The sequence below is a fragment of the Phyllobates terribilis genome, unplaced genomic scaffold, assembly GCF_046119375.1.
Source record: "Phyllobates terribilis strain yellow unplaced genomic scaffold, ASM4611937v1 Scaffold_5__5_contigs__length_657084704, whole genome shotgun sequence".
In the NCBI taxonomy this organism is placed as follows: Eukaryota; Metazoa; Chordata; class Amphibia; order Anura; family Dendrobatidae; genus Phyllobates; species Phyllobates terribilis.
The window spans coordinates 118,648,976-118,709,923 of NW_027362765.1; the positions used below are offsets into that span (position 1 = coordinate 118,648,976).

Sequence of the window (60,948 nt, forward strand, 5' to 3'; positions counted from 1 at the left end):
ATGTACAAGAATATAACTACTATAATACTGCTCCTATGTACAAGAATATAACTACTATAATACTGCCCCTATGTACAAGAATATAACTACTATAATACTGTCTTCTATGTACAAGAATATAACTACTATAATACTGCCCCCTATGTACAAGAATATAACTACTATAATACTGCCTTCTATGTACAAGAATATAACTACTATAATACTGCTCCTATGTACAAGAATATAACTACTATAATACTGCCTTCTATGTACAAGAATATAACTACTATAATACTGCCCCATATGTACAAGAATATAACTACTATAATATTACCCCCTATGTACAAGAATATAACTACTATAATACTGCCCCCTATGTACAAGAATATAACTACTATAATACTGCCCCCTATGTACAAGAATATAACTACTATAATACTGCCCCCTATGTACAAAAATGTAACTACTATAATACTGCTCCCTAGGTACAAAAATATAACTACTATAATACTGCCCCTATGTACAAGAATATAGCTACTATAATACTGCTCCTATGTATAAGAATATAACTACTATAATACTGCCCCTATGTACAAGAATATAACTACCATACTACTGCCCCTATGTACAAGAATATAGCTACTATAATACTGCTACTAAGTACAAGAATATAACTACTATAATACTACCCCCTATGTACAAGAATATATCTACTATAATACTGCCCCCTATGTACAAGAATATAACTACTATAATACTGCCTTCTATGTACAAGAATATAACTACTATAATACTGCTCCTATGTACAAGAATATAACTACTATAATACTGCCTTCTATGTACAAGAATATAACTACTATAATACTGCCCCATATGTACAAGAATATAACTACTATAATATTACCCCCTATGTACAAGAATATAACTACTATAATACTGCCCCCTATGTACAAGAATATAGGTACTATAATACTGCTCCTATGTATAAGAATATAACTACTATAATACTGCCCCTATGTACAAGAAAATAACTACTATAATACTGCCCCCTATGTACAAGAATATATCTACTATAATACTGCCTTCTATGTACAAGAATATAACTACTATAATACTGCTCCTATGTACAAGAATATAACTACTATAATACTGCCTTCTATGTACAAGAATATAACTACTATAATACTGCCTTCTATGTACAAGAATATAACTACTATAATACTGCTCCTATGTACAAGAATATAACTACTATAATACTGCCCCTATGTACAAGAATATAACTACCATAATACTGTCTTCTATGTACAAAAATATAACTACTATAATACTGCCACCTATGTACAAGAATATAACTACTATAATACTGCCTTCTATGTACAAGAATATAACTACTATAATACTGCCTTCTATGTACAAGAATATAACTACTATAATACTGCCTTCTATGTACAAGAATATAACTACTATAATACTGCTCCTATGTACAAGAATATAACTACTATAATACTGCCCCTATGTACAAGAATATAACTACTATAATACTGTCTTCTATGTACAAGAATATAACTACTATAATACTGCCCCCTATGTACAAGAATATAACTACTATAATACTGCCTTCTATGTACAAGAATATAACTACTATAATACTGCTCCTATGTACAAGAATATAACTACTATAATACTGCCTTCTATGTACAAGAATATAACTACTATAATACTGCCCCATATGTACAAGAATATAACTACTATAATATTACCCCCTATGTACAAGAATATAACTACTATAATACTGCCCCCTATGTACAAGAATATAACTACTATAATACTGCCCCCTATGTACAAGAATATAACTACTATAATACTGCCCCCTATGTACAAAAATGTAACTACTATAATACTGCTCCCTAGGTACAAAAATATAACTACTATAATACTGCCCCTATGTACAAGAATATAGCTACTATAATACTGCTCCTATGTATAAGAATATAACTACTATAATACTGCCCCTATGTACAAGAATATAACTACCATACTACTGCCCCTATGTACAAGAATATAGCTACTATAATACTGCTACTAAGTACAAGAATATAACTACTATAATACTACCCCCTATGTACAAGAATATATCTACTATAATACTGCCCCCTATGTACAAGAATATAACTACTATAATACTGCCTTCTATGTACAAGAATATAACTACTATAATACTGCTCCTATGTACAAGAATATAACTACTATAATACTGCCTTCTATGTACAAGAATATAACTACTATAATACTGCCCCATATGTACAAGAATATAACTACTATAATATTACCCCCTATGTACAAGAATATAACTACTATAATACTGCCCCCTATGTACAAGAATATAGGTACTATAATACTGCTCCTATGTATAAGAATATAACTACTATAATACTGCCCCTATGTACAAGAATATAACTACTATAATACTGCCCCCTATGTACAAGAATATATCTACTATAATACTGCCTTCTATGTACAAGAATATAACTACTATAATACTGCTCCTATGTACAAGAATATAACTACTATAATACTGCCTTCTATGTACAAGAATATAACTACTATAATACTGCCTTCTATGTACAAGAATATAACTACTATAATACTGCTCCTATGTACAAGAATATAACTACTATAATACTGCCCCTATGTACAAGAATATAACTACCATAATACTGTCTTCTATGTACAAAAATATAACTACTATAATACTGCCACCTATGTACAAGAATATAACTACTATAATACTGCCTTCTATGTACAAGAATATAACTACTATAATACTGCCCCAATGTATAAGAATATAACTACTATAATACTGCCCCAATGTACAAGAATATAACTACTATAATACTGCCTCTATGTACAAGAATATAACTACTATAATACTGCCCCTATGTACAAGAATATAACTACTATAATACTGCTACTATGAACAAGAATATAACTACTATAATACTGTCCTTACGTACAAGAATATAACTACTATTATACTGCTCCTATGTACAAGAATATAACTACTATAATACTGCCCCCTATGTACAAGAATATAGCTACTATAATACTGCCCCCTATGTACAAGAATATAACTACTGTAATACTGCCCCATATGTACAAAAATGTAACTACTATAATACTGCCTTCTATGTACAAGAATATAACTACTATAATACTGCCCCTATGTACAAGAATATAGCTACTATAATACTGCTCCTATGTATAAGAATATAACTACTATAATACTGTCTTCTATGTACAAGAATATAACTACTATAATACTGCCCCCTATGTACAAGAATATAGCTACTATAATACTGCTACTAAGTACAAGAATATAACTACTATAATACCCCTATGTACAAGAATATATCTACTATAATACTGCCCCCTATGTACAAGAATATAACTACTATAATACTGCCTTCTATGTACAAGAATATGACTACTATAATACTGCTCCTATGTACAAGAATATAACTACTATAATACTGCCTTCTATGTACAAGAATATAACTACTATAATACTGCCCCATATGTACAAGAATATAACTACTATAATATTACCCCCTATGTACAAGAATATAACTACTATAATACTGCCCCTATGTACAAGAATATAACTACTATAATACTGCCCCCTATGTACAAGAATATAACTACTATAATACTGCCTTCTATGTACAAGAATATAACTACTATAATACTGCTCCTATGTACAAGAATATAACTACTATAATACTGCCTTCTATGTACAAGAATATAACTACTATAATACTGCCTTCTATGTACAAGAATATAACTACTATAATACTGCTCCTATGTACAAGAATATAACTACTATAATACTGCCCCTATGTACAAGAATATAACTACTATAATACTGTCTTCTATGTACAAGAATATAACTACTATAATACTGCCCCCTATGTACAAGAATATAACTACTATAATACTGCCTTCTATGTACAAGAATATAACTACTATAATACTGCTCCTATGTACAAGAATATAACTACTATAATACTGCCCCTATGTACAAGAATATAACTACTATAATACTGCCCCTATGTACAAGAATATAGCTACTATAATACTGCTACTAAATACAAGAATATAACTACTATAATACTGCCCCCTATGTACAAGAATATAACTACTATAATACTGCCCCCTATGTACAAAAATATAACTGCTATAATACTGTTCCCTATGTACAAAAATATAACTACTATAATACTGCCCCTATGTACAAGAATATAGCTACTATAATACTGCTCCTATGTATAAGAATATAACTACTATAATACTGCCCCTATGTACAAGAATATAACTACTATAATACTGCCCCCTATGTACAAGATTATAACTACTATAATACTGCCTTCTATGTACAAGAATATAACTACTATAATACTGCTCCTATATACAAGAATATAACTACTATAATACTGCCCCTATGTACAAGAATATAGCTACTATAATACTGCTACTAAGTACAAGAATATAACTACTATAATACTGCCCCCTATGTACCAGAATATAACTACTATAATACTGCCTCTTATGTACAAGAATATAACTACTATAATACTGCTCCCTATGTACAAAAATATAACTACTATAATACTGCCCCTATGTACAAGAATATAGCTACTATAATACTGCTCCTATGTATAAGAATATAACTACTATAATACTACCCCTATGTACAAGAATATAACTACTATAATACTGCCCCTATGTACAAGAATATAGCTACTATAATACTGCTACTAAATACAAGAATATAACTACTATAATACTGCCCCCTATGTACAAGAATATAACTACTATAATACTGCCCCCTATGTACAAAAATATAACTGCTATAATACTGCTCCCTATGTACAAAAATATAACTACTATAATACTGCCCCTATGTACAAGAATATAGCTACTATAATACTGCTCCTATGTATAAGAATATAACTACTATAATACTGCCCCTATGTACAAGAATATAACTACTATAATACTGCCCCCTATGTACAAGAATATAACTACTATAATACTGCCTTCTATGTACAAGAATATAACTACTATAATACTGCTCCTATGTACAAGAATATAACTACTATAATACTGCCTTCTATGTACAAGAATATAACTACTATAATACTGCCTTCTATGTACAAGAATATAACTACTATAATACTGCTCCTATGTACAAGAATATAACTACTATAATACTGCCCCTATGTACAAGAATATAACTACTATAATACTGTCTTCTATGTACAAGAATATAACTACTATAATACTGCCCCCTATGTACAAGAATATAACTACTATAATACTGCCTTCTATGTACAAGAATATAACTACTATAATACTGCTCCTATGTACAAGAATATAACTACTATAATACTGCCTTCTATGTACAAGAATATAACTACTATAATACTGCCCCATATGTACAAGAATATAACTACTATAATATTATCCCCTATGTACAAGAATATAACTACTATAATACTGCCCCCTATGTACAAGAATATAACTACTATAATACTGCCCCCTATGTACAAGAATATAACTACTATAATACTGCCCCCTATGTACAAAAATGTAACTACTATAATACTGCTCCCTAGGTACAAAAATATAACTACTATAATACTGCCCCTATGTACAAGAATATAGCTACTATAATACTGCTCCTATGTATAAGAATATAACTACTATAATACTGCCCCTATGTACAAGAATATAACTACCATACTACTGCCCCTATGTACAAGAATATAGCTACTATAATACTGCTACTAAGTACAAGAATATAACTACTATAATACTACTCCCTATGTACAAGAATATATCTACTATAATACTGCCCCCTATGTACAAGAATATAACTACTATAATACTGCCTTCTATGTACAAGAATATAACTACTATAATACTGCTCCTATGTACAAGAATATAACTACTATAATACTGCCTTCTATGTACAAGAATATAACTACTATAATACTGCCCCATATGTACAAGAATATAACTACTATAATATTACCCCCTATGTACAAGAATATAACTACTATAATACTGCCCCCTATGTACAAGAATATAGGTACTATAATACTGCTCCTATGTATAAGAATATAACTACTATAATACTGCCCCTATGTACAAGAATATAACTACTATAATACAGCCCCCTATGTACAAGAATATAACTACTATAATACTGCCTTCTATGTACAAGAATATAACTACTATAATACTGCTCCTATGTACAAGAATATAACTACTATAATACTGCCTTCTATGTACAAGAATATAACTACTATAATACTGCCTTCTATGTACAAGAATATAACTACTATAATACTGCTCCTATGTACAAGAATATAACTACTATAATACTGCCCCTATGTACAAGAATATAACTATTATAATACTGTCTTCTATGTACAAGAATATAACTACTATAATACTGCCACCTATGTACAAGAATATAACTACTATAATACTGCCTTCTATGTACAAGAATATAACTACTATAATACTGCCCCAATGTATAAGAATATAACTACTATAATACTGCCCCAATGTACAAGAATATAACTACTATAATACTGCCTCTATGTACAAGAATATAACTACTATAATACTGCCCCTATGTACAAGAATATAACTACTATAATACTGCTACTATGAACAAGAATATAACTACTATAATACTGTCCTTACGTACAAGAATATAACTACTATTATACTGCTCCTATGTACAAGAATATAACTACTATAATACTGCCCCCTATGTACAAGAATATACCTACTATAATACTGCCCCCTATGTACAATAATATAACTACTATAATACTGCCTCTATGCACCAGAATATAACTACTATAATACTGCTCCTATGTACAAGAATATAACTATTATAATACAGCCCCAATGTACAAGAATATAACTACTATAATACTGCCCCCTATGTTCAAGAATATACCTACTATAATACTGCCCCCATGTACAAGAATATAATTACTATAATACTGCCCTCTATGTACAAGAATATAATTACTATAATACTCCCCCTATGTAAAGACTATAACTACTATAATACTGCCCCAATGTACAAGAATATAACTACTATAATACTGCTCCATATGTACCAGAATATAACTACTATAATACTGCTCCTATGTACAAGAATATAACTATTATAATACTGCCCCAATGTACAAGAATATAACTACTATAATACTGCCTCGTATGTACAAGAATATAACTACTATAATACTGCAACCCTATGTACAAGAATATAACTACTATAAAACTGCTCCTATGTACAAGAATATACCTACTATAATACTGCCCCCATGTACAAGAATATAATTACTATAATACTGCCCTCTATGTAAAAGAATATAATTACTATAATACTCCCCCTATGTAAAGACTATAACTACTATAATACTGCTCCAATGTACAGGAATATAACTACTATAATACTGCCCCTATGAACAAGAATATAACTACTATAATACTGCCCCAATGTACAAGAATATAACTACTATAATACTGTCCTTATGTACAAGAATATAACTACTATAATACTGCCCCCTATGTACAAGAATATAACTACTATAATACTGCCCCTATGTACAAGAATATAACTGCTATAATACTGCCCCTTATGTACAAGAATATAACTACTATAATACTGCCTTCTATGTACAAGAATATAACTACTATAATTCTGCTCCTATGTACAAGAATATAACTACTATAATACTGCCCCCTATGTACAAGAATATAACTACTATAATACTGCCCCTATGTACAAGAATATAACTATTATAATACTGCCCCTATGTACAAGAATATAACTGCTATAATACTGCCCCCTATGTACAAGAATATAACTACTATAATACTGCCTTCTATGTACAAGAATATAACTACTATTATACTGCCCCCTATGTACAAGAATATAACTACTATAATACTGCCTTCTATGTACAAGAATATAACTACTATAATACTGCCTTCTATGTACAAGAATTTAACTACTATAATACTGCCCCTATGTACAAGAATATAACTACTATAATACTGCCCCTATGTACAAGAATATAACTGCTATAATACTGCCCCCTATGTACAAGAATATAACTACTATAATACTGCCTTCTATGTACAAGAATATAACTACTATGATACTGCCCCCTATGTACAAGAATATAACTACTATAATACTGCCCCCTATGTACAAGAATATAACTACTATAATATTGCCTTCTATCTACAAGACTATAACTACTATAATACTGACCCTATGTACAGGAATATAACTACTATAATACTGCCCCTATGTACAAGAATATAACTACTATAATACTGCCCCTATGTACAAGAATATAGCTACTATAATACTGCTCCCATGTATAAGAATATAACTACTATAATACTGCCCCTATGTACAAGAATATAACTACTATAATACTGCCCCTATGTACAAGAATATAGCTACTATAATACTGCTACCGAGTACAAGAATATAACTACTATAATACTGCCCCCTATGTACCAGAATATAACTACTATAATACTGCCTCTTATGTACAAGAATATAACTACTATAATACTGCTCCCTATGTACAAAAATATAACTACTATAATACTGCCCCTATGTACAAGAATATAGCTACTATAATACTGCTCCTATGTATAAGAATATAACTACTATAATACTGCCCCTATGTACAAGAATATAACTACTATAATACTGCCCCTATGTACAAGAATATAACTGCTATCATACTGCTCCCTATGTACAAGAATATAACTACTATAATACTGCCCCTATGTACAAGAATATAACTGCTATAATACTGCTCCCTATGAACAAGAATATAACTACTATAATACTGCCCCCCTATGTACAAGAATATAACTACTATAATACTGCCCCTATGTACAAGAATATAACTACTATAATACTGCCCCCTATGTACAATAATATAACTACTATAATACTGCCCCCTATGTACAAGAATATAACTACTATAATACTGCCCCCTATGTACAAGAATATAACTACTATAATACTGCCCCTATGTACAAGAATATAGCTACTATAATACTGCTCCTATGTATAAGCATATAACTACTATAATACTGCCCCTATGTACAAGAATATAACTACTATAATACTGCCCCTATGTACAAGAATATAACTACCATAATACTGCCCCTATGTACAAGAATATAGCTACTATAATACTGCTACTAAGTACAAAAATATAACTACTATAATACTGCCCCCTATGTACCAGAATATAACTACTATAATACTGCCTCTTATGTACAAGAATATAACTGCTATAATACTGCTCCCTATGTACAAAAATATAACTACTATAATACTGCCCCTATGTACAAGAATATAGCTACTATAATACTGCTCCTATGTATAAGAATATAACTACTATAATACTGCCCCTATGTACAAGAATATAACTACTATAATACTGCTCCTATGTACAAGAATATAGCTACTATAATACTGCTACTAAATACAAGAATATAACTACTATAATACTGCCCCCTATGTACAAGAATATAACTACTATAATACTGCCCCCTATGTACAAAAATATAACTGCTATAATACTGTTCCCTATGTACAAAAATATAACTACTATAATACTGCCCCTATGTACAAGAATATAGCTACTATAATACTGCTCCTATGTATAAGAATATAACTACTATAATACTGCCCCTATGTACAAGAATATAACTACTATAATACTGCCCCCTATGTACAAGATTATAACTACTATAATACTGCCTTCTATGTACAAGAATATAACTACTATAATACTGCTCCTATATACAAGAATATAACTACTATAATACTGCCCCTATGTACAAGAATATAGCTACTATAATACTGCTACTAAGTACAAGAATATAACTACTATAATACTGCCCCCTATGTACCAGAATATAACTACTATAATACTGCCTCTTATGTACAAGAATATAACTACTATAATACTGCTCCCTATGTACAAAAATATAACTACTATAATACTGCCCCTATGTACAAGAATATAGCTACTATAATACTGCTCCTATGTATAAGAATATAACTACTATAATACTGCCCCTATGTACAAGAATATAACTACTATAATACTGCTCCTATGTATAAGAATATAGCTACTATAATACTGCTACTAAATACAAGAATATAACTACTATAATACTGCCCCCTATGTACAAGAATATAACTACTATAATACTGCCCCCTATGTACAAAAATATAACTGCTATAATACTGCTCCCTATGTACAAAAATATAACTACTATAAAACTGCCCCTATGTACAAGAATATAGCTACTATAATACTGCTCCTATGTATAAGAATATAACTACTATAATACTGCCCCTATGTACAAGAATATAACTACTATAATACTGCCCCCTATGTACAAGAATATAACTACTATAATACTGCCTTCTATGTACAAGAATATAACTACTATAATACTGCTCCTATGTACAAGAATATAACTACTATAATACTGCCTTCTATGTACAAGAATATAACTACTATAATACTGCTCCTATGTACAAGAATATAACTACTATAATACTGCCCCTATGTACAAGAATATAACTACTATAATACTGTCTTCTATGTACAAGAATATAACTACTATAATACTGCCCCCTATGTACAAGAATATAACTACTATAATACTGCCTTCTATGTACAAGAATATAACTACTATAATACTGCTCCTATGTACAAGAATATAACTACTATAATACTGCCTTCTATGCACAAGAATATAACTACTATAATACTGTCCCATATGTACAAGAATATAACTACTATAATATTACCCCCTATGTACAAGAATATAACTACTATAATACTGCCCCCTATGTACAAGAATATAACTACTATAATACTGCCCCCTATGTACAAAAAATTAACTACTATAATACTGCCCCTATGTACAAGAATATAGCTACTATAATACTGCTCCTATGTATAAGAATATAACTACTATAATACTGACCCTATGTACAAGAATATAACTACCATACTACTGCCCCTATGTACAAGAATATAGCTACTATAATACTGCTACTAAGTACAAGAATATAACTACTATAATACTAACCCCTATGTACAAGAATATAACTACTATAATACTGCCCCCTATGTACAAGAATATCACTACTATAATACTGCCTTCTATGTACAAGAATATAACTACTATAATACTGCTCCTATGTACAAGAAAATAACTACTATAATACTGCCTTCTATGTACAAGAATATAACTACTATAATACTGCCCCATATGTACAAGAATATAACTACTATAATATTACCCCCTATGTACAAGAATATAACTACTATAATACTGCCCCCTATGTACAAGAATATAGGTACTATAATACTGCTCCTATGTATAAGAATATAACTACTATAATACTGCCCCTATGTACAAGAATATAACTACTATAATACTGCCCCCTATGTACAAGAATATAACTACTATAATACTGCCTTCTATGTACAAGAATATAACTACTATAATACTGCTCCTATGTACAAGAATATAACTACTATAATACTGCCTTCTATGTACAAGAATATAACTACTATAATACTGCCTTCTATGTACAAGAATATAACTACTATAATACTGCTCCTATGTACAAGAATATAACTACTATAATACTGCCCCTATGTACAAGAATATAACTACTATAATACTGTCTTCTATGTACAAGAATATAACTACTATAATACTGCCCCCTATGTACAAGAATATAACTACTATAATACTGCCTTCTATGTACAAGAATATAACTACTATAATATTGCTCCTATGTACAAGAATATAACTACTATAATACTGCCTTCTATGTACAAGAATATAACTACTATAATACTGACCCATATGTACAAGAATATAACTGCTATAATATTACCCCCTATGTACAAGAATATAACTACTATAATACTGCCCCCTATGTACAAGAATATAACTACTATAATACTGCCCCCTATGTACAAGAATATAACTACTATAATACTGCCCCCTATGTACAAAAATGTAACTACTATAATACTGCTCCCTAGGTACAAAATATAACTACTATAATACTGCCCCTATGTACAAGAATATAGCTACTATAATACTGCTCCTATGTATAAGAATATAACTACTATAATACTGCCCCTATGTACAAGAATATAGCTACTATAATACTGCTCCTATGTATAAGAATATAACTACTATAATACTGCCCCTATGTACAAGAATATAACTACTATAATACTGCCCCTATGTACAAGAATATAGCTACTATAATACTGCTACTAAATACAAGAATATAACTACTATAATACTGCCCCCTATGTACAAGAATATAACTACTATAATACTGCCCCCTATGTACAAAAATATAACTGCTATAATACTGTTCCCTATGTACAAAAATATAACTACTATAATACTGCCCCTATGTACAAGAATATAGCTACTATAATACTGCTCCTATGTATAAGAATATAACTACTATAATACTGCCCCTATGTACAAGAATATAACTACTATAATACTGCCCCCTATGTACAAGATTATAACTACTATAATACTGCCTTCTATGTACAAGAATATAACTACTATAATACTGCTCCTATATACAAGAATATAACTACTATAATACTGCCCCTATGTACAAGAATATAGCTACTATAATACTGCTACTAAGTACAAGAATATAACTACTATAATACTGCCCCCTATGTACCAGAATATAACTACTATAATACTGCCTCTTATGTACAAGAATATAACTACTATAATACTGCTCCCTATGTACAAAAATATAACTACTATAATACTGCCCCTATGTACAAGAATATAGCTACTATAATACTGCTCCTATGTATAAGAATATAACTACTATAATACTGCCCCTATGTACAAGAATATAACTACTATAATACTGCCCCTATGTACAAGAATATAGCTACTATAATACTGCTACTAAATACAAGAATATAACTACTATAATACTGCCCCCTATGTACAAGAATATAACTACTATAATACTGCCCCCTATGTACAAAAATATAACTGCTATAATACTGCTCCCTATGTACAAAAATATAACTACTATAATACTGCCCCTATGTACAAGAATATAGCTACTATAATACTGCTCCTATGTATAAGAATATAACTACTATAATACTGCCCCTATGTACAAGAATATAACTACTATAATACTGCCCCCTATGTACAAGAATATAACTACTATAATACTGCCTTCTATGTACAAGAATATAACTACTATAATACTGCTCCTATGTACAAGAATATAACTACTATAATACTGCCTTCTATGTACAAGAATATAACTACTATAATACTGCTCCTATGTACAAGAATATAACTACTATAATACTGCCCCTATGTACAAGAATATAACTACTATAATACTGTCTTCTATGTACAAGAATATAACTACTATAATACTGCCCCCTATGTACAAGAATATAACTACTATAATACTGCCTTCTATGTACAAGAATATAACTACTATAATACTGCTCCTATGTACAAGAATATAACTACTATAATACTGCCTTCTATGCACAAGAATATAACTACTATAATACTGCCCCATATGTACAAGAATATAACTACTATAATATTACCCCCTATGTACAAGAATATAACTACTATAATACTGCCCCCTATGTACAAGAATATAACTACTATAATACTGCCCCCTATGTACAAAAATGTAACTACTATAATACTGCTCCCTAGGTACAAAAATATAACTACTATAATACTGCCCCTATGTACAAGAATATAGCTACTATAATACTGCTCCTATGTATAAGAATATAACTACTATAATACTGCCCCTATGTACAAGAATATAACTACCATACTACTGCCCCTATGTACAAGAATATAGCTACTATAATACTGCTACTAAGTACAAGAATATAACTACTATAATACTACCCCCTATGTACAAGAATATAACTACTATAATACTGCCCCCTATGTACAAGAATATCACTACTATAATACTGCCTTCTATGTACAAGAATATAACTACTATAATACTGCTCCTATGTACAAGAATATAACTACTATAATACTGCCTTCTATGTACAAGAATATAACTACTATAATACTGCCCCATATGTACAAGAATATAACTACTATAATATTACCCCCTATGTACAAGAATATAACTACTATAATACTGCCCCCTATGTACAAGAATATAGGTACTATAATACTGCTCCTATGTATAAGAATATAACTACTATAATACTGCCCCTATGTACAAGAATATAACTACTATAATACTGCCCCCTATGTACAAGAATATAACTACTATAATACTGCCTTCTATGTACAAGAATATAACTACTATAATACTGCTCCTATGTACAAGAATAAAACTACTATAATACTGCCTTCTATGTACAAGAATATAACTACTATAATACTGCCTTCTATGTACAAGAATATAACTACTATAATACTGCTCCTATGTACAAGAATATAACTACTATAATACTGCCCCTATGTACAAGAATATAACTACTATAATACTGTCTTCTATGTACAAGAATATAACTACTATAATACTGCCCCCTATGTACAAGAATATAACTACTATAATACTGCCTTCTATGTACAAGAATATAACTACTATAATATTGCTCCTATGTACAAGAATATAACTACTATAATACTGCCTTCTATGTACAAGAATATAACTACTATAATACTGCCCCATAAGTACAAGAATATAACTGCTATAATATTACCCCCTATGTACAAGAATATAACTACTATAATACTGCCCCCTATGTACAAGAATATAGCTACTATAATACTGCCCCCTATGTACAAGAATATAACTACTATAATACTGCCCCCTATGTACAAAAATGTAACTACTATAATACTGCTCCCTAGGTACAAAATATAACTACTATAATACTGCCCCTATGTACAAGAATATAGCTACTATAATACTGCTCCTATGTATAAGAATATAACTACTATAATACTGCCCCTATGTACAAGAATATAACTACCATACTACTGCCCCTATGTACAAGAATATAGCTACTATAATACTGCTACTAAGTACAAGAATATAACTACTATAATACTACCCCCTATGTACAAGAATATAACTACTATAATACTGCCCCTATGTACAAGAATATAACTACTATAATACTGCCCCTATGTACAAGAATATAACTACTATAATACTGCCTTCTATGTACAAGAATATAACTACTATAATACTGCTCCTATGTAAAAGAATATAACTACTATAATACTGCCTTCTATGTACAAGAATATAACTACTATAATACTGCCCCATATGTACAAGAATATAACTACTATAATATTACCCCCTATGTACAAGAATATAACTACTATAATACTGCCCCCTATGTACAAGAATATAACTACTATAATACCGCCCCTATGTACAATAATATAAGTACTATAATACTGGCCTCTATGTACAAGAATATAACTACTATAATACTGCCTCCTATGTACAAGAATATAGCTACTATAATACTGCCTCCTATGTACAAGAATATAGCTACTATAATACTGCCTCCTATGTACAAGAATATAACTACTATAATACTGCCCCTATGTACAAGAATATAACTACTATAATACTGTCCCTATGTACAAGAATATAACTACTATAATACCGGCCTTATGTACAAGAATATAACTACTATAATACTGCCCCTATGTACAAGAATATAACTACTATAATACTGCCCCTATGTACAAGAATATAACTACTATAATACTGCTCCCTATGTACAAGAATAGAACTACTATAATACTGCCCCTTATGTACAAGAATATAACTACTATAATACTGCCCCCTATGTATAAGAATATAACTACTATAATACCGCCCCTATGTACAATAATATAACTACTATAATACTGGCCACTATGTACAAGAATATAACTACTATAATACTGCTCCTATGTACAATAATATAACTACTATAATACTGTCCCCTATGTACAAGGATATAACTACTATAATACTGCCCCTATGTACAAGAATATAACTACTATAATACTGACCCCTATGTACAAGAATATAACTACTATAATACTGCCCCTATGTACAAGCATATAACTACTATAATACTGCCCCCTATGTACAAGAATATAACTACTATAATACTGCCCCTATGTACAAGAATATAACTATTATAATACTGCCCCTATGTACAAGAATATAACTGCTATAATACTGCCCCCTATGTACAAGAATATAACTACTATAATACTGCCTTCTATGTACAAGAATATAACTACTATAATACTGCCCCATATGTACAAGAATATAACTACTATAATATTACCCCATATGTACAAGAATATAACTACTATAATACTGCCCCCTATGTACAAGAATATAACTACTATAATACCGCCCCTATGTACAATAATATAAGTACTATAATACTGGCCTCTATGTACAAGAATATAACTACTATAATACTGCCTCCTATGTACAAGAATATAGCTACTATAATACTGCCTCCTATGTACAAGAATATAGCTACTATAATACTGCCTCCTATGTACAAGAATATAACTACTATAATACTGCCCCTATGTACAAGAATATAACTACTATAATACTGTCCCTATGTACAAGAATATAACTACTATAATACCGGCCTTATGTACAAGAATATAACTACTATAATACTGCCCCTATGTACAAGAATATAACTACTATAATACTGCCCCTATGTACAAGAATATAACTACTATAATACTGCTCCCTATGTACAAGAATAGAACTACTATAATACTGCCCCTTATGTACAAGAATATAACTACTATAATACTGCCCCCTATGTATAAGAATATAACTACTATAATACCGCCCCTATGTACAATAATATAACTACTATAATACTGGCCACTATGTACAAGAATATAACTACTATAATACTGCTCCTATGTACAATAATATAACTACTATAATACTGTCCCCTATGTACAAGGATATAACTACTATAATACTGCCCCTATGTACAAGAATATAACTACTATAATACTGACCCCTATGTACAAGAATATAACTACTATAATACTGCCCCTATGTACAAGCATATAACTACTATAATACTGCCCCCTATGTACAAGAATATAACTACTATAATACTGCCCCTATGTACAAGAATATAACTATTATAATACTGCCCCTATGTACAAGAATATAACTGCTATAATACTGCCCCCTATGTACAAGAATATAACTACTATAATACTGCCTTCTATGTACAAGAATATAACTACTATTATACTGCCCCCTATGTACAAGAATATAACTACTATAATACTGCCTTCTATGTACAAGAATTTAACTACTATAATACTGCCCCCTATGTACAAGAATATAACTACTATAATACTGCCCCTATGTACAAGAATATAACTGCTATAATACTGCCCCCTATGTACAAGAATATAACTACTATAATACTGCCTTCTATGTACAAGAATATAACTACTATGATACTGCCCCCTATGTACAAGAATATAACTACTATAATACTGCCCCCTATGTACAAGAATATAACTACTATAATATTGCCTTCTATGTACAAGACTATAACTACTATAATACTGACCCTATGTACAGGAATATAACTACTATAATACTGCCCCTATGTACAAGAATATAACTACTATAATACTGCCCCTATGTACAAGAATATAGCTACTATAATACTGCTCCCATGTATAAGAATATAACTACTATAATACTGCCCCTATGTACAAGAATATAACTACTATAATACTGCCCCTATGTACAAGAATATAGCTACTATAATACTGCTACTGAGTACAAGAATATAACTACTATAATACTGCCCCCTATGTACCAGAATATAACTACTATAATACTGCCTCTTATGTACAAGAATATAACTACTATAATACTGCTCCCTATGTACAAAAATATAACTACTATAATTCTGCCCCTATGTACAAGAATATAGCTACTATAATACTGCTCCTATGTATAAGAATATAACTACTATAATACTGCCCCTATGTACAAGAATATAACTACTATAAAACTGCCCCTATGTACAAGAATATAACTTCTATCATACTGCTTCCTATGTACAAGAATATAACTACTATAATACTGCCCCTATGTACAAGAATATAACTGCTATAATACTGCTCCCTATGAACAAGAATATAACTACTATAATACTGCCCCCCTATGTACAAGAATATAACTACTATAATACTGCCCCTATGTACAAGAATATAACTACTATAATACTGCCCCCTATGTACAATAATATAACTACTATAATACTGCCCCCTATGTACAAGAATATAACTACTATAATACTGCCCCCTATGTACAAGAATATAACTACTATAATACTGCCCCTATGTACAAGAATATAGCTACTATAATACTGCTCCTATGTATAAGCATATAACTACTATAATACTGCCCCTATGTACAAGAATATAACCACTATAATACTGCCCCTATGTACAAGAATATAACTACCATAATACTGCCCCTATGTACAAGAATATAGCTACTATAATACTGCTACTAAGTACAAGAATATAACTACTATAATACTGCCCCCTATGTACCAGAATATAACTACTATAATACTGCCTCTTATGTACAAGAATATAACTGTTATAATACTGCTCCCTATGTACAAAAATATAACTACTATAATACTGCCCATATGTACAAGAATATAGCTATTATAATACTGCTCCTATGTATAAGAATATAACTACTATAATACTGCCCCTATGTACAAGAATATAACTACTATAATACTGCCCCTTTGTACAAGAATATAGCTACTATAATACTGCTACTAAATACAAGAATATAACTACTATAATACTGCCCCCTATGTACAAGAATATAACTACTATAATACTGCCCCCTATGTACAAAAATATAACTGCTATAATACTGCTCCCTATGTACAAAAATATAACTACTATAATACTGCCCCTATGTACAAGAATATAGCTACTATAATACTGCTCCTATGTATAAGAATATAACTACTATAATACTGCCCCTATGTACAAGAATATAACTACTATAATACTGCCCCCTATGTACAAGAATATAACTACTATAATACTGCCTTCTATGTACAAGAATATAACTACTATAATAATGCTCCTATGTACAAGAATATAACTACTATAATACTGCCTTCTATGTACAAGAATATAACTACTATAATACTGCCTTCTATGTACAAGAATATAACTACTATAATACTGCTCCTATGTACAAGAATATAACTACTATAATACTGCCCCTATGTACAAGAATATAACTACTATAATACTGTCTTCTATGTACAAGAATATAACTACTATAATACTGCCCCCTATGTACAAGAATATAACTACTATAATACTGCCTTCTATGTACAAGAATATAACTACTATAATACTGCTCCTATGTACAAGAATATAACTACTATAATACTGCCCCTATGTACAAGAATATAGCTACTATAATACTGCTCCTATGTATAAGAATATAACTACTATAATACTGCCCCTATGTACAAGAATATAACTACTATAATACTGCCCCCTATGTACAAGAATATAACTACTATAATACTGCCTTCTATGTACAAGAATATAACTACTATAATAATGCTCCTATGTACAAGAATATAACTACTATAATACTGCCTTCTATGTACAAGAATATAACTACTATAATACTGCCTTCTATGTACAAGAATATAACTACTATAATACTGCTCCTATGTACAAGAATATAACTACTATAATACTGCCCCTATGTACAAGAATATAACTACTATAATACTGTCTTCTATGTACAAGAATATAACTACTATAATACTGCCCCCTATGTACAAGAATATAACTACTATAATACTGCCTTCTATGTACAAGAATATAACTACTATAATACTGCTCCTATGTACAAGAATATAACTACTATAATACTGCCTTCTATGTACAAGAATATAACTACTATAATACTGCCCCATATGTACAAGAATATAACTACTATAATATTACCCCCTATGTACAAGAATATAACTACTATAATACTGCCCCCTATGTACAAGAATATAAATACTATAATACTGCCCCCTATGTACAAGAATATAACTACTATAATACTGCCCCCTATGTACAAAAATGTAACTACTATAATACTGCTCCCTAGGTACAAAAATATAACTACTATAATACTGCCCCTATGTACAAGAATATAGCTACTATAATACTGCTCCTATGTATAAGAATATAACTACTATAATACTGCCCCTATGTACAAGAATATAACTACCATACTACTGCCCCTATGTACAAGAATATAGCTACTATAATACTGCTACTAAGTACAAGAATATAACTACTATAATACTACCCCCTATGTACAAGAATATATCTACTATAATACTGCCCCCTATGTACAAGAATATAACTACTATAATACTGCCTTCTATGTACAAGAATATGACTACTATAATACTGCTCCTATGTACAAGAATATAACTACTATAATACTGCCTTCTATGTACAAGAATATAACTACTATAATACTGCCCCATATGTACAAGAATATAACTACTATAATATTACCCCCTATGTACAAGAATATAACTACTATAATACTGCCCCCTATGTACAAGAATATAGGTACTATAATACTGCTCCTATGTATAAGAATATAACTACTATAATACTGCCCCTATGTACAAGAATATAACTACTATAATACTGCCCCCTATGTACAAGAATATAACTACTATAATACTGCCTTCTATGTACAAGAATATAACTACTATAATACTGCTCCTATGTACAAGAATATAACTACTATAACACTGCCTTCTATGTACAAGAATATAACTACTATAATACTGCCTTCTATGTACAAGAATATAACTACTATAATACTGCTCCTATGTACAAGAATATAACTACTATAATACTGCCCCTATGTACAAGAATATAACTACTATAATACTGTCTTCTATGTACAAGAATATAACTACTATAATACTGCCCCCTATGTACAAGAATATAACTACTATAATACTGCCTTCTATGTACAAGAATATAACTACTATAATACTGCTCCTATGTACAAGAATATAACTACTATAATACTGCCCCTATGTACAAGAATATAACTACTATAATACTGCCCCTATGTACAAGAATATAGCTACTATAATACTGCTACTAAATACAAGAATATAACTACTATAATACTGCCCCCTATGTACAAGAATATAACTACTATAATACTGCCCCCTATGTACAAAAATATAACTGCTATAATACTGTTCCCTATGTACAAAAATATAACTACTATAATACTGCCCCTATGTACAAGAATATAGCTACTATAATACTGCTCCTATGTATAAGAATATAACTACTATAATACTGCCCCTATGTACAAGAATATAACTACTATAATACTGCCCCCTATGTACAAGATTATAACTACTATAATACTGCCTTCTATGTACAAGAATATAACTACTATAATACTGCTCCTATATACAAGAATATAACTACTATAATACTGCCCCTATGTACAAGAATATAGCTACTATAATACTGCTACTAAGTACAAGAATATAACTACTATAATACTGCCCCCTATGTACCAGAATATAACTACTATAATACTGCCTCTTATGTACAAGAATATAACTACTATAATACTGCTCCCTATGTACAAAAATATAACTACTATAATACTGCCCCTATGTACAAGAATATAGCTACTATAATACTGCTCCTATGTATAAGAATATAACTACTATAATACTACCCCTATGTACAAGAATATAACTACTATAATACTGCCCCTATGTACAAGAATATAGCTACTATAATACTGCTACTAAATACAAGAATATAACTACTATAATACTGCCCCCTATGTACAAGAATATAACTACTATAATACTGCCCCCTATGTACAAAAATATAACTGCTATAATACTGCTCCCTATGTACAAAAATATAACTACTATAATACTGCCCCTATGTACAAGAATATAGCTACTATAATACTGCTCCTATGTATAAGAATATAACTACTATAATACTGCCCCTATGTACAAGAATATAACTACTATAATACTGCCCCCTATGTACAAGAATATAACTACTATAATACTGCCTTCTATGTACAAGAATATAACTACTATAATACTGCTCCTATGTACAAGAATATAACTACTATAATACTGCCTTCTATGTACAAGAATATAACTACTATAATACTGCCTTCTATGTACAAGAATATAACTACTATAATACTGCTCCTATGTACAAGAATATAACTACTATAATACTGCCCCTATGTACAAGAATATAACTACTATAATACTGTCTTCTATGTACAAGAATATAACTACTATAATACTGCCCCCTATGTACAAGAATATAACTACTATAATACTGCCTTCTATGTACAAGAATATAACTACTATAATACTGCTCCTATGTACAAGAATATAACTACTATAATACTGCCTTCTATGTACAAGAATATAACTACTATAATACTGCCCCATATGTACAAGAATATAACTACTATAATATTACCCCCTATGTACAAGAATATAACTACTATAATACTGCCCCCTATGTACAAGAATATAACTACTATAATACTGCCCCCTATGTACAAGAATATAACAACTATAATACTGCCCCCTATGTACAAAAATGTAACTACTATAATACTGCTCCCTAGGTACAAAAATATAACTACTATAATACTGCCCCTATGTACAAGAATATAGCTACTATAATACTGCTCCTATGTATAAGAATATAACTACTATAATACTGCCCCTATGTACAAGAATATAACTACCATACTACTGCCCCTATGTACAAGAATATAGCTACTATAATACTGCTACTAAGTACAAGAATATAACTACTATAATACTACCCCCTATGTACAAGAATATATCTACTATAATACTGCCCCCTATGTACAAGAATATAACTACTATAATACTGCCTTCTATGTACAAGAATATAACTACTATAATACTGCTCCTATGTACAAGAATATAACTACTATAATACTGCCTTCTATGTACAAGAATATAACTACTATAATACTGCCCCATATGTACAAGAATATAACTACTATAATATTACCCCCTATGTACAAGAATATAACTACTATAATACTGCCCCCTATGTACAAGAATATAGGTACTATAATACTGCTCCTATGTATAAGAATATAACTACTATAATACTGCCCCTATGTACAAGAATATAACTACTATAATACTGCCCCCTATGTACAAGAATATAACTACTATAATACTGCCTTCTATGTACAAGAATATAACTACTATAATACTGCTCCTATGTACAAGAATATAACTACTATAATACTGCCTTCTATGTACAAGAATATAACTACTATAATACTGCCTTCTATGTACAAGAATATAACTACTATAATACAGCTCCTATGTACAAGAATATAACTACTATAATACTGCCCCTATGTACAAGAATATAACTACTATAATACTGTCTTCTATGTACAAGAATATAACTACTATAATACTGCCACCTATGTACAAGAATATAACTACTATAATACTGCCTTCTATGTACAAGAATATAACTACTATAATACTGCTCCTATGTACAAGAATATAACTACTATAATACTGCCTTCTATGTACAAGAATATAACTACTATAATACTGCCCCATATGTACAAGAATATAACTGCTATAATATTACCCCCTATGTACAAGAATATAACTACTATAATACTGCCCCCTATGTACAAGAATATAACTACTATAATACTGCCCCCTATGTACAAGAATATAACTACTATAATACTGCCCCCTATGTACAAAAATGTAACTACTATAATACTGCTCCCTAGGTACAAAATATAACTACTATAATACTGCCCCTATGTACAAGAATATAGCTACTATAATACTGCTCCTATGTATAGGAATATAACTACTATAATACTGCCCCTATGTACAAGAATATAACTACCATACTACTGCCCCTATGTACAAGAATATAGCTACTATAATACTGCTACTAAGTACAAGAATATAACTACTATAATACTACCCCCTATGTACAAGAATATAACTACTATAATACTGCCCCTATGTACAAGAATATAACTACTATAATACTGCCCCTATGTACAAGAATATAACTACTATAATACTGCCTTCTATGTACAAGAATATAACTACTATAATACTGCTCCTATGTACAAGAATATAACTACTATAATACTGCCTTCTATGTACAAGAATATAACTACTATAATACTGCCCCATATGTACAAGAATATAACTACTATAATATTACCCCCTATGTACAAGAATATAACTACTATAATACTGCCCTCTATGTACAAGAATATAACTACTATAATACCGCCCCTATGTACAATAATATAAGTACTATAATACTGGCCTCTATGTACAAGAATATAACTACTATAATACTGCCTCCTATGTACAAGAATATAGCTACTATAATACTGCCTCCTATGTACAAGAATATAACTACTATAATACTGCCCCTATGTACAAGAATATAACTACTATAATACCGGCCTTATGTACAAGAATATAACTACTATAATACTGCCCATATGTACAAGAATATAACTACTATAATACTGCCCCTATGTACAAGAATATAACTACTATAATACTGCTCCCTATGTACGAGAATAGAACTACTATAATACTGCCCCTTATGTACAAGAATATAACTACTATAATACTGCCCCCTATGTACAAGAATATAACTACTATAATACCGCCCCTATGTACAATAATATAACTACTATAATACTGGCCTCTATGTACAAGAATATAACTACTATAATACTGCTCCTATGTACAATAATATAACTACTATAATACTGTCCCCTATGTACAAGAATATAACTACTATAATACTGCCCCTATGTACAAGAATATAACTACTATAATACTGTCCCCTATGTACAAGAATATAACTACTATAATACTGCTCCTATGTACAAGAATATAACTACTATAATACTGCTCCTATGTACAATAATATAACTACTATAATACTGTCCCCTATGTACAAGAATATAACTACTATAATACTGCTCCTATGTACAAGAATATAACTACTATAATACTGCTCCTATGTACAATAATATAACTACTATAATACTGCCCCTATGTACAAGAATATAACTACTATAATACTGTCCCCTATGTACAAGAATATAACTACTATAATACTGCTCCTATGTACAAGAATATAACTACTATAATACTGCTCCTATGTACAATAATATAACTACTATAATACTGGCCTCTATGTACAAGAATATAACTACTATAATACTGTCCCCTATGTACAAGAATATAACTACTATAATACTGCTCCTATGTACAAGAATATAACTACTATAATACTGCTCCTATGTACAATAATATAACTACTATAATACTGTCCCCTATGTACAAGAATATAACTACTATAATACTGCCCCTATGTACAAGAATATAACTACTATAATACTGTCCCCTATGTACAAGAATATAACTACTATAATACTGCCCCTATGTACAAGAATATAACTACTATAATACCGGCCTTATGTACAAGAATATAACTACTATAATACTGCCCCTATGTACAAGAATATAACTACTATAATACTGCCCCTATGTACAAGAATATAACTACTATAATACCGGCCTTATGTACAAGAATATAACTACTATAATACTGTCCCCTATGTACAAGGATATAACTACTATAATACTGCCCCTATGTACAAGAATATAACTACTATAATACTGTCCCCTATGTACAAGAATATAACTACTATAATACTGCCCCTATGTACAAGCATATAACTACTATAATACTGCCCCCTATGTACAAGAATATAACTACTATAATACTGCCCCTATGTACAAGAATATAACTATTATAATACTGCCCCTATGTACAAGAATATAACTGCTATAATACTGCCCCCTATGTACAAGAATATAACTACTATAATACTGCCTTCTATGTACAAGAATATAACTACTATTATACTGCCCCCTATGTACAAGAATATAACTACTATAATACTGCCTTCTATGTACAAGAATTTAACTACTATAATACTGCCCCCTATGTACAAGAATATAACTACTATAATACTGCCCCTATGTACAAGAATATAACTGCTATAATACTGCCCCCTATGTACAAGAATATAACTACTATAATACTGCCTTCTATGTACAAGAATATAACTACTATGATACTGCCCCCTATGTACAAGAATATAACTACTATAATACTGCCCCCTATGTACAAGAATATAACTACTATAATATTGCCTTCTATGTACAAGACTATAACTACTATAATACTGACCCTATGTACAGGAATATAACTACTATAATACTGCCCCTATGTACAAGAATATAACTACTATAATACTGCCCCTATGTACAAGAATATAGCTACTATAATACTGCTCCCATGTATAAGAATATAACTACTATAATACTGCCCCTATGTACAAGAATATAACTACTATAATACTGCCCCTATGTACAAGAATATAGCTATTATAATACTGCTACTGAGTACAAGAATATAACTACTATAATACTGCCCCCTATGTACCAGAATATAACTACTATAATACTGCCTCTTATGTACAAGAATATAACTACTATAATACTGCTCCCTATGTACAAAAATATAACTACTATAATACTGCCCCTATGTACAAGAATATAGCTACTATAATACTGCTCCTATGTATAAGAATATAACTACTATAATACTGCCCCTATGTACAAGAATATAACTACTATAATACTGCCCCTATGTACAAGAATATAACTTCTATCATACTGCTTCCTATGTACAAGAATATAACTACTATAATACTGCCCCTATGTACAAGAATATAACTGCTATAATACTGCTCCCTATGAACAAGAATATAACTACTATAATACTGCCCCCCTATGTACAAGAATATAACTACTATAATACTGCCCCTATGTACAAGAATATAACTACTATAATACTGCCCCCTATGTACAATAATATAACTACTATAATACTGCCCCCTATGTACAAGAATATAACTACTATAATACTGCCCCCTATGTACAAGAATATAACTACTATAATACTGCCCCTATGTACAAGAATATAGCTACTATAATACTGCTCCTATGTATAAGCATATAACTACTATAATACTGCCCCTATGTACAAGAATATAACCACTATAATACTGCCCCTATGTACAAGAATATAACTACCATAATACTGCCCCTATGTACAAGAATATAGCTACTATAATACTGCTACTAAGTACAAGAATATAACTACTATAATACTGCCCCCTATGTACCAGAATATAACTACTATAATACTGCCTCTTATGTACAAGAATATAACTGTTATAATACTGCTCCCTATGTACAAAAATATAACTACTATAATACTGCCCATATGTACAAGAATATAGCTATTATAATACTGCTCCTATGTATAAGAATATAACTACTATAATACTGCCCCTATGTACAAGAATATAACTACTATAATACTGCCCCTTTGTACAAGAATATAGCTACTATAATACTGCTACTAAATACAAGAATATAACTACTATAATACTGCCCCCTATGTACAAGAATATAACTACTATAATACTGCCCCTTATGTACAAAAATATAACTGCTATAATACTGTTCCCTATGTACAAAAATATAACTACTATAATACTGCCCCTATGTACAAGAATATAGCTACTATAATACTGCTCCTATGTATAAGAATATAACTACTATAATACTGCCCCTATGTACAAGAATATAACTACTGTAATACTGCCCCCTATGTACAAGATTATAACTACTATAATACTGCCTTCTATGTACAAGAATATAACTACTATAATACTGCTCCTATATACAAGAATATAACTACTATAATACTGCCCCTATGTACAAGAATATAGCTACTATAATACTGCTACTAAGTACAAGAATATAACTACTATAATACTGCCCCCTATGTACCAGAATATAACTACTATAATACTGCCTCTTATGTACAAGAATATAACTACTATAATACTGCTCCCTATGTACAAAAATATAACTACTATAATACTGCCCCTATGTACAAGAATATAGCTACTATAATACTGCTCCTATGTATAAGAATATAACTACTATAATACTGCCCCTATGTACAAGAATATAACTACTATAATACTGCCCCTATGTACAAGAATATAGCTACTATAATACTGCTACTAAATACAAGAATATAACTACTATAATACTGCCCCCTATGTACAAGAATATAACTACTATAATACTGCCCCCTATGTACAAAAATATAACTGCTATAATACTGCTCCCTATGTACAAAAATATAACTACTATAATACTGCCCCTATGTACAAGAATATAGCTACTATAATACTGCTCCTATGTATAAGAATATAACTACTATAATACTGCCCCTATGTACAAGAATATAACTACTATAATACTGCCCCCTATGTACAAGAATATAACTACTATAATACTGCCTTCTATGTACAAGAATATAACTACTATAATAATGCTCCTATGTACAAGAATATAACTACTATAATACTGCCTTCTATGTACAAGAATATAACTACTATAATACTGCCTTCTATGTACAAGAATATAACTACTATAATACTGCTCCTATGTACAAGAATATAACTACTATAATACTGCCCCTATGTACAAGAATATAACTACTATAATACTGTCTTCTATGTACAAGAATATAACTACTATAATACTGCCCCCTATGTACAAGAATATAACTACTATAATACTGCCTTCTATGTACAAGAATATAACTACTATAATACTGCTCCTATGTACAAGAATATAACTACTATAATACTGCCTTCTATGTACAAGAATATAACTACTATAATACTGCCCCATATGTACAAGAATATAACTACTATAATATTACCCCCTATGTACAAGAATATAACTACTATAATACTGCCCCCTATGTACAAGAATATAAATACTATAATACTGCCCCCTATGTACAAGAATATAACTACTATAATACTGCCCCCTATGTACAAAAATGTAACTACTATAATACTGCTCCCTAGGTACAAAAATATAACTACTATAATACTGCCCCTATGTACAAGAATATAGCTACTATAATACTGCTCCTATGTATAAGAATATAACTACTATAATACTGCCCCTATGTACAAGAATATAACTACCATACTACTGCCCCTATGTACAAGAATATAGCTACTATAATACTGCTACTAAGTACAAGAATATAACTACTATAATACTACCCCCTATGTACAAGAATATATCTACTATAATACTGCCCCCTATGTACAAGAATATAACTACTATAATACTGCCTTCTATGTACAAGAATATGACTACTATAATACTGCTCCTATGTACAAGAATATAACTACTATAATACTGCCTTCTATGTACAAGAATATAACTACTATAATACTGCCCCATATGTACAAGAATATAACTACTATAATATTACCCCCTATGTACAAGAATATAACTACTATAATACTGCCCCCTATGTACAAGAATATAGGTACTATAATACTGCTCCTATGTATAAGAATATAACTACTATAATACTGCCCCTATGTACAAGAATATAACTACTATAATACTGCCCCCTATGTACAAGAATATAACTACTATAATACTGCCTTCTATGTACAAGAATATAACTACTATAATACTGCTCCTATGTACAAGAATATAACTACTATAATACTGCCTTCTATGTACAAGAATATAACTACTATAATACTGCCTTCTATGTACAAGAATATAACTACTATAATACTGCTCCTATGTACAAGAATATAACTACTATAATACTGCCCCTATGTACAAGAATATAACTACTATAATACTGTCTTCTATGTACAAGAATATAACTACTATAATACTGCCCCCTATGTACAAGAATATAACTACTATAATACTGCCTTCTATGTACAAGAATATAACTACTATAATACTGCTCCTATGTACAAGAATATAACTACTATAATACTGCCCCTATGTACAAGAATATAACTACTATAATACTGCCCCTATGTACAAGAATATAGCTACTATAATACTGCTACTAAATACAAGAATATAACTACTATAATACTGCCCCCTATGTACAAGAATATAACTACTATAATACTGCCCCCTATGTACAAAAATATAACTGCTATAATACTGTTCCCTATGTACAAAAATATAACTACTATAATACTGCCCCTATGTACAAGAATATAGCTACTATAATACTGCTCCTATGTATAAGAATATAACTACTATAATACTGCCCCTATGTACAAGAATATAACTACTATAATACTGCCCCCTATGTACAAGATTATAACTACTATAATACTGCCTTCTATGTACAAGAATATAACTACTATAATACTGCTCCTATATACAAGAATATAACTACTATAATACTGCCCCTATGTACAAGAATATAGCTACTATAATACTGCTACTAAGTACAAGAATATAACTACTATAATACTGCCCCCTATGTACCAGAATATAACTACTATAATACTGCCTCTTATGTACAAGAATATAACTACTATAATACTGCTCCCTATGTACAAAAATATAACTACTATAATACTGCCCCTATGTACAAGAATATAGCTACTATAATACTGCTACTAAATACAAGAATATAACTACTATAATACTGCCCCCTATGTACAAGAATATAACTACTATAATACTGCCCCCTATGTACAAAAATATAACTGCTATAATACTGCTCCCTATGTACAAAAATATAACTACTATAATACTGCCCCTATGTACAAGAATATAGCTACTATAATACTGCTCCTATGTATAAGAATATAACTACTATAATACTGCCCCTATGTACAAGAATATAACTACTATAATACTGCCCCCTATGTACAAGAATATAACTACTATAATACTGCCTTCTATGTACAAGAATATAACTACTATAATACTGCTCCTATGTACAAGAATATAACTACTATAATACTGCCTTCTATGTACAAGAATATAACTACTATAATACTGCCTTCTATGTACAAGAATATAACTACTATAATACTGCTCCTATGTACAAGAATATAACTACTATAATACTGCCCCTATGTACAAGAATATAACTACTATAATACTGTCTTCTATGTACAAGAATATAACTACTATAATACTGCCCCCTATGTACAAGAATATAACTACTATAATACTGCCTTCTATGTACAAGAATATAACTACTATAATACTGCTCCTATGTACAAGAATATAACTACTATAATACTGCCTTCTATGTACAAGAATATAACTACTATAATACTGCCCCATATGTACAAGAATATAACTACTATAATATTACCCCCTATGTACAAGAATATAACTACTATAATACTGCCCCCTATGTACAAGAATATAACTACTATAATACTGCCCCCTATGTACAAGAATATAACTACTATAATACTGCCCCCTATGTACAAAAATGTAACTACTATAATACTGCTCCCTAGGTACAAAAATATAACTACTATAATACTGCCCCTATGTACAAGAATATAGCTACTATAATACTGCTCCTATGTATAAGAATATAACTACTATAATACTGCCCCTATGTACAAGAATATAACTACCATACTACTGCCCCTATGTACAAGAATATAGCTACTATAATACTGCTACTAAGTACAAGAATATAACTACTATAATACTACCCCCTATGTACAAGAATATATCTACTATAATACTGCCCCCTATGTACAAGAATATAACTACTATAATACTGCCTTCTATGTACAAGAATATAACTACTATAATACTGCTCCTATGTACAAGAATATAACTACTATAATACTGCCTTCTATGTACAAGAATATAACTACTATAATACTGCCCCATATGTACAAGAATATAACTACTATAATATTACCCCCTATGTACAAGAATATAACTACTATAATACTGCCCCCTATGTACAAGAATATAGGTACTATAATACTGCTCCTATGTATAAGAATATAACTACTATAATACTGCCCCTATGTACAAGAATATAACTACTATAATACTGCCCCCTATGTACAAGAATATAACTACTATAATACTGCCTTCTATGTACAAGAATATAACTACTATAATACTGCTCCTATGTACAAGAATATAACTACTATAATACTGCCTTCTATGTACAAGAATATAACTACTATAATACTGCCTTCTATGTACAAGAATATAACTACTATAATACTGCTCCTATGTACAAGAATATAACTACTATAATACTGCCCCTATGTACAAGAATATAACTACTATAATACTGTCTTCTATGTACAAGAATATAACTACTATAATACTGCCACCTATGTACAAGAATATAACTACTATAATACTGCCTTCTATGTACAAGAATATAACTACTATAATACTGCTCCTATGTACAAGAATATAACTACTATAATACTGCCTTCTATGTACAAGAATATAACTACTATAATACTGCCCCATATGTACAAGAATATAACTGCTATAATATTACCCCCTATGTACAAGAATATAACTACTATAATACTGCCCCCTATGTACAAGAATATAACTACTATAATACTGCCCCCTATGTACAAGAATATAACTACTATAATACTGCCCCCTATGTACAAAAATGTAACTACTATAATACTGCTCCCTAGGTACAAAATATAACTACTATAATACTGCCCCTATGTACAAGAATATAGCTACTATAATACTGCTCCTATGTATAGGAATATAACTACTATAATACTGCCCCTATGTACAAGAATATAACTACCATACTACTGCCCCTATGTACAAGAATATAGCTACTATAATACTGCTACTAAGTACAAGAATATAACTACTATAATACTACCCCCTATGTACAAGAATATAACTACTATAATACTGCCCCTATGTACAAGAATATAACTACTATAATACTGCCCCTATGTACAAGAATATAACTACTATAATACTGCCTTCTATGTACAAGAATATAACTACTATAATACTGCTCCTATGTACAAGAATATAACTACTATAATACTGCCTTCTATGTACAAGAATATAACTACTATAATACTGCCCCATATGTACAAGAATATAACTACTATAATATTACCCCCTATGTACAAGAATATAACTACTATAATACTGCCCCCTATGTACAAGAATATAACTACTATAATACCGCCCCTATGTACAATAATATAAGTACTATAATACTGGCCTCTATGTACAAGAATATAACTACTATAATACTGCCTCCTATGTACAAGAATATAGCTACTATAATACTGCCTCCTATGTACAAGAATATAACTACTATAATACTGCCCCTATGTACAAGAATATAACTACTATAATACCGGCCTTATGTACAAGAATATAACTACTATAATACTGCCCATATGTACAAGAATATAACTACTATAATACTGCCCCTATGTACAAGAATATAACTACTATAATACTGCTCCCTATGTACGAGAATAGAACTACTATAATACTGCCCCTTATGTACAAGAATATAACTACTATAATACTGCCCCCTATGTACAAGAATATAACTACTATAATACCGCCCCTATGTACAATAATATAACTACTATAATACTGGCCTCTATGTACAAGAATATAACTACTATAATACTGCTCCTATGTACAATAATATAACTACTATAATACTGTCCCCTATGTACAAGAATATAACTACTATAATACTGCCCCTATGTACAAGAATATAACTACTATAATACTGTCCCCTATGTACAAGAATATAACTACTATAATACTGCTCCTATGTACAAGAATATAACTACTATAATACTGCTCCTATGTACAATAATATAACTACTATAATACTGTCCCCTATGTACAAGAATATAACTACTATAATACTGCTCCTATGTACAAGAATATAACTACTATAATACTGCTCCTATGTACAATAATATAACTACTATAATACTGCCCCTATGTACAAGAATATAACTACTATAATACTGTCCCCTATGTACAAGAATATAACTACTATAATACTGCTCCTATGTACAAGAATATAACTACTATAATACTGCTCCTATGTACAATAATATAACTACTATAATACTGGCCTCTATGTACAAGAATATAACTACTATAATACTGTCCCCTATGTACAAGAATATAACTACTATAATACTGCTCCTATGTACAAGAATATAACTACTATAATACTGCTCCTATGTACAATAATATAACTACTATAATACTGTCCCCTATGTACAAGAATATAACTACTATAATACTGCCCCTATGTACAAGAATATAACTACTATAATACTGTCCCCTATGTACAAGAATATAACTACTATAATACTGCCCCTATGTACAAGAATATAACTACTATAATACCGGCCTTATGTACAAGAATATAACTACTATAATACTGCCCCTATGTACAAGAATATAACTACTATAATACTGCCCCTATGTACAAGAATATAACTACTATAATACCGGCCTTATGTACAAGAATATAACTACTATAATACTGCCCCTATGTACAAGAATATAACTACTATAATACTGCCCCTATGTACAAGAATATAACTACTATAATACCGGCCTTATGTACAAGAATATAACTACTATAATACTGCCTCCTATGTACAAGAATATAACTACTATAATACTGGCCTCTATGTACAAGAATATAACTACTATAATACTGCTCCTATGTACAATAATATAACTACTATAATACTGTCCCCTATGTACAAGAATATAACTACTATAATACTGCCCCTATGTACAAGAATATAACTACTATAATACTGCCCCCTATGTACAAGAATATAACTACTATAATACTGCCCCCTATGTACAAGAATATAACTGCTATAATGCTGCCCCTATGTACAAGAATATAACTGCTATAATACTGCCTCCTTTGTACACTAATATAACACTATACATAACATTACTGTGACGCCCCCTATGTTCATGGTCCTGCATTACATTACTAGCCAGTTGTGGAGATGTCAGCACTGCAGGGCAGACTGTCTATTGTGGGCGGGGAAAAGCTCTGCCTTTGGCTGTAAGCTCCTCCCCTTGGATACAGCCGCGCCTGGTCGTTAGGGAAGTGAAGAATACTCTCTGTCTCCCTTTTCATACGTCACTTCCGGCAGCTTTTGGTAACGTGTCCTTACCGGTCCGATCGCTGTGAATCCTCACAAAGCAGCCCCCGGACATGGCGGAGCTGGAGCCCGCGGCTCTGCAGAATGAGAGCGATGCAGCAGTGAACGGCACCGGGAGGCTGGGGAGCTCTCCTGAGGGGACGGCGCTGGCGTACGGCAGTCTGCTGGGGATGGCTCTGCTGCCCATCTTCTTCGGTGCGATGAGAAGCGTCAGCTGTGCCCGGGGCAAGGTGAAGCAGCTAGGTTCCGTGGGCATGGAAACGCAGCGTGTGAATAGCCTCTGGCTGGCAGTGTCATATACTGACTGTTAATCATGATGGTGTTTTTTCCTGCAGAATTCATCAGACATGCCGGAAACCATCACCAGTCGGGACGCCGCCAGGTTCCCCATCATTGCCAGCTGCACCCTCTTTGGGCTCTACCTGTTTTTTAAGGTAAGTGTGCCCCCTGGTACATGCTGTGGTTCTAATGACGACGTGCCCCTCATTGCTGTACAGGATGTCGATGCCCCTCACAGCTTTACAATGGCGCATTGTGCCAGCACCCACCGATCTGCCAACTTCTCCCAGCTGTCAATGGAGAGTGCGTGCACGGCCGGAGCTGACATCAGCGGAGTCAGTGACTTATCACATCACGTCCATCCTATCTGTCTCATGACCACAGGGGTCTGTACAGGCTTATTGGCCTCCTATTAGTGGGCCCAGAAAAAAAGAAAGATTCCTCCATATTCAGTGCTGCATCCCCGTAATCTGGCATCAAAATCCAGGCTTTGCCGTGGTCCCTGATGGTCTTCGTTGATTTTCTTGGAATGATGATATCACATACACAATCACTGTCCTCAGTAGTGATGCTGAGACTATAGAGGCCAGTGAAGAAGTTTTACATAAAATTTCTGCAGTCGCTCTATGCCCACCGTCATGATTCCCCACTATGGGAATGGGAGTATGACATTTGCTTACTCGCTGTTACATGCCGCTAGTCATCTGCTTCTTTCAATTGAGACAAAGCAATCGGCATGTGACAGCAAGTCTTCTGCAAATCCCGTACAGTCACATGAGCGCCGCCCTCTGCAAGGGGAATCCTAACAGTCTGCAAATCCTATACCTGCTGTCACATGAGCGCCGCTCACTTCAAGGGGAGTCCTGACAGTCTGCAAATCCTGCACCTGCAGTCACATGAGATCCGCTCACTTCAAGGGGAATCCTGACAGTCTGCGAATCCCGTGCAGTCACATGAGCGCCGCTCACTTCAAGGGGAATCCTGACAGTCTGCAGTCAAATGAGCGCCACTCACTTCAAGGGGAATCCTGACAGTCTGCAAATCCTGCACCTGCAGTCACATGAGCGCCGCTCACTTCAAGGGGAATCCTGACAGTCTGCAAATCCCGTTCCTGCTGTCACATAGAATCACTATAGAAATTTACGTCAGCCAGGAACATCCTTTTAGCACAGTCATGTGAAACCTAGATTTGTTTTTACTACATAATGTATGAAGAAAAAAAAGACGAAAAAATTTCCAGGTGGGGTGAAATTGTAAAGTAAAAAAAAAAATGATATAGTTCATCATGCAGTAAAAATATCCTCATAACTTTACTTTCTGCTGCAGTGACAACAAACATGAAGTTTTTTTTTAATTATTTTGGCAATTACAAAAAATAACTTTTTTTTTTATTATTATTTTCTGTCGATACAGCAATATGATGGCTCATATTTTGGGACTCAACTGGGTAACCCATTGTCATTCTGTGATTGCATCGTGGGGGGGGTCTATTGTGCTCCTGTGTACACTCACTCACAAACAGCTGCCAAACTATTTGGACATGGCTGAAAGTGATTGACAGCAGCATCAAAATGGTTAAACTGCAGCAATTGAAGTCTGGCTCTGATCGCTGCTGTTATATGCCGACTTTAGCTGTATAACACAGCCGGCTCCTGTCCTGTATGGCTCTTGCTCATGCTCATTTTGTGAGCCAGCTGTGTACACCCTGACCCGAACGTGTGGTTACGTTGAGTCTGGTGGTCCTGCTGGGGGGTGTCTTCATGAGTTGTAATCTTTTAGATGGTTCTACATAAAAAGTCGTGATTCTGAGAATTCCGCATTAGAAATCCCTTCTCCTTTTTGGGAATATCATTTTGTTTTGTCCTTTTGTTTAAATGTAACTTTTCTGACATTTTCTTTTTTTCCTCTTCCACCCTCAGATCTTCTCCCAGGAATATATTAACCTCTTACTGTCTATGTATTTCTTCATCCTGGGGGTCCTGGCTCTGGCGCACACAATAAGGTAAGCAGATTAAGGCTGTAAGGAAATAGATGGCAATACTTGGGTCTAGATCAGATGTGGCGGTGCGTGAAGTACAGGGTGGCGTTTTTACACCTTTTCATGACTTGTCTATTTTACAGATGTATACAGCGACTTGTCCCAATGGATCTGCTCTCACCAGATCAGAAGTAAAGTGTGAGGGCGTTGACCATCCTGTGGCCTTTCTTAATTTATCCGAACATCTTGAGAAAGGCTCTAATTATAGCAAAAGTGTCACTACGTGTAAGATGTTAGGATGAATAAAGAACAGAATTTTACAGGACCGACCATGACCTGACACTTTCCTGGATGTTGCTGTTAGCCTCTTTTCTCACTGTTCTTCCCTTGCGTTAAAAATGAAATGCAACATAAGTTTATCGGACAGCTGCCATAGTGTGCCAACTTGTCGCTTATAGGAAGCCATTGTTTTAGCCAGTTGACGACATGACATATGATGTAATTGTATGTCGACTCCCTGATGCGGGCTCAGGAACCGAGCCTGTATTATTCAGCCACCATCTGCCTCCAACAGTCGAGTGTGAAGCGGAGCTTTGTCAACGGCTGGTAACCTGTTAACGGCCCCTGTCAATCTGTGACTGCGTCATTTAAAGCGTAATTCCCTGGGGGCGTACTATTGTTCTCGGAATCAGATTATTTTTATGAAACAAAACCACTTTACATACCATTTTGCATTGCAGGTTCAAGTCCCCAAATGGCAAATAGGATATAAAAAATATATATATAAAAGTTCAAATCACCCTGCTTTTCCCCCATTAAAAATATAGATCTAAAATAAAAATAAACATATGTGGCATCCCTTTGTTCATAAAAGTCAGATCTATCAAAATTATAAAATTAATTAACCCAATCGGTCAATGGTGTAACAAGAAAAAAAAATCAAAACACCAGAATTGCGGGGGGTTTTCGGCCAAAAAGATGCAGTTAGAGGAGATCAAAGCATTGTATCTACCCCAAAATGGTATGAATAAAATATCAGCTCAGACAGCAAAAAAGAAGCCCTAACACAGCCCAATTGACCGAAAAGTGAGAACATTACGGCTCTCGGGAAATGGCGATACAAGCAATTTTTTTTTTACAAATTAAAAAATAAAAAGTCACTTAAATAATAAAATTTCTGGTTGTTTTGTATCAATATAATTGTACTGACATGGAGAATCATATTGCCAGGTCATTTTTATAAGCAAGAGTACAGAAGAACTCTATAAAAGCGAAGATGTATGCAATCATTGAATGTGTGACATTTAAACTGCATTACTGCTATATAGAATGTGCTGCTAAAAATGAAGGCACCGTACTTAGCTCGTAAATTGGCCAATCGGCTCTTGGGAGAAGAGGAGGAAAAAATACGAGCGTGCAAAAGTATAAAATCACCCACTTGGGAAAGGGTTTAAAAAAAATAAAATGTATGTATTCCACGTGGTATATTATTAAAAAAATGTTTGGGGGGCTTGATGCCATTTTTTTAAAAAAAATACATAGCCATGAAGAAGGAAGCTACTATGTACTGCTGAACGGAGGCCAAATAATAATGGCCACAAGGGATACTGCTTTGGCATCCATCTGGCAGTAGAGCGCTATCGTCACATATCACATGGGCAATAGCATAATGTGAATGGGACCTTTGCTGTGAGACATTTCGGCTTCTTCCAGGATATTTGGCTTCCAATGTTACTTGGATCCTTATATTCATTGGCCGAAAACTTACAAAGAATTATTCCACAAAGTTTGTTAAAAAGTTGCAGAAGTTTTCATTCTAGAATATTTTGGGCTTTATTCACAAAAGACTGTATGATCCCAGAATCTTTCCGTTTATTCTCCTTCCTCCTCATCTTCCTTCGCTCAGGTCAGTCACGGATTATTAACTCTTGTTCTTTCTGTGTCACCCTTTTTACTTCCCTCAGCCCGGCAATGAACAGACTGTTCCCAGAAAACTTCCCCAACAAACAGTATCAGCTGCTGTTCACTCAGGGCTCCGGGGACAGTAAAGAAGGTGAGTGCCCTGTGCTGGTGGACAGCTAGGGGGCGCCCTTCATACTCTCTTCTGGAGAATTCTGTACAGGAGTGATTATTGACCAGCTCACTTTTTACACCTTCTTCCTGCAGAGGTTATAAATTACGAGTTTGATACCCGGGACTTGGTGTGTCTGGTCATCAGTGGAGTAGTCGGGGTCTGGTACATCCTGAAGAAGGTGAGGAGCTCCTCGTGTAGGACTACATATATGCCATCCTCCCATCTGACCACTAATCTCTGTCTTCTCCCCAGCACTGGATTGCCAATAACCTATTTGGATTGGCATTTGCCCTTAATGGGGTGGAGCTTTTACACCTGAACAACGTCAGTACCGGCTGCATCCTGCTGGGGGGGCTCTTCATCTATGACATTTTTTGGGTAAGTTTTGGAGAACTTAAGAATGCAGCATGGGGGACATAACCTCATCATAGTTACTTACATCAGTGTTTGTTTTTTTAATTCAATTTCATTTTTTAAGGTTTTTGGGACCAACGTCATGGTGACTGTGGCCAAGTCCTTTGAGGCACCAATAAAGTGTGAGTAGCCAGACCATTTATTGTTTTTTTTTCAGATTTTGCATCTTCTTATCCCATAATCTTTATCTTTTACTCCCAGTGGTTTTCCCTCAGGATCTGTTGGAGAAGGGACTTGAAGCCAGTAATTTTGCCATGCTGGGACTGGGCGATATCGTCATTCCAGGTGAGTCCACTAGAGGGCACCAACTGGTGCTGTCACGTAGACTGGCTGGATATTGCTTGGCTCAATCTTTACGATGGCTGTAGGTAGCACACAGTCCGTCTTTTATGGATTGTCCCGGCCATGTCATGGCAGCAAAAATAATCCTATTCACCACAGTGAGACTTAACATTTTACCTACAGCATTGGCCACAGTTGCACAGTGCGGCAGCTGCTTTATTGTGTCAGGCCATTGTTTCATGGACTTTTGCAAGCAGTTGTCCATCCTTAACTACTTACAGACCGCCCAACAATTAAAAAAATGTCACCAGTTCACATATGACTTTGTACTGACATTTTAGAACGTCATTGCAGAGTCATCAGTTGTAGGGTGATCACGCAGAGAAGGTTTATTACTGTCTCTGCCTTCCTGATTGCTGTATACAGGCTATGTATACAATATAAGAGGATGTGATTGCAGGATGGCGGGTGGGAGCAGTGGCTGCTGGGCCCTAGCAGAGTCAGATCAGCTCTGCTGTACAGGCAGGGGGGTGAATTTACACTGAAAGGGCTCGTTCACACGTCTGTAATTTGAGTACAGTGCAGATGACTGATTTTTATTTATTTTTATTTTTTTGCATGTGAAAAAAATCGCCTTCCCTTGCCCGCAAGATATTTTATAATATTATGTAAGGGGGGCAATGTGTGAATAAATAAAAAATAAATAAATAAATAAATTTAAAAAATAAACAAAGTCACTGTCAGTCCAAATTGCTGTTTTTAGCCTCGTTTTTAGCCTCGTTTCCGACGGGAAAGAAAATCAGCACATATATAAAAATTATTGTTATGAAAAGAGGAACATAATGTGAAATATATTTTAGTAGCCCTTTTGTCGTATAGAAAAAAAACATCAAAAACAACTTGTCTCCGTCTTGATCTGGTTAATAAAAATAATGCAAATAACTTTGCAAATAGTCTTGAATAAAAGTGTTCCCACCGCCTTGTGTATACAGTTCCCATGTGTATCCTTACAGTTTACAAACCCATGTTGTGGTTGCTGACACTTCAGGGCTCAAGGCGTCTTACTTAATGTCATGAGTTCCTTCTACTCTGTGTGTTGCAGGCATCTTCATTGCTTTGTTACTCCGTTTTGACATCAGGTGAGTGCTTGTCTTTTTGGATATAATCTAGCTGAAGATGGACCGGTCTTTAATTGGGGCCAGTATACTGTATGTGAGGGTCTGGATACCTCCTGCCACCACTAGGTGGAGCTAAATCTATGCAGTGAGCGCCTCCTAGTGATGGCTGCTGGTAGTTATAACTATAATAATTACCTTTACAATTGAATATAGATGATTTGGCGCCATCCTCTACACAAAATAATAGAAATAAATTTTTTGGATGTGTTGAGTTTTATGACTGAGGCGTTCCTGTTGTACGTGGGGCATTGCTAGGTAAAGTTTTTTTTCGTCTTCATAAAGATTAGCGTTGTTTTCACTGTTGCCATTCCTCCCGATCCTTACTAACCGATTCATTCATCTTTCTTTAAAGCTTAAAGAAGAATTCTCACACCTATTTTTACACCAGCTTCTTGGCATATATCTTCGGCCTGGCCCTGACCATTTTTGTGATGCACACCTTCAAGCATGCTCAGGTAAATAATGGCATTGCTACGTACACACCCGGTCACTAAAACCTCAGGCTCCCCCATTAGGAGTGATTGTCAGGGATCACCATTAAAGTTCTGCAGCGAAAAGGTTAAATAGGCTAGGTAAGACCTATGCACGAGAGAGAAGCTCGGACCGGTCTAGTGACACTTCCCCCTGCTGTGTTAACTGTTCTTTTTTAGATTACAGTTTATACTTCCTTTTTGCTAATCCAGATCTAACCTACTTAAAGGGGTTTTATAAAATTAGATAAATAGCGCCACACTTCACCCCATTCACTTCAGTGTAGCTCGGCTGCAGTACCAGACACAACCTGTGGGCAGGTGAGGGACTGTTTTTTTTTTTTTTTTTTTTTTTTAAAAAAGATGGTCATCTACACCCAGGAGAGGAAGTGCTGGCAACATCTGCAGTCATGGCCACCCTTGCTGTACCAATTTGGGCCACCCAGAGAACTTAATGCCATGAAAAGCAGAACGCACTGCAGTTGATCTTTGTAACAGTGGTCTCAACGTGTGGAGCTGCTACAGAACTACAACTCCAAGCATGCCCTGACAGCCACAAACTGAGGGCATGCTGGGAGTTGTTGTTTTTGCAGTAACTGTCTTTATGATCCTGTGTAGGGTGGCACTTGTAGTCCTTATGTGCTTAGATTTTCCATCTTCTGACCTGATGACGCTGTAATGTGTGTTCCTCGGCAGCCGGCGCTCCTCTACCTGGTCCCTGCCTGCATCGGTTTCCCATTGCTCGTGGCTCTGATAAAAGGCGAGATCACAGAGATGTTTAGGTGAGTGACTGATGTTAGAGAGTTCGGCTTGGGGAGGGGATGTAGAGTAGTCAGATTCGGGAGTCCTGAAAACGTTCTTCACATTTTTCTGCCTCCTGTTTTTTTTTCTTTTTTCTTCCTTTTCATGTTCTCCATTTGCCTCCTTTGCCTGTGTCTTCTCCATCCACATATTCTTTACTACTTCTTTTATTCATCACTGTTTGCATTTATTTGTATTCATGCCCATGCCCCCCCCCCCCGATCAAAATCCTTGTGTTTCTATCACTCCTTCCTTTTCACATCCTTCTACTTCCTGGCACTTCCTTCTCATTTCCTCTGGCCACTGTTACTCCTATTGTCTTATATTCCAATCACTCCTTTGCTCTCCTATATTAATGTCACTACATTTTTCTTATATCATATCCTTCATGTCACTCCTTCTGTCTCATATGTTTCTTTCCTCCCGCCCATCTCTCCCTTTTGTCTCCTTCCCTTCCTACTTGTGTTCTCCCTCTCATTTTCTCCCTACATCTGTTTCCTCTTGCCTTCTCTCCCTTTCTTCCCTCTTGTATCTTCTCTCTCGTATCCTCCTACTTTTCTCTGTTTTCCCTCTTGCATTTTCCCCTTTGGTGTCCTCCCTTTCCTTTTGTATATTCCCCATGTCTTCACTTTCCTTTTTTATCTTCCTCTTCGTGTCCTCCCTTCTCTTTCATTTTCCTCTTCTTGACTTCCCTTCCCTTTTGCATCCCGTGTTTTCTCCTTTTCCTTTTCTTTCCCTTTGTGTCCTCCCTTCCGTTCCCTCTTGTATCCACCACCGTTTTCTCCCTTACTTTTTGTATATTCCCCTTCATGTCCTTGCTTCCCTCTTGTATCTTCGTGTTCATGTTCTGCCTTCCCTCTTGTTTCTTCCCGTGTCCTCACTTCCCTTCCCTCTTGTATCTTCCCGTGTCCTCCCTTCTCTATTGTATGTTTCCCTCACACCGCTCCATGTCTTCCCTTCTTTACTTCTGTCTCCTCCTTCCCCTTATTTCTTCTGTTATTCCTAATTTCACAAATCATTTTGCTTATTTATTTTTATTAATATTCTTGCTTTCCTCCGACCATTAAATGCCCCTTCCAATCTCTTGTATTTTGTTTTTTCCCTTTCTCACCTGTCTTACCTTCTTCTTTCTGACCTCCCCATGCATGTTCATTGCTCTTCTTGCATGCTTTTCTGTGTTGTCCCATTTTTGCCTCTCCCCGTTCTCCCTCCTGTCCTTTGTTCTCTCACAGCTATGAGTCCTCTGCGGAACTTCTACCTCACACTCCACGCCTCTCTCACTTTCCGGTGGTGTCTGGATCTCCTGCCAGCCTGGCCGAATCCATGCAACAAAAATCCTGTTCCCCCCGCCGCAGGCGGCAGCTCAACCCCAGCTCCATATGAAGGGTCCCACTCATATCTGCATTTGGACAGGTGCATCCCATCTCGGCCCACTTCCCAGCCTTACCTCTCATCCAGCAGACTCCATGCTTAGTCTGAGATTACTCCTCCCCATCATCCGCATTATCACCCGTTGGGACCACCACGGATCCGTTTACGTGTCTAGTTCTGTAGCGTAAGGGTGCACAGCGTGGGTGCCATGATGCCATATAGTGGATGGTGCTATTAAGTGTTTGCTCCACGTCGCCCTCTTCATCCATGGTGAATCTTATGCCAATCTCTACTGGATTTAAGGACACTGGTTCAGCTAGTTGGGGGGGGGGTCAGGGTTCTTTTCTGCTTATTTTCAAGTGTCCGCCTCGGATGTGCAGAAATGTAATGACATTCCCTGGGTATTGCCAATCTTCACGATCCATCTGTTGGGAAAGAGTCTGTGGAAGCCCCCCGCACACAGCCGAGGTCGGCTGTTTCAGACAGATTTTCTCCAAAATGAATGGGAAACTTTATTCTCTGACAAACAGTTCAGTTGTTACATCTAGTCTTATTCTCCAGTTTCATTCAAAGCTGCATTTGCAATTTTGCTAATTCTGTCAGCCTATATTGGCAATTCCTCATGAGCCTGTGTCTCCCACAAGCAGAAATGCTTTGTGCAGCCTGAGAGTTAACAGGAAAGCAGCAGAATTCTGAATGCAGCGTTCAATGCCTCTGGAGTATGACTTACTCCCATCTTCATAAATGGGTATTGTCAGACAGTGTGGGTATTAAAGCTTTTACTTGTTCTAGATATTACACTTTTTTTTTTCCGTTTTATTTACAGCTCGTTGCCTTGAAGACCGACCATCACTGCTAGACGGCAACACATGTGCAGTGCTCACAAGCTCTTTTCTATTGAGCTTGTAAGCACTGTTTTAAAGCTGGCCAGGATAGCTGGAGCGTGCTGTTACCTTCTAATCCTGGGAGGCTATTTTTCTGCACAGTGCTTACAAGCTAAAAAGTAGCAGTGGTCGGTCACCTAGGCTACGAGCTCTAAACAAAAATGTTAATATCGCAAGAACGGCCGCAAATTTTAATAAGCAATAAACTGCAAAAGTTCTCACTTTTCCAAGCACTATCTGACAATATCCATCCATGAAGATGAGAATAATCCTTTACGATCAGTGTATGAACAGGATTTTTAGTGATTTACACTGAATGTTTAGTTCATGTGAGGATTGATCCTATTGCAATACAAATAAAATGCCCAAGGTGATGCGGGCAGCAGACAGATAACCTGGCACCTCGGCCATTCTGAGTGTTGTGGATCATTGGACTTTTCTACAATCTGCTTTTCTGAACTTTGACCATTCAGTAAATACTGTGAATGGGGCTGGAACTGATTCTGGGTGGTTGTCTTGGTCGTGAGCCAGGAAGGGCACATTACTGGACACATTATCATTTCCCACCCTCCTTCTTCCAGATATGAGGAGCAGCCCAAGGAAACAGACAAAGACGAGCAAGAGAAAAAAGAGGACTGAGTTCTGTGCCCAGGATACTCCATGACTGGGGAGGGCGTAAAACTCTGTGTGGGAGAAAGAAGCGCTGCCCGTCCCCTCGTTCGTTACTGCTCCCCCTTCTCTGCAATCCGTGCGTGTGTTTGAACTGCTTACGCCCCCTCCATCACCCTTCGTGGGTGTGCGTCTGTGCCTGTCATGTGTTGCTGGGCCGGTATTTTTATATTTTGTATGGTCAATTAGCTTTCTACGGTATTAAAGCGTCCGTAAAGATGTCCTCTGGTGCTTGTTATTCAGGGGAAGTGAGTGTACAGCGATTGTCCAACACTGTGGTGTCCTGTCAGTGTGACGGTGTCACCTCTATTCCGTTATCTGACCAGGCCATACCCGGAGCTACACTTGGGCCTCCTAACATACACCAGATACCATAATGTGTATGTTGTTGCTATGTTCTGCCAATAAGCCTGGGAGTAGAGATGTCCTCCTGTCAGTCTGACTGGATAATTCGATTTTCTCTGTGACCTGCACGGCTTACACCTATTCAATCCCTTACAGCATGTACAACCTTCATATGTTCTGCTAATCTCAGACTGGTTGTAGCGACGGCCCTCCAGCCTTATTGGATCTGGGCACACTGCACCTCCTAACATCCATCTGATACCATAAATGTATGTACATCATTGATATGTTGTGGTAGTGGTCCTCCTGTCAGTCTGACTGCACGATAGATTGTCTCTGTAGCCTGTCAGTATCAGATTGGAAAAACTGCTAGGAGACCACAACCTCTTGTATTTTTTCCACTACCGTGTATTTCCATCTTAGGATTTGCCAATTTTCAAGTTATACCACCTTGCTGTCCTTCTGTCAGTCTTAATGTAAAACATGAGTTCTCTGTGGTCAATGTTCTTTTGTTAAGAACAAGTAAGAATCCGCAATGTACTTCCAATAAAATAAGTGTACACACATCCATACTATACTCTAAAAAGTGTAAACCAACTGCAGTCCTCTTACAGACTCTACAGATCTCCGTATCTGCTGTCCAACAATTACAGCTCTCTAAACAGTTTTACATAAGGGGCAATATAATAGTGGTTATATTCTTGTACATAGGGGCAGTATTATAGTAGTTATATTCTTGTACATAGGGACAGTATTATACTAGTTATATTCTTGTACGTAGGGGGCAGTATTATACTAGTTATATTCTTGTACGTAGGGGGCAGTATTATACTAATTATATTCTTGTACATAGAGGGCAGTATTATAGTAGTTATATTCTTGTACATAGGGGGCAGGATTATAGTAGTTATATTCTTGTACATAGGAGCAGTATTATAGTAGTTATATTCTTGTACATAGGGGCAGCATTATAGTAGTTATATTCTTGTATATAGGGGACAGTATTATAGTAGTTATATTCTTGTACATAGGGGTCAGTATTATAGTAGTTATATTCTTGTACGCAGGGGGCAGTATTATACTAGTTATATTCTTGTACGTAGGGGGCAGTATTCTACTAGTTATATTCTTGTACGTAGGGGGCAGTATTATAGCAACTAACAAACAAAGCAGCACACTAACGCTAAGTATGCAAACATGAAATATATGAAATTTGAATAGCATTACGGCTGTAGAAAATAGAAATAAATGAGAAATCTTAGCCCAAAAATTGGTCAATTCATGTAGACCTGGTAGTCACGGAGTGCTCTGTCAAAGCTTACAACTAACAAAGCAACACACTTTCTGTTTCTAGGTCTAAGCTTTGACCGAGCACTCCGCCTCTGTGCCACATTCGGTTTTAATTGCAGCAGGACCTTATTATCCACACACAAGCAGACATATGTCTCTTAGAGAGAAGTTCACATTGATAGGGTCCTGGTATTTTGAGAAACGCCTTAACGTGACTACCAGGTCTACATGAATTGACCAATTTATGGGCTAAGATTTCTCATTTATTTCTATTTTCTACAGCAGTAATGCTATTCAAATTTCATATATTTCATGTTCGCATACTTAACGTTACAATGTGCTGCTTTATTTTCGTTGTATATGGAGGTAGCTGCTCCTAGTAAGCACCTGTGCACGCCTCTTTCTTGTTTTGGAAGTGCCGGACAGTTTTTTCTGTTAGCAGTATTATAGTAGTTATATTCTTGTACATAGAGGCAGTATTATAGTAGTTATATTCTTGTACATAGGCAGCAGTATTATAGTAGTTATATTCTTGTACATAGCGGGCGGTATTATAGTAGTTATATTCTTGTACATAGAGGCAATATTATAGTAGTTGTATTCTTGTACATAGGGGCAGTATTATAGTAGTTATATTCTTGTACATAAGGCCGGTATTATAGTAGTTATATTCTTATACATAGGAGGCAGTATTATAGTAGTTATATTCTTGTATATAGAGGCAGTATTATAGTAGTTATATTCTTGTACATAGGAGGCAGTATTATAGTAGTTATATTCTTGTACATAGGAGGCAGTATTATAGTAGTTATATTCTTGTACATAGGGGCAGTATTATAGTAGTTATATTCTTGTACATAGAGGCAATATTATAGTAGTTGTATTCTTGTACATAGGGGACAGTATTATAGTAGTTATATTGTACATAAGGGGCAGTATTATAGTAGTTATATTCTTGTATATAGGGGCAGAATTATAGCAGTTATATTTTTGCGCTTAGGAGGCAGTATTATAGTAGTTATATTCTCGTACTTAGGGGCAGGATTATAGCAGTTATTATCGTAATTTTGGATCAGCATCAATATCAGAACGAAGCTTCCAGAATTCTGAATGATACCCGTACATACAAAATTTTAGACCACGATCCTACCACTAAGTACGGACTCGAACTGAAGGAACTCACATTAAAAGGCCTACACTCTGGCTATATAAATAAAAATGAGTTTGAATACATTAACATCCTCCATCCAAAGACGGCTGTCTTTTACTATTTACCTAAGATTCACAAATCCCTTTCCAATCCCCCCGGAAGACCAATTATATCTGGCATACAATGCCTTACTTCCAACCTATCCAGATTTATCGACCATCATCTTCAGGAACTTGTCCCTAAACTTCCATCTCACCTCAAGGACAGCAAGCATATATTACAAATGCTTAATAAAATAGAATGGAAGGATACCTATATTTTGGGCACTTTAGATATAACTTCACTATATACGGTTATACAGCACGATAAAGGCTGCGATGCATCAGCACATTTCCTGAAAACCTTCAGCCAGACACCACCAGAACAAATCTCCTTTTTAAAAGAATGTATGTATTTCATTTTGACCCATAATTTTTTTCTAAACGAGGGGCACTACTACACCCAGCAGTGGGGCACAGCTATGGGGACCAGGTTCGCACCTAGCTACGCAAACCTCTATGTGGGCAGGTGGGAACAGTCCGCCATCTATCCCGGGGGTGCGCTGCGTGCGAACCTGGTGCTATGGCAAAGATTCATAGACGACGTTATATTCATTTGGTCCGGCACCAAGGACTCACTGAATACTTTCCTTGGGGAAATTAATACAAATGATTTCCACCTGGAATTTACATCTCACACTAGCTCTGAACAAATCAGCTTCCTGGACTTAAATATATACATAGACCAAGGGCACTTATATACCCGAACCTACTCGAAACCTACGGACGCTAACAGCTTCATCCCATTGGACAGTTGCCATTTACCACAATGGTTACTAAACATACCCCGCAGCCAATATACCAGACTCTACCGCAATTGCTCACACGCACTTGATTTTGAGGTAGAAGAAGAGAGTCTGACAAAGAAATTCCTAGAGAAGGGATACCATGCCAAATTCCTAGAATCAACCAAAACTAAAGTCCAAGAAATCCCTAGGAACCAAATACTGGCGGAAAAAAATCCCAGACTCCAATTCGCGAGTAAGGAAACTAGCATAGATATCCCAATAACTTTACAATTCAACTCTAACATTCATCTTATTAAAAAAAAATTGTAAAAAAACATTGAGATCCTTAAGTATGATAAAATTCTGGGGGGTAAACTACCACCAAACCCGAGGTTTATTTTTAGAAAGGCTCAGAATCTGGGCAATCTGATTGCCCCATCTATAAGAAATTGTCACACTGACACTGCGTACAGGAGGTCAGGGGCCTAAGCTGACCCTAAGCTGGGGCCCTGACTAATCCCTCTACCTGGAGGTACTGTTAAAGGTACAGAGGTCCAGGCCGCCAGCGTAACCCCTACCTCCTGAGGATCCCTGCACCTCAGTAATCTAGTCCTGAGAAGGACCCCGATCACAACAATAGGGGACAGGAAATAATATGCCAACACACAGTACTTAGACGAACGGGACAGTACAAGGGTCAAACCAAAAACCACCTTGCATACAAAAACTACACCACAACTACAGAGGGAACACTAATGGGAAAGGAGATAAATGATAAAGCGAGGAAGGGAAAAACCACACCAAATACACTTAGCTCAGAACTCCAAAATACCACGATCCGCTCTGTTTGTCTGTATGAAATGCTTTCACCGACACTTCCCTAACAGACCGGCAGGCATTTGAAGGAGTCCCACTACTGCAGCATTGATTGCAGCTGGGCAAGGCTGGACTTGTCTAGCACAGAGAGAGAGAGTTAACTCCCTCACTGCCGAAAAACACAAAACACCAAAAACTCAGCTGCGAGAAGTCAGGCTGTGTAATTGTGACGATCTTCGTGGCGACACACCCGTGACAGAAATCCACCGAACCTCCTGAACGCTTCAAATGCGTTTAGAAAAATCTGAGAGTTTTTTTCCCCTGCAAAAAATGTAACGCATGTAAACATTCACTAACTCTCAAACAAAAAACAATTAAAACTCTACAGAAAGTATATCACATCACTGAATTCATAACGTGCTCCACACTAGGCGTAATTTACTGTTTAAAATGCCCTTGTGAAAAGATGTACGTGGGACGTACTAAACGCCCCATGTGTAAAAGCATCAATGAACACCTACGCAACATTAAAAATCATTTTACTGGTCATCCCTTGTCTGCACATTATCTGGAAAAACATGGGGGTAACATATTGGGCACCCAGATAATGGGGATACAAACTGTATCAAAAAATTGGCGCAATGGTGACTACATTAAAAGTATGTCCCGCGCTGAAAGCTTCTGGATATTCGAAATGGACACACTTAATCGAAAAGGCCTCAACAGCGAGATTGAGATCTTCGCTTTTAATGATTAACAATGGCCTAATCATCAAATCATTAACAAAGACTGATCCATTAATTGGAATCCACTGACATCCACTATATAAAGGACCATGGGCAGAAGTTACACCATCCCTGATGAAGAAAGCCGTAGCTTTCGAAACGCGTAGGAATTGGTCCTTCTGCCTCACCGTAACTTATTAGATCACGTGCTCCACACGTGACTGTGACGTCACGTCAGGTCCTGGAAGACCCGACAGCACATCCGCACCGCTACGCAAGGTTTAGAGCGCAAGTCACCGGCCGGGACTCCGCTCCTCCTCGTTCTATTTTCCGGACTCATCGCCAGCTCTGACCACTCGGTACATTCAGCTCCACGTATAGAGATAAGCTGTTCCGTCTGTACATCCGTCAGTGGCCTCAAACACAAGCCTCCTGCAGCACAGCCGCAGCACAGTTCTACCATACAGCTGCGCCTCCCTCTGGGTGCCCTATTACATATCCACAGCGGCATCTGATACACCACCCTAATACATAAAGGTAATCCCCTCTTTGTTTCTCATTTTTTGCTACCAGGCATTAATACTGTATTAAACTGTCCTTCTTTTACCCAGTTAGGTTCAACCGTTGTGACCGCTGGGCACAGCCCTCTTATTAATCTACTCCAAAATATTAGAGTCACCCTCTTCTCCCTATATAAAAGGGTGTTATTCCAGCCTCACTCTCCACAGCCTAGCCCTCTAGTGCATTCCACTCTGACCTCTTTCCAACAGGTAACCCCCTCCTCTTGGTCCTAATACCCATAAGCCGGTATCAGCTACCCTCCTCCCACTTCTTTTTTGCATTAAATTGCCATTTATATCACCCAGGTTCTCAGCAGGAACCACCTGTTCCACCTACTGGCCACTACAAGCTTTTCTAGGATACTGGTAAATACATGTTTTATAAACACTTTTAAGTATTTTATTAATAATAAAATAATAATTCTAATCTTATATTTATTACCCTTTTAACTAGCCCCTCTTCACACGCCTTAGTGGACCCAGCTACATATGTGTCCTTATTGAACCATCCAACCTCCAGGTAATTCCCGCTGGTCCTCCCACCTATAGGTAATCTAACAAACTGTTTCCTCATTAAATCACCTCTTTTCTTTCCCCTCCCTAGTGGCAGCCATCCATCACTGGTATTCTTGGACCTCGACTAGGACCCTAAATCCAGTCTGACCCTGCTTTCGTCCACCAACTTACATCCAGATTTTATCCTTTTACTAAATTTTAATAAATTATCTTTTTCTTAATCCCCTTCTATTGTCTTTTAGTGCAGCGCAAATTAATTTCTGTACAGTATTATAGTAGTTATATTCTTGTACTTAGGGGCAGGATTATAGCAGTTATATTGTTGTATATAGGGGACAGTATTATAGTAGTTATATTTTTGTGCTTAGGAGGCAGTATTATAGTAGTTTTATTTATTCTTTTGCATAGGAGGATGTTTTGTATGGATTTGAAGATGCAGCATAAATGGATTTGCACACAATGGCTAAATGAAATAATAGTTTCATTACTTGGTCAGTAATTTACATCAGTATTTGTAGCCAAAACCATGAGTGGGTGATAAATCCAGAAGTGGTGACGTGTTTCTATTATACTTTTCCTCTGATTGTTCCACTCCTGATTTTTGGCTTACAAATACAGTTATATGAAAAAGTTTGGGCACCCCTATTAATCTTAAGCTTAATGTTTTATAAAAATTGGTGTTTTTGCAACAGCTATTTCAGTTTGATATATGTAATAACTGTTGGACACCGTAATGTTTCTGCCTTGAAATGAGGTTTATTGTGCTAACAGAAAATGTGCAATCTGCATTCAAACAAAATTTGACAGGTGCATAAGTATGGGCACCTCACCAGAAAAGTGACATTAATATTTAGTAGATCCTCCTTTTGCAAAAATAACAGCCTCTAGTCGCTTCCTGTAACTTTTAATGAGTTCCTGGATCCTGGATGAAGGTATTTTTGACCATTCCTCTTTACAAAACAATTCCAGTTCAGTTAAGTTTGATGGTCGCCGAGCATGGACAGCCCTCTTCAAATGATCCCACAGATGTTCAATGGTATTCAGGTCTGGGGACTGGGATGGCCATTCCAGAACATTGTAATTGTTCCTCTGCATGAATGCCTGAGTAGATTTGGAGCGGTGTTTTGGATCATTGTCTTGCTGAAAGATCCATCCCCTGCGTAACTTCAACTGTTTCACTGATTCTTGAACATTATTGTCAAGAATCTGCTGATACTGAGTGGAATCCATGCGTCCCTCAACTTGAACAAGATTCCCGGTGCCGGCATTGGCCACACAGCCCCAAAGCATGATGGAACCTCCACCAAATTTTACTGTGGGTAGCAAGTGTTTTTCTTGGAATGCTGTGTTTTTTTGCCGCCATGCATAACTCCTTTTTGTATGACCAAACAACTCAATCTTGGTTTCATCAGTCCACAGGACCTTCTTCCAAAAAGAAATTGGCTTCTCCAAATGTGCTTTTGCATACCTCAGCCGACTCTGTTTGTGGCGTGCTTGCAGAAACGGCTTCTTTCGCATCACTCTCCCATACTGCTTTTCCTTGTGCAAAGTGTGTTGTATAGTTGACCGATGCACAGTGACACCATCAGCAGCAAGTTGATGCTGCAGCTCTCTGGAGGTGGTCTGAGGATTGTCCTTGACTGATCTCACCATTCTTCTTCTCTGCCTTTCTGATGTTTATCTTGGCCTGCCACTTCTGGCCTTAACAAGAACTGCCCTGTGTTCTTCCATTTCCTTACTATGTTCCTCACAGTGGAAACTGACAGGTTAAATCTCTGAGACACGTTTTTGTATCCTTCCCCTGAACAACTATGTTGAATAATCTTTGTTTTCAGATCATTTGACAGTTATTTTGAGGAGCCCATGATGCCACTCTTCAGAGGAGATTCAAACAGGAGAACAACTTGCAAGTGGCCACTGTAAGTAGCTTTTCTCATGATTGCATACACCTGGCTATGAAGTTCAAAGCTCAATGAGGTTACAAAACCAAAAAAAGTGCTTTAGTAAGTCAGTAAAAAGTAGGTAGGAGTATTTAAAACAAGAAAATGATAAGGGTGCCCATACTTATGCACCTGTCAAATTTTGTTTGAATGCAGATTGCACATTTTCTGTTAGTACAATAAACCTCATTTTAAGGCAGAAACATTACTGTGTCCAACAGTTATTACATATATCAAACTGAAATAGCTGTTGCAAAAACACCAATTTTTATAAAACATTAAGCTTAAGATTAATAGGGGTGCCCAAACTTTTTCATCTAACTGTACTGATGTAAAATACTGAACGTTTGAACATGGCCAAAAAATGATAAAAAAATATATGCAAGAGATTATAAGAAAACACAGAAGATAACAAAAAATGTGCAACATATCAAATGACATTTACATCTAAATTCGAACAACAACAATTAACCTGTATTATACTCAGCCTTCATGCCTTCAACTGGGAAGTCTCCTGCTTTTCACAGTAGGTCAAGAGGAACGAGAGTAGACTTTACATCTTGCTGTTTTACTTGGACTTCACACTTCTTTGTCTACCATTTAGCTTTCCGTCCATGAGGATCTATAAAAGTTAAAGGGTTTTCCAAGAAGGAGATAAAATGGAGTCCTTTATTCAAACTGGAGCCTGTCCTAGTTATGTGTCAGAACAGTGTGCCGACTGAAGACATACAGCTTCTGAGACCTGTGTCTCAACTGAAAAGCTGTAACACAGACCTTAGTTTGTGGCTGGTAGCATGGCTGTGATGTGAAGAAATATGTTTTGACCCAAATTGTGCTTGTCGAGGAGATCTCAAGCTTCATCCTCCTCCTCTGTCAGTGTGTGGAGACTGACTGTGTCAACTATGAAGCAAATAAACATTGAGAAGCATGGGGCTTTGCTTAGCGAGGGATAGTTATATTTCTTCACACATGGCAGCCTGACTGAGGTATGTGTGATACAGCTCATGTCAGTTGAGACACAGGTCTCGGGAGCTGTATGTCTTCAGTCTGCAGCCCATACTGACCCGTGACTAGGACAAGCTGCAGTTTGAATTATATCAGGGACTCCATTTGAGCTGATTCTCGGAGAACCCCTTTAAGATTAACATAGATCTTAGTAGACTTTACAATCAAATGTCTGCAGTGCACATGTTCTAAAGTAATTTTAGGAATGTGGTGTAGTTCAAAAAAGTTAAATTAAGAAAATTAAATGGAAAGAATCCAATAAGAAAACAATTGGCTCAAGACATGTGACATAGATACAATTAAAGGGGTTGTCCACTACTGTGACATTGATGTCCTATCCGTAGGATAGGGCATCAGTGTATGATCGGATGGGGTCCCGCACGCGGCACCCCCGCCGATCAGCTGTTATCGGCAGCCGCCACCCGGAAGTTCTTACCTGCAGTGCTTGGCCGTCAAGTTGTAGTGGCCGACGCATTGTTACTGCACATCCGCCTCCCATTCAATTGAATGGGAGGCAAATGTGCAGTACCCCGCGGCAGCCACTACAGATGGATGGCCAAGCACCGCAGGTAAGGACTTCCGGCCGCCGCCAGCCTCGGTAACAGCTGATCAGTGGGGGTACCGCGTTCGAGACCCTGGCCGATCATACATTGATGCTCTATCCTACGGATAAGGCATCAATATGAAAGTAGTGGACAACTTCTTTAAAGCCACTGATCACATATAATAAAATTAAAGGTGCAAGACCGACAATAAAAAAACAAAAATCAATAGATTTATCTTATGTCCTGGCAACTACTATATAGTGTATACAAATAAAAAAAAAAAAAGATTTTTTTTTTAAATATAATCAAATCTGATGATGGCAAACAATTATAAGGAACATAAGATCTACTTGACACACAGATCTGCTGACTGAGCGCATGCGATATGTCAAATATACCACGTTGGCACCAGGAACTTTTTTTTTTTTTTTTCCCAAACAAGAACAATATATAGTGGTAAGCAGAATCTATATTAACTTTTCCTTTAATACTCCACATTAAAGGGGTGGTCCGAACCTAAAATTTATTTTCATCCTAAATGTCTGTCTATTTAATGTCATAATCGAATCTCTTTTCTAATATACATTGTCAAGGATAACAGCAGGGGGAGGGGGGTCACACACATCCCACCCCTGGTACTAGTTTGTCAAGGATAACAGCCGGGGGGTCGCGCAGATCCCACCACTGCCACCAGTTTGTCAAGGAGGACACTGGGAGGGGGGGTGGTGTCATGCAGATCACAGCACTTTCACTAGTTTGTCAGGGGACACAGCTCTGCTGCCGCCACTAGTAAGGGGAATTATGCAATTGACTGACGAGTGATGGACAAGGCCGCGGCTGCTTCCACTACTAGGCCGGTTATTGGGGAGCTCACAGGGAGCGTATGGTATATACACATTCGATTTCAACACATGGAATATATATATATATATATATATATATATATATATATATATATATATATATATTGCTCAAAAAAACAAGGGGAACACTTAAACAGCAGAATATAACTCCAAGTAAATCAAACTTCTGTGAAATCAAACTGTCCACTTAGGAAGCAACACTGATTGACCATTAATTTCACATACTGTTGTGCAAATGGAATAGACAATAGATGGAAATTATTGGCAATTATCGAGACACACTCAATAAAGGAGTGGTTCTGCAGGTGGGGACCACAGACCACATCTCAGTACCAATGCTTTCTTGCTGATGTTTTGGTCACTTTTGAATGTTGGTTGTGCTTTTACACTCGTGGTAGCATGAGACGGACTCTACAACCCACAGAAGTTGCTCAGGTAGTGCAGCTCATCCAGGATGGCACATCAATGCAAGCTGTGGCAAGAAGGTTTGCTGTGTCTGTCAGCATACAGTAGTGTCCAGAGGCTGGAGGCGCTACCAGGAGCCAGGCCAGTAAATCAGGAGACGTGGAGGGGGCCGTAGGAGGGCAACAACCCAGCAGCAGGACCGCTACCTCCGCCTTTGTGCAAGGAGGAACAGGAGGAGCACGACCAGAGCCCTGCAAAATGACCTTCAGCAGGCCACAAATGTGCATGTGTCTGCACAAACGTTTAGAAACCGACTCCATGAGGGTGGTATGAGGGCCCGACGTCCACAGATGGGGGCTGTGCTCATAGCTCAATACCGTGCAGGATGCTTGGCATTTGCCACAGAACACCAGGATTGGCAAAGTCGCCACTGTTGCCTTGTGCTCTTCACAGATGAAAGCAGGTTCACACTGAGCACATGTGACAGACGTGACAGAGTCTGGAGACGCCGTGGAGAGCAATCTGCTGCCGGCAACATCCTTCAGCATGAACGGTTTGGCAGTGGGTCAGTAATGGTGTGGGGTGGCATTTCTTTGGAGGGCCGCACAGCCCTCCATTTGCTCGCTAGAGGTAGCCTGACTGCCATTAGGTACCGAGATGAGATCCTCAGACCCCTTGTGAGACCATATGCTGGTGCTTTTGGCCCTGGGTTCCTCCTAATGCAGGACAATGCCAGACCTCATGTGGCTGGAGTGTGTCAGCAGTTCCTGCAAGATGAAGGCATTGAAGCTATGGACTGGCCCCCCCCCGTTCCCCAGACCTGAATCCAATTGAGCACATCTGGGACATCATGACTCGCTCCATCCACCAACGTCACGTTGCACCACAGAATGTCCAGGAGTTGGCGGATGCTTTAGTCCAGGTCTGGGAGCAGATTCCACAGGAGACCATCCGCAACCTCATCAGGAGCATGCCCAGGCGTTGTAGGGAGGTCATACAGGCACGTGGAGGCCACACACAATACGGAGTCTCTTTTTGACTTGTTTTAACGATATTACATCAAAGTTGGATCAGCCTATAGTGTGTTTTTCCACTTTAATTTTGGTGGTGACTCTAAATCCAGGCCTGCATTGGTTAATAAATTTGATTTCCATTGATGATTTTTGTGTGATTTTGTTGTCAGCACATTCAACTTTGTACAGAACAAAGTATTCAATGAGAATATTTCATTCATTCAGATCTAGGATGTGTTATTTGAGTGTTCCATTTATTTTTTTGAGCAGTGTATATATATATATACCCCTGTCACTGCGAACTCCACAATAACAAAATGAACTACTAGCTGCCACCACCAATCATTTATACCGGCTGATTGGACACCCGTTACAGGTAGCGTATGGCTTCAGGGATGCGGTTTACAGACCAAGAGGAACAGAGCTATTAAATTTTATATATTTAATCCGGCAGTGTTTATAAAAAAATATATACAAAGGTGATACAAAATGGGAACAAAACAATACAGCATATAGAATTGCATAAAATAAAAAGGAATAATGAAAGATAAGTACTAAACCTGATCTTATCTTTATGGCGAGAAGTTCTCCGATTAGGAAAATAGAACGCTTTCACAGCGAACTATGTCTTCCAGAATGAACAATGACGGACACAAAAACTCTCATTTTTATTAGATCAAGGTTACGCCCACACACCTCTCCTTGGGGAGCTCATATGGGGGCTGGTTGTGGGATGTGCTAAGTCTGTTAGAATTTTATGAGATCCCTAACTTTTAGAATATCTTCGCCTCTGGAGATCCCAGGCGGTAGATATTGTCGTCATGTTTCCTATTGTGATTTTACCTTTTTATTGAGATGAAGCATGACATGGATAGCATCATCCATCGGTCCAATATTAAGCTGGAGGGATTAGAATGGCTTTATGGTGATGTGAGTGATTGGGTTCTGTTCGTCCCTTTGCTAAGACACCGAAAATATATCTCCCATAATTATCAGATCAATGCCAACCCCAATATTCATCAATGACCACTGGCTCCAAAAACTCTGGGGATCAGTGTGCTGTGATCAGAGGAAACTCATGCCTTGGAAATGTACTTCCCCGCCCCTACTACCCCGCCCCTGGATAAATGAATCCCAGACTTAGGCCACTGCCCCACTATCAGTATTTGGTCAGTATTTTTTCTCAGGAGTGGGAGCCAAAACCAGGAATGGGTGATAAATGCAGAATTTGTTCACTTGTTTCTATTATACCTTTTCTCTGATTGTTCCTCACTTGTTTTTTTCCTGAGAAAAAATACTGACCAAATACTGATAGTGGGGCCATGGTCTTAGTGTCTGGTTCGCAGAGCGGATCTCTGCTGTCATTATCTGGTCACTGCAGGAGGTCCCTACTTCAACGAAGACTGAAGTGCCAGCTCTTTCTCACTTCCCCAGTTATAATTAGTTTCTTACTTCCTCAGTTATAATTAATCCCATGTGTTCAATGTGAGGGTGATATGTCACCTCTCTGGAGATGTCTTTATGGATCTTAATTTACCTCAATGACATACTTTAAAGGGGTTGTCCAGTACTTTATATTATCGCCCCAATCTATCCCCCCGGGGCCCTTAAGGATTTTTGTAATTAGCTTCCGTTGCAGATACTGCCTGTGAGCGGTGCTATCACTGGCCACTCACAGGCATCACGTGACCCCCGGCTGCAGCCGGCTCTGACATCCGCTGACATCACGACAAGTGCTGTCAGCGGCCGGGGGTCTCTGTCTTCTGCGTTCCACGGTGGATGTCAGGCTGTGGGCAGGATTACCCCCTCCGCGTCACACCCGGCATCCACCGCGCGCTCTGCCTCTCCCCATTCATTAGGAAAGCACGCGGTGGATACTGGGTGTGACGTGGGGGTACCCCCGCCCACAACCCAGCAGCCACCGCGGGGACCCCAGCGCTGAGTCACGCCTCACTTGTCGTGACGTCAGCGTGGGGTCACGTGATGCCTGTGAGCGGCCAAGGATAGCGCCGCTCACACGCAGTATCTGCAACGTAAGCTAATTACAAAAATCCTTAGGGGCCCCGGGGGTATACATTGGGGGTGTAATATAAAGTACAGGACAACTTCTTTAACTAAAAAGCCCCTACCATTCCCTTACTACACTAACAGCTTAATTTTTTTACTACTTCTTCCTTGATGACGCTTTGTTTGAGAACCCCCAGTACATGCTAGGATACTCACTGCCGCAGCCTTTGCCCCCTCCCTGAAATGAGGCGTCATCAATGATGTCAGTTTAGGGGCTGGGCAAGTCCCTGGCTCTACTGAACATGCGTCGATTGTCATTTCTGACGTACAGTCAGTAGATTTTTGCCACTCTGCAATATGCACAGTGACAGTGTGTTCACTCGCTGGCTCTGATCAAAAGTAATGAGCTGGCAAGAGAGTGCACTGTCAGTGCACATTGTAAGGAGAATACCTAACGAGCAGGAAAAACGGAGACCAGTGCAGCCTCTGTAAGTCACTTCAGAAGGGAGGGGAAAAACTAATGTTCAAAAACTGAAAGTCGTAATGTCAAGAAGGGGTTAAGGGCAGCAAAAATAAAAAAAAACACAGAAAGAGAAACTTGTATAGAATTAACAACACACTTGCATATTTCCCAGATCAAACAAGGAAATTCAACATAATAAATTGAAACAAAAGCATACAAAAAGCCAACATGCAAAACACATCCTACATTTACACCCCATCCTACAGATAAGAAAAAATTGCTGAGGACGAGCCGATGATATACATTTAAACTTTTACAGTATATAATCTTAATGGTAGGAATCACCCACATAGTGGAAAATGTATATCTGCTGGCTGAATTGGATAGACCAATCGGAAACAAACAACACCCAATAGATAAATCCGAAAAGGAGGTCAGATGTGTTCAATTAAAAGACCTTTATTATAACAAATAGGGTACATGGTGGCAAAGAAAGGAGCACGCACACATGGTAATGCAATA

General features: G+C 35.6%; 1 protein-coding gene and 1 long non-coding RNA gene across 3 annotated transcripts; both read left to right on the plus strand.

Moving 5' to 3' along the window:
- Positions 1-35,506: 35,506 nt before the first annotated feature.
- On the plus strand, positions 35,507-46,174 carry HM13 (histocompatibility minor 13). Of its 2 annotated transcripts, none has more exons than XM_073682807.1 (12): positions 35,507-35,787; positions 35,893-35,991; positions 37,756-37,838; positions 39,779-39,867; positions 39,981-40,066; positions 40,141-40,266; positions 40,367-40,424; positions 40,504-40,587; positions 41,687-41,723; positions 42,115-42,217; positions 42,929-43,014; positions 45,870-46,174. In XM_073682807.1, exons 1-12 carry the CDS (start codon positions 35,611-35,613, stop codon positions 45,925-45,927), a joined length of 1,086 nt encoding a protein of 361 aa, XP_073538908.1. In that variant the 5' UTR covers positions 35,507-35,610; the 3' UTR covers positions 45,928-46,174. The 2 variants fall into 2 exon arrangements, with proteins under 2 accessions (XP_073538908.1, XP_073538907.1); XM_073682806.1 differs by lacking the exon at positions 45,870-46,174 and adding an exon at positions 44,266-45,862.
- A 5,828-nt stretch (positions 46,175-52,002) lies between these two features.
- On the plus strand, positions 52,003-52,406 carry LOC141270932 (uncharacterized). Its single transcript, XR_012321771.1, has 3 exons — positions 52,003-52,035; positions 52,124-52,189; positions 52,274-52,406. It is a non-coding gene; the product is annotated as an uncharacterized lncRNA (long non-coding RNA).
- The last annotated feature ends 8,542 nt before the right edge of the window (positions 52,407-60,948 follow it).

Coding starts and splice junctions, on each gene's coding strand:
- HM13 (XM_073682806.1), top strand. CDS start 35,611: ATGGCGGAGCTGGAGCCCGCGGCTCTGCAGAATGAGAGCGATGCAGCA. Junction 35,788..35,892: donor TCAGCTGTGCCCGGGGCAAG/GTGAAGCAGCTA, acceptor TTTTTCCTGCAG/AATTCATCAGACATGCCGGA. Junction 35,992..37,755: donor GGCTCTACCTGTTTTTTAAG/GTAAGTGTGCCC, acceptor TTCCACCCTCAG/ATCTTCTCCCAGGAATATAT.